Source organism: Durio zibethinus, chromosome 25 (genome assembly GCF_047325235.1).
Source record: "Durio zibethinus cultivar Kanyao isolate XHJ-2024 chromosome 25, ASM4732523v1, whole genome shotgun sequence".
NCBI lineage: Eukaryota > Viridiplantae > Streptophyta > Magnoliopsida > Malvales > Malvaceae > Durio > Durio zibethinus.
This window is the reverse complement of record NC_143186.1, coordinates 11199711-11271799: the sequence shown is the minus strand read 5'-3', so window position 1 is coordinate 11271799 and position 72089 is coordinate 11199711. Positions and strand designations below refer to the sequence as shown.

Below are 72089 nucleotides of genomic sequence, written 5' to 3'. Positions count from 1 at the left end.
GAACTAAACAAAGGTCAGTCGCATCTATGGAGCCATAAAAATTCATTCCCTCTATAGCCCTAAGCCTTTCTTCCAATAATTTCATCTTCTCCCGGGCATTGGTATCTTCTACTTTTTTAGGTGTTTGCATCCCTAGTTTTTCTCTTTCCTTAGGATCATCCAAATCAAAAACTAAGATTGGCTTAGGTGATTTTTTCATCATAACGGGATTAACAAAATTTTAAAATTATCTTGGAGCAAGTGTGGATGTCATTCCTGGATAAAGATTGGGATATCCACAAGGAGTAGGATTAGGTACTCTAGTTTTTTAAGGAGGTTGGATCGGTCGTGACTCAAACCCTGGAGGATAAACAGGATCTACCATATCTGGCGATTGCTCTTAAAAGCTAGGATTTTCTTCCACTATTTTTTCCTTATCAAGTTTTTTGAGCATATCCATTATTATACTGAGATCCCTTTTTAGTTCTTCTTGAACTTTTTTTATTCTCTCAAATCAACTGGCCTGTTCTTGCTCCATAATTCTTGTCTGAGTCTTAGTACTGGATGAATGACGAGTAGGTTAGGTCAAAATTTTTGATGGGTGAGCTATTCTTGAACCTTTATTACCACAAAGTTTTTATTTTGAAAAAGAAAAAATAAAGAAAAATTAGAATGCTATGTGTTGAAAATTTTATTTTTTACTTATTTTATGAAAAATGATATACATGATGCATGAATGCAAGTGAAAGATATTTGTTATTGGACGAATTTCAACATTAGAAATTTTTATTAATCTCATAAAACTTTTATAACACAGGATTTACCATCTTAGAGATATATCCATAGAAGTGTTTAACTTGCTCATAATCATCTTTTGCTTTATCTAGAAAGTTCACAGGCATTGTCCATATTATCTTATGGGATTGACTTTTAATGCTTTTACCTTTTCAACCATTTTTCATGCTTTCTTCACTACCTTGCAAACTTGATTAGTTAAGTGCTCTATGTACTGTTGCCTCTCTAAGCTTTCTGCCTTCTATCTCATGTAAGCATCCCTTTCTGAATCACATATGAAGATCCAATTTTTTTCCTTTCTATGCCACTCATCTATCATTGCTAAAATATGGCTTTTGTGGTCTTATAGTTGTATCTCTAACCCTTGGATCATCTGGTGAAGTGATTCTTTTTCATTCAGTACATCGAAGTGCTTTTTTCTCTCTTTTGACCTTTCCTCTTCGTTTTGGCATTCCACCAATCTTGCTGAGGTTGTAGAGTATAATTTCTTCCAATTCTGACATTCTTGAGAAATTCTGGTGGTCTCCTCTTGCTTTTATTGAACTTTGCCCTTCCATTGGTTCATCCCCTCTTAGAGCTCATCCATTTCACATTGTCGACTAAAGTAAGACTTGGTGACTTTTTTAGTTTTGAATTGAACTTGTAACCTCTTATTTTCCTAGTGTAGATCTTTCAAATCACTATTAGCCAGATGTCGTTCTTTTATAACTTTTCTAATCTATTCCCCTGTATCTCTGCTTCATATTTTAATTACCTTACTTTCTCGCGAAGTCTCAAATTTTCTCTTTTTATTTCTTCTTTTTCAACTTCTAATTCTTTCTTGACAAGCTTAACTTCTGATAATTGCACCTCTTTCGAAAGATTAACTAATTGATATGGGCTATCATCAGGAGAGAGTACTATGTCTCTAGGTCATCTTACTTTCCAAATCTGATAATCAGAAGTGACTTTGTCGATGAGAGGCCCTAACCTTATTCTTCATGTTCTCTTCCATGCTTGGATAACTGCTCTGAGGTTTTTGATGGATTCAGTTCCCCATAAATGAATTCTACTTGGACTAAGCCATGAGTAGCAGGAACAAACTACTTTGCACCAAATTGCCTAAGCACCATTAATGGAGCATAACTTATAACGCCCCGTAGCCCTAATAACGGTATCCATGGCTCATTTTTTCCATGATACAACAAAGGCACACGAGGCATCCAAAGCGCCATCCATTCAATTTCATTTCCAGTAAGGCTTCGTAAAAAAAGGATCCATTCTTCATTAGTCTTCAATGATGGCCATTGACTTTTGTAAAACTCTTCGATTGGTGCCTTATTTCGAAGATATGGTTTCAAAAATGCACTCTTCCCACACTTGAAATGACTTCTAACCCATAAGTATAATAGAGGTACACATCTTATGAATCATCCTTTTCCATTTTGTCTACAGAAATTCAATGACCTGATGGTTTCGGCTAGGACTGCTGGAGCAGGATTAATTGCTTGGATTTTACTTTGCTCAAAAAAGTCTACCACAGTTATCTCAATGTAACCCAAAGTCTTCGAAAAGATTACCATGCCATAAAATGCTAAAGCAAACACAGCCATACCTTGATCATCATTTAAATGCTCTTGAATGAAGTTTCAGAGAAAGTTCCAACGAATACCGATATGTTCATCTTTAGACTTCGTAAAGGAATCAATGGTTTCTACTTTAACCCCTATAAGCTTGGCTAACTTTTTGCGATAACCTGATTTTAACTTTCGAGTAAATACTTTATCTAGACATTATAGTTTTACCCCGAGTAAAATCGAATACTCGATAGTTGGCACTAAATCTTTCTGATTAAAAGTGAAACATCTATAGGATGGATCCCAAAACTGTATAGCTACTTTGACTAGTTGTTCATCGATCACTACTGAAATGAAAGATGCAATCTGCCTATACTTTTTGCAAAAAATTTCTTTTTTTCTTCACTTAACTGACCCCAGATAGCAACTAACTCTTTTAAATCATTCTGTGTGAGATCTAAATGCACTTTCTCAGGTAATTCAGACACATAACCGGTAGGCAAACAATTTGCATTCTTTTATTGAGTTTTTTTCGACCAAACATGTATTTCATTATACGACTCACATGGCACATTGATTGAGGATGAGCAAATTTGTAGTTCTATGGGATCTATGAAAACTTCTTGGGAGAAATATGTCCTAAAGCAAATATCTCAATGCAAAATTGTATGATATGATTAATGCAAAAAGAAAAAAAAAAAGAAACAAAATTGAGTTAGTGTGAGGATGTGGTTTAAGAAAAAATATTTTTTTATTTTTTTAGTGTTTTTTTTTGTGTTTTGAGATTTTTTGTTTGTTTTGTTTTGTTTTGTATTATACACAACTTTTATTCTTAGGTATTTCCTACAAAAAGATAGACAAGGCTCTACATAAGACTGATTTCCTAGGCTTATTATATGCTGGGTTTAGATTGACATTGTCTAAAGATTCCTAAATTGTTTCTCACTATCATCCATGTTGGACTAGTAAGGCACCCTGATCCTCACCCATTACAGGCTACGAACAGAAAGGGTTCAATTCGAGTGGAAGTATTTCACTTGTCATTGCGAAGGTTATCACCTCACGAAAGCATAGGTACTTTACTTTCTCCTATAAAGGACGGAGCCCGGGTATAGAGCTCATGCATGAGATGCATCGTGCCATTGTATGCAAATATATCCTAATTTATTGAGAGTAATATATAAAAAAAATAAAACATAAAAGGCATAGTAAAAGAAATGCGTGTGAATTTTTTTGCTTTTTTTTTTATTTGTTTTGTTTTATGTTTTTATTTTTACCTTTTTACCTTTTTTATTGAAAATAAAAAATAAAAATCCAAGAAATTGATTAAGACTGTCTAAATCAAAATTTGAAGATAACAAGTAGTTAATTTTGGCCTGACTCTCGAAAACAAAAAGCGTCCCCAGTGGAGTTGCCAGGATGTTGTAACAGTTTTGTATCCGTCTGACGAATTTGAAAACGAAATTAAAAAAAAAATAACAGAGCCACCACCATTCTTTTTTTGGCTAGGTGCAATTGGCCACCTACTAAAACATATCCTTTTAATAAAGTTTTAAAATTAATTAAAATTTATTAAAAAGATAATTTTACGGTTGCGAAACAGTCTGTGTTCGGGAGTCGGTTACGTGTGGGGAAGGATTAGCACCCCCACAGTGCCCATTAAAAATGGTACCAATTAACAACATGTTATCCTTTGATTTTGATAAAAATAGTCCAATTTTCGGTGTTCGAAAAATAATTTCTTTGATTTTTTATTTATTAGAAAAAAATTTATTCTCGAGAAAAATAAATTAAAACCTTTTTATTGAAATAATTCTTAAAATATTTCAGTGCGTTGGTAATATTAGAATAACTTTTTCTCACCTAGAGATTTCTTAGGCATCGCTTCTATCACTTCTCGGAACACCTTAGAATCTCATCCTTGGAGGTTCAAATTTACTTTTCGTAAAAAATGTCATGCATGCAATGCAAAATGTTACCATGTTAATGCACACATTTTATTTTCCTTTGTTAATTTTATTAATATTTTTATTTAGAATTTTGAAGAAAAATGAAATTTTTATTATATTGAAGATTTTCTATAAATATTCCAATACATTGGTAATATTTTATAAAAAATATTCTCACCTAGAGATTTCTTAAAGCATCTCTACTTGGAATACTTTTAGAATCCCATCATCGGATAAAATCTCTTTTCTTCTCATTTTTATTACTTATATTTTTAATTCATTAATCAATTTTTATTTATTACTTTAAAAAAAATTTTTTTATTGTATTAAAAATTTTTTATAAATACTCCAATACACTGGTAGTATTTAAAAAAAATCTTTTCACCTAGATATTTCGTAAGCATCACTAATCGGAATACCTTTGAATGTCATCGTCGAATAAAAATTTCCTTTTCCTATATTTTTTTATTACTTTAGTATTATTATTAAATTTATTTTTATATTATTTTGTTTTTTAAAGTTTATTTTAAAAATTAACAAAATTATAAAAAAAAATTTAACCACATATTTCATCATTTAATCTAACAAGTATAAATATTTTAATATGCATAAATATTAATAAAATAATATATAAAAAATAAAAAAATTCAAAAAAAAATTTTTTTTACCTGAACCGGATCGATCAACGGTCTGGTCAACGCACGGTTCGGTTTGATGGTTTAGTCCGATCTGAGCACAATCCGAGTGATTCAGCGGTTCGGTACCGATTCGATTTCGATTCAGTCAGACTGGTCAAAGGTTGATTAAGGATGCGGGTCGAGGGTTAGGTGCGCAGACCCCGGGTAGGTCACAGGTTGACACACGGATCCTGGGTGCTTAAAACGATGTCATTTTGGGCTTTATTGAAACGACGTCGTTTTGGTTTTCACCGTTTATATAAACGGTTCAAATTTTTTTTTTAGCCATTCTCCTTCCTTCTCTAAAAAAAAAAAAACCTTTCTTCTTTGTTTGTCTTCAGCCAAACGTAGGGTCGTTGCCGATCGTCGGCCACCGTCGTCGGTGACCAATAAAAAATTAAAATCACCTAAAATGTTCTACTCAACACCTTAAAAACAAATCCAACCATTTTTTTGTCAAAAAGAGTCCCAAATTTTGCAGATCCGAACTTGAAGTTTCGGTTAAACTATTTTTTTTGTATTCTGACTTTTTTTTTTGAAACTGACCATTTTTTTTCTTTGTGCAGAAAGCTCTAGGCGTTGGGTTCCTTCCTACGATAAGGACTGTGTATATATATATATTTATAGTGTTTTTTTTTCTTTCGTTTTTTGCAGTGTCTCTCCTCCTTTCTCTGTCTCCTTTTTTGGTTTGGCTAGAACCTCTATTTATAGAGCTCTGGCCGTGTGTGTGCTTGAGGGAAGGGCATGGGGCTCGGCATGGGGTGTAAGCACGAGCCCCATGCCTCTTTTATTTTTTTTGACAATATCTGGCAGTGGTAGGGTTAGGTGATCAGAGGGGTGGGGGGTAGGGCATGGTGAGGGATGGGTGTAGGGCAATGGTGGTAGTGGTGCCAGGGAAGGCACCACTGTCATCCTCGATTTTTTCTATTTTTTATTCTTTTTTTTGTATTTTTTTGTTTTATATTTTTTTTGTATTTTGAATTATTTTTGGTATTTTTTTTGTATTTCGTATATTCGTATTTTTTTGTATTTCATTTTTTTTGGACAAATTGATGTCCACATGACCCACGACCCGACCTAAGGTCCACATGTCCAACTCATGACTTGCACCCTTTTTGACTTTGACCGATCTTGAATATACTGAACCGTCTTACTAACTGTTCCAGACTAGGTCAAATTGCTCCAAATTGTAAAAAAATCATTTAAATCGCTCTTAAACAACTTGAACCAATCGAACCATGATGAACCATTGACCGACCATTTTTGAATAAGTTTTCTTCATTTTTTTAATTTTTTAAAATTAAATTAAATTTATTTATTTATATTGAATATATGCATGTTTAAAATTTAAATTTATTATTTAAAATTTAAATTTATTAGAGCATAAAAATTGTAAAAAAATTAAGAAAATTTAACTAAAATTTATTTACATAATTTTAGCTTAAAGTTTAACAAATTTTAAGAAAATTTTAAAAAATAATAAAACAAATAATAAAATAGACATAAATATTATTTTAAAAAATAATAAAATTTCAAACAGTTGCAAATGTACAATTGATAAAAGAAAACATTTATCAGAATGATGGAAAATTTAAAAGAAAATTTTAAAAGTGTTTATTTTGAAATAAAAAATAACACAAATAATAAAAGTTAAATAAAAAAGGATAAAACCAACAATAAAAATCTAGAAAATTACTATCAAGAAATTTTTTATAAGAGATTATTTTTAAATTCTATCATAATGATGAAAATTAAAAAAAAAAAAAAAGAATAAACAAAATAACAAAGGTCACAAAAAAATAAAAAAAAAAGTTTGGGAATAATGAAAACCGCCTAAATCATAAAATTACAAGAAATCACGAAATAGTGATTTTTGGTGTTCCTACATGTGAAAATTTATCCAAAATTTATTAGAATGTTAAAAAATTTGAAGAAAAATTTTTACACCGACGATTTACATTTGTTCCTAAGTAAAAATAGTAATAATAAATGTTATAAAATTTTAATAAATCAAAATAAATAAGAATGATAATTAATCGACAATAGGATTTTAAAGAAAATTACGAATGGGTAATTTTCTAAAAAAATTAATAATAATAAAATAAAAATATTTCTAAATTATTATAGAATGATGGATAATTTTATAATTTAAATCATTTTTAAAATAATAAAAATTCTTCATGAAATTCTAAAGACTACAAATGAGTGATCCTTAAAAGAAAATTTTGAGAACAAGATATTTCTAAATTTTGTCAAAACGATAGAAAATGTAGAATAAAAAATTTTAATAAAATTATAAAAAGTTTTTTTTAAAAAAATTATAAAATTGTTTAACCAATTCGACGACGAAATCTCTTCAAGGAAACGAATGAGTTTTTCGAATACTTTTGAGGTGGAAATCTTTTTTAAAAGATTTTACTAGAATGATGAAAAAATCTTACAAAAATTTTTTATATTTAAATAATTAAAAATTTAAAAAAATCATTTAATTAAGATTATTTTAGTGCAACACAAAGTTATTTGATACTGTCTTTGGACAAACGTTGTAAAAGTACTAATTTTTTCTCACACATAATCGTATTCTCCAACTTAGTTATGTAATGTATATAAAAAATTATTCTTTTTACGAAATCTTAACCAAACTTAAGATTTATTTAAAGGGGTAATTTTAATTTGGTGACCAATTGCATCTTAACAAAAAAATTGGTGGGAATTCTTAATACATTACGTCTAGTGATCGAATTTTCGAATCTATACATTATGACATATTTGTAGTTAGATTTCACCATAATGAGAATTTAATTGGTTGTCGAGCTCGTGACTGGGGATTGATACATGCACATTTATCTTTTATATTGACTATTAGAACTACAAAATATAAATTGTGCAAAAATTAAGTGAATGTATCGGTTTAATTACTTACTTTATTTAAGAAAAAAGAAATTTGCATTTCCTTTCTGGATGGGTGCACAGCTTGTATCGTGAGGTTTAATACACGTAAATGATATGAAAATGATAGGCATGACTTGATGAACATACTTACACATGAAATTTTGGGGCTCAATAGGGGATTGATGAGCTTCACTTCCTCTGTTAGTTTTGTAAATTAATGACTGGTAATTATGAGAATAATAGTTTTCTTTTCCTTTTAAATTTCTGCAGGGGGGAGCAAGAAGGAGGGGATTGGGTAGGACTTCATTGACAAAGTGTTTTGGATCTGGATTGGTTGAGGGATAAGCTTTTTTAGTTATCATTAGTGAGCAAGGTGTTGTTGATGGTGATCTCATTAACAAGAATGTTTAAAGCTACTTAAACTGAGTTCTGAAGGAGGATGTCTGATTTGCAAATATTCTTAAAATATAAGTGATGTTACCCTGGAACTGGAATTATGACTGACTAGAATTTATCAATATATATTTATGTTACAAACACCACCACAATGAGGAGGGGCATTTTGTATTGGTCTATGTGAATCTGCGTACCAATATTGTGTAAGACACAAACTATTACCGAAGTCTTTGTTCTGCTCTGAGAACTATGCCAGGAGTCTATTATTTTATTTGTTCATCTCATCTGGGAAACCATAGCAGGGAATTTACTGTAGCCTTTGTTTGCTAATTTTAATTCTCATTGATTGTCATGGTCAATTTTTTTGCTAAGTAGGTTTTAATAGTGGGGAAACTGCAAATTTTGGAACTCCTCGGTGGCTTCAAATAGCTAAAGAAGCTGCAGTTCGTAGAGCTGCTATGAACTATCTTCCAATGCTTTCTCATCAGCAGCTGCTGTACCTTTTGACCATGTCTTTTGTGTCAAGGTCAGATTGCATTTATTTAAGCAAACTACTGACTGAAGTTATGTTACACCTTCTGAAATCTGCACTATGAAGATTTATACTACCATTATTTTTAGGTCAACTGGTGTTGCCTGATTCAGATAGCATGTCAAGAATAGCAACAATGGGCCTTATAGGTGCTATTTCTGATTGGTGTGATTTTAAGTTCACAGTGGACTAGATTAAGAGTGAGCATGGTCTTGCTGATGGTGATCTCATTAACATATATGTTTAAAGCTATTAAAATGAGGGTCAGAACATTGCAGGGTGTTCTGTTCATCATTTGAGAAGCATAAAAGCTAATTATTTATACTTTTCTCAAAAATTGATGTTGAAATTTAGTTTTTAGCGCATAGTGCATCAATTTTTTTCATTTCCTTTTTTTAGATAAACAAATCATGACCTTTAATTGATTTCATTGCATTTTCATTAGGCACATTATTATTAAAAAATTTTCTATATTTTTCTCACGAGTGCTCAAGAGAATGCTTCTACAGTACTTTATACATGCCAATTAATTGTGGAGCACTCTCTTATGATATTTAGGAGCATTGATGGTGGACACTGGGATTCATTTCATGTGCAATAAATTACAATAATCGGTTGTTGATAGAGGAAGAGTTACATGAGGCTTATAAGAAATATCGATTAAGTTGCCTTCATTGATTGAATATTTTAGGTACTGCCTCTGTTGTAGCAATCACTTTGTTAAGGGAATGGGGTATGTTTATTATGTTGTTTGCGCACTTACATGCCTTTTCTATTTTGAAGTTATTAAAACAAATATGCAGAATCGTGCGTGCCTTCACATTAGTTTTATATATAATAGCAGATTTTTTTTTTTTACATATATAATAATAGATTTTTAAGTGTCAAACAATTAGTCCTATTATGAGACTTCAATTCTATTTTTTATAAAAAAATTTTTCATTTAAAAAATGTTATGAAAAATTACAATTTTTAATAAAAATATTTCTCAATAAATATTTTTATGAAAAAATAACAAAAAGTTGTAAAATATATTTAATCAATTAAATATATATATATACACATTTATTACTATATCCTATAATTAAAAATAGTCTCCTAATTTAATTAGCCGCCTGAGGAGACTACTATTTTATTTTTTATTAAATTTTTTACTAAAAAAGGAAAGATGTTATGAAAAAAAATACAAAAAAATCTAGCAAAAATATTTCTTGATAAACATTTTTATTAAAAAGTTACAAAAAATTATAAAAGATCATTGATCAATAATCAACTAAACATATATGTATACATACATATAAATACATACATTTATTACTATATATTATAATTAAAAGCAATCTTACTATAATTAAAAGTAATCTCTTAATTTTTACTATTTATTAGCTTTAATTGAGGGCCTCTTTGATTGACATCTGTCAAGCAATTTGGCCTTTACAAATTTTTTTTATTTATTAAGAAGCAAAACAATGTTTTGTATATATAAACATAGTCTTTCAAATATTGTTTTAGGTTAAATGAGGGTCCAATTGAATAAGGATCTAACTTGTTTAATTTCTTTTTAAAAAAGAAAAATACCAAGAACTAAAAAAAATAATAAAATCTCTAACAAAAAAGAAAGGAAATCTGATTTCTTTTAGAAAATCATTTAAAACATATCAATTTGCTTATTGTTTATTAAATTAAATTAAATAATAAAAGATATTTAATTTAAAAACTCTTAAAATGAAAATTTTAAAACTTTTGAAGCGGACAATTTTTTATATTTGTATACATAAATAAAGAAATAAGTATGTTTAAATTCAATAATTTATATTATTTTAAAATAAAAAAGTGAGCCCAAGTGTACTTGGGCAAATTTCCTAATGTTATTAAAAATAATAATATTTATTATTAAAATATTAAATATATTTATACCATTAAAATAGTTATATTTTATATTGAAAGTATCTACTTTCAAATCATAACAAAAATATTATTTATTTATATTTATTATTAAAATAGTAATATAGATACATTAATAAATAAAATATAAAAATAATATACTTTAAGTTGAAAATTATTAGGAAATTATTTAAAAATACTCATAATATGAAAATATAATATTATTGATTATTGATTATTGATTATTAAAGTAATAAAATATTATTTAATATATTATTATATACTATAAAAATAATATAATATTATTTATTGTTGAAATATTATAATATTTATGTTCAATAATACATAAAATTAAAATATTTAAAATTAAAATAGCAAAAGACGTTTGATGATAATATTTTAATATTTTATTTTTAATTAAATTAAATAAAAATATTTTTAATAATATAATAATATTTCAAGTAAGACCAAATTAAGTGCAAATTTAAAATATCATATTCAATATCTAACTTAAGTATAATTATAAAAATATTTAAAATTAAAATATTAAAAAAAATTTAATATTAATGTTTTAATTTTTAAATAAAATTAAATAAAAATATTTTTATTAATATAATAATATTTAAATTGGATCAAATTAAATTTAAATTTAAAAAAATCATATCCAAAATCCAATTTGAATAAAATTATGCCCACAAACTTTACAAGTAGCTTTATCCATAGATAATTTTTGAAGATCTTCTCATTTTCAAAAAAAAAATGATTTAAAAAATAAATTTATTTTATATTGATTAATAAATTATTTTTTATTGATCAATTAATTTTTTATTAAATAAGTATTAAAAATAAAAAAATTATTTTCAAAAATTATTTTTCGCGAAAAGAGCCGCAGCTTTATAATGACTTTCATTTTGAACATTTTCTCTCAATTGTCAATTGTGATGGCAGACGGGTCTTATCTAATTAAGTGCTTGACTGACTCGTAGCTAAAGTTTTACACGTAAGAGCAGCTTAATTGGTTATGTCAAAGTGTGACTTGCTTACGTCACTCTTTATTATTTATTAATTATTTTTATTAAAAAAATTTAAATTATCCCGACTCATCGAAAAAATCTAAATATTTATATTTTTACTTATATCAAAAAAAATTGAACTCTTTCAATTTTCTGTAAATATTTTTAAAAAATGTTCAAAATATCAATTATTATTATTATTTCATTTTTTATTTTTTATTTCATAAGATTTATTTTAAATAAAAAAATTATCACAAATTTTTACTATATATCTTATTATATTTTATTATTAATTATTAATATAAAACAACAAAATTTTATTTTGGTAAATTTAATCATTTTAACATGTATAAATATTAATAATAAAAATTAAAATAAAAAATAATATATAAAAAAATCTTTAAAAAAATTCAAAAAAATTTTTTTTTACCTGAACCGGACTTGTCAATGGTCCGATCAACACGTGGTTCGGTCCGACGGTTCGATCACGTTCAATGGTTCGGTTCAGCAGTTCGGTTTCGGTTCAACCGGATCGATTAAAAGCTGATGGAGAAGTGGATCGGGGGTTAGGTGCACGGACTGTGGGTCAGGTGCACAGACTGTGGGTTGAGTCAGGGGTTGACACACGGAGCCTTAGGGCTCAAAATAACGTCGTTTTGACCCTTTAATGAAACAACGTCGTTTTGGTTTTGGCACTTTTTATAAAAGTAAAAAAAAAATTTCTTTTCTCATTTCCTCCCCCTTTTGCTGAAAAAAAAATGTTCTTTTTTTTAGGCCGATATGGGGTCGGTGGCCGTCCGTCGTGACGACCGTCGTGGTTTTTGCTGACGACGAGCTCCAACCGCCTTACCGGTGTCGAAAAATTCTAAAATCTCCCAAAATGCTCCCTTCGATCACCTGAATGTAGATCTAACCTCTTTTCCACCGAAAAGAAGCCCAAGCAACCTAGATTTGTTTTTGAAGTTTCGGTTAGACTCTCTTTTTTTTACTTCCTTTTTTTAAAAAAATTAATTTTTTTTGTGCAGAGGCTCTTAACGCTGGGTTCCTCCCTATGGGTAGGACTGTATTTTTTTTGTGTTTATTTTTTTTTTGTAATGTTTTTTTTATGTTGTTTTTTGGTAATGTTTTTTTTATGTTTTTACAGCATCCCTCCCTCTCCCTTTCTATTAGGTTCGGCAGGGAAGCTCTATTTATAGAGCTCCGACCATACCCTGTGCCTAAGTAGGTGGCACAGGGCTCGGCATGGGGTGCGAACACGAGCTCCGCACCCTTTTAATTTCTTCTTGTTTTATTGGGTAATAGGGCACACTAATTAGGATAGCTAGGGTAAAATTTGTAGGGCATGGGAGAGGGATAGGGTATGGTGGGTAGGGCATGGTGGCAGGGGTGCCGGGGAAGGCACCACTACCATCTTTTTTATTTTTTTTGTTCTATTTTTTTTGTATTTTGGTATTTTGGTATTTTTGTTTAATTTAAAAAATAATAATAATAAAAGGCAGGTTGGGCTTTTAAACAAAATGGGCTTCAGGCCCAATCAAAATCAAATTTTGGGCCCAGTGGAATTGAAATTGGGCCTGAAGCCCAATTGAATTAATATTGGGTCTTAACTTGATAGCCTAAGAATTAAAATCCGGTAACCAAGACTTAATTAAAATCCGAAAAAATTTGATGTCTACAGCTGCCCCTTTTTGCGCATTGCTGAGAATCAGGAATATAGCAAAGACAAAGATAATAATTTTGTTCGAAATCCAAAAAGATATATTTTTTTATTTCCTTTTTTTTTAACATAAACTACTTAGAAAGTTTTTCTCATCAAATCGAGAATGCTCCTCTCACTTGAAGCTTGACAACTTTTGAAAATTTAAAATTTGAAAAAGGCTCTTCTCAGCAAAGGCTCAACAACTTTAAAGATCTATTTGAAAAAAAGTCCTCTCAGTAGAGGCTCGACAACTTTAAAAATCCATTTGGAAAAAGCGTATCTCAGCAGAGGCTCAACAACTTTAAATTCAAGAGCTCCTTTAATCAAAGGCAATAAACTTTAAATGCAAAAGCTCCTTTAACCAAAGGCAACAGCAGAGGCTCAACAACTTTAAATTCAAGAGCTCCTTTAACCAAAGGCAACAAACTTTAAATGCAAAAGCTCCTTTAACCAAAGGTAACAAACTTTAAATGTTGAAAAGCTCCTCTAACCAGAGGTAACAAACTTTAAATCCAAAAGCTCATTTTACCAAAGGTAACAAACTTTAAATTCAAAAGCTCCTTTAACCAAAAGCAACAAACTTTAAATGTAAAAAAATGAGAGGCAAAGGTATTTGAAAGATTTCTCTAAATAGAGGGTTCATATCTTTCCTGCTTTTGACTTTTTTTTTGTTAGTCTTAGATTGTCCTAGACCCATACATATGTCATATCACATGAATGCGTGAATGACATTTACATGTTTTTGTAATGCCATGCAAAAAATGATGATCATGATGCAAATGCACTTATTATGGAAATGAAAAGACCATCTTTTTTTTTTCATTGTCATTTTCTTTTAACCTTCAAAATTTCTCAAGGTTTGTTTTTTTTTTCTTCTCTTGAATCCCATGCATTCCCACAGCTGATTAAGTTCCGATGAAAAATATTTCTTTTCATATCCCATATTCCATGTCAACCACTTTATGACCTATAGGCCACTTTTCTCATTAACCTTTGTTCCTTACTATTTCTTTCATCATTTTAAATCTCCTTCAAAGTAATGTGTGTGTCTTTTATGGTCATTGTTATTCCTTCATCATCTTTTGAATTTCAAACAATTATAACACATTGCACATTTCTCTTTTTTCTTTTAATGAGAGGGACAAAAGGAAGGATAAACAAAATGGTATTTTATTTTAGTAAAAGGGAGAAGTGTTTCATGCATTATCAAAAAGATAGAACAAGGACAACAAGTAATCATATAACAAATATTTAGATCATCATAAACTAATTCATCATAGATTCTTTTTTGAAGATTATTGATTGGTGCCCTTGACTTTTTTGAAAATGCAATAAACCAAGCAAACCCAAAACCAATGAGATCTTTTGGCACATATTGAGAATTGAGCCACTCCATTCACTATCTTTTTTATTTTTATCTAAGCTGCCCTTTCAGGTTTTCAACTTAGATGTCTTTTCAATTCATTTTACTTTTTTTTATTTTTTTAAGCATAATACTTTTTTACTGCATCAGCATTGACTGGATTTGGCAAATCATCTCTATCCATTCTTGCCAAAATCAGTGCCCTACCAGAAAAGACTTTTTTCACAACATATGGTCCTTCTCAATTAGGAGTCCATTTTCCTCGAAGATTCTATTTGTTAGGAAGAATCTTCTTCAAAACTAATTCTCCATTTCGAAATTATCATGGGTGAACTTTCTTATCATGAGCTTGCATCATTCTTCTTTGATATAGTTGGCCATGGCAAAGTGCAACTAATCTCTTTTCCTCAATGAGATTCAATTGTTCATATCGAACGCGAACCCATTTAGCTTCTTCTAACTCAACTTTCATAAGAATGAGCAAGAAGGGAATTTCAACTTCAATGGGCAACACGACCTCCATTCCATATACCAATAAAAATGGTGTAGCTCCTGCAGATGTGCGAATCAAAGTTTGATAAGCATGTAATGCAAATGGTAGCTTTTCATGCCAATCTCTATACACATCTGTTATCTTTTCAATAATTTTTTTTATGTTTTTATTAGCTGCTTCAACTACCCCAGTCATCTTTGGACGATAAGGCACGGATTTATGGTGTTTGATTTTAAATTAAGCACAGACCTCAGTCATCATTTTATTATTCAAATTAAGAGCATTATCCGAAATGATCCTTTCTGAAAGGCCATATCGATATATTATCTCTTTCTTGATGAATTGGCAAACCACCATTCTTGTCACATTAACATACGAAGTTGCCTCTATCCATTTTGTGAAGTTATCAATCACCACTAAAATGAATCGATGTCCATTTGAAGCTTTTGGTGTAATCGGCCCTATCACATCCATTCCTTACATAGAGAAAGGCCAAGATGTTGACATAACATGCAAGGATGTTGGAAGAACTTGAATCTTGTCTGCATAAATTTGACATTTGTGGCATTTTCTAGCATAGTCAATGCAATCTTTTTTCATTGACAACCAATAGTATCCTGCTCTCATTATTTGTTTAGTCATCATGTGACCATTTGCATGAGTACCACAAACATCACCATGAATTTCTTCTACCAACTTTTTGGCTTCAACAGCATTTACACATCTCAATAGTGTTTGGTCTCAACTTCTCTTATATAAAATTTCTCTCTCTAGAAAGAAACCTATTGCCAATCTTATCAAAGTTCTCTTATCATTCTCTGATATATGCTTTGGGTACTGTTGATACTTAACATATTGTCATACCATGGTTTTCCATCAACTTCTTCTTCAACATTTGAGTAGTGAGCTGGTTTCTCTTGCAAGCTCAATTTGATGGGTTGCATTTCAGCATTTTCATTTAATTTGAACATTACTGCCAATGTGGCCAAAGCATCGGCCATCTAATTCTCTTCTCGGGGTAAATGATAAAACCAAATACTCTCAAATTCTTTGATCAATTTTGATATATACTTTTGGTATAAAATCAACTTTGAGTCTCTAATTTTCCATTCTCCTCGTAATTGTATTATGACCAAGGCGAAGTCTCCATAAACTTTCAATACATGGGCTTTCCTTTCAAAAGCCGTTTGGAGACCCAGAACACATGCTTTATAGTCTACCACATTATTAGTGCAATCAAATTTAGTTTTGCAGGAATTAGGTAGTAATCCCCTTCTAGAGATATCAAAACTACTCCTATATTGTGCTTCAAAGCATTTGATGCACCATCAAAATACATCTTCCATATGTCTTCATTATGCTCTTCTTTATCTATGTGCAGTATAGACATTAAGTCTTCATCTAAAAAATCAAATGTCATAGGCACATAATTTTCATGAGCATGTTCTGTAAGAAATTCAGCAATAGCACTTCTTTTGATTACTTTTTGGGACACATATACAATGTCATATTCAGAAAGTAACACTTGCCATCTTGCTATTCTTTTCGATAATGAAGGCTTTTCAAAGATGTACTTTATTGGATCTAATTTTGCAATGAGCCAAGTGGTATGATACAACATGTATTGTCTGAGCCGACAAGTCATCCAAGCTAATGCACAACATATCTTTTCCAACGATGAATACTTTGACTTGTAATCAATAAACTTTTTGCTCAAATAATAAATGGCCTATTTTTTCCTTTTTTTTTTTTTCATTATGTTGCCCTAAAACACATCCCATTGACTTTTCATGCACTATCAAATATAGGATAAGAGGTCTTCTAGGGACAGGGGCATTAATATTGTGGGTTTGATAAGTATTCTTTAACTTTTTCAAATGCCATTTGACAATCTTCATCCCATTTTTCTGACCCGTGTTTTTGAAGAATCTTAAATATGGGATCACATTTGACTATAAGTTGAGAAATGAAACGAGTAATATAATTCAATCTCTCTAAAAATCCCCTAACTTCCTTTTACGTGTGTGAAGGTGGTAGTTCTTGGATGGCATATATCTTATCTGGATCCATCTCTATTTTTTTCTTATTGACAATGAATCCCAATAATTTTTTTAAGGTTGCACCAAAAGTGCATTTAGCTGGATTGACCTTGAGCTGAAACTTTTTTAATCTCTCAAATAGCTTTCTGAGATTAGTCACATGATTTTCTTCTTCATGAGATTTGGCAATCATGTCATCCATATACACCTCTATTTTTTTTGTGCATAATATCATGGAATAAAGTTACCATGGCTCTTTGATAAGTTGCCTCAGCATTTTTCAAACCAAAAGGCATTACTTTGCAGCAAAATGTTTCCCATAATGTCACAAAAGTAGTATTTTCCATATCTTTTTGTGCCATTTTAATTTGATTGTAGCCTGAAAATCCATCCATGAATGAAAACAGAGAATGCTTAGAGGTATTATCCACTAGAGTGTCGATGTGAAGCAATGGAAAATTATCTTTTGGACTTGCTTTATTCAGATCCTAGTAATCAACACATATTCTCACTTTGCCATCTTTCTTGGGTACTGAGACTATATTTGCCACCCATTCAGGATATTTGGCCACTTCTAAGAATCCTGCATCAAATTGCTTTTTCACTTCTTTTATTTTCAACAACATTTCAAGTTTCATCCTTCTCAACTTATGTTTAATTGGTTTGCACTCAGGCTTCAGTGGTAGCTTATGCACTACAATTTTAGTATCCAGCCCTGGCATATCTTGATATGACCAAGCAAATATATCTATATATTCATGTAGTGACTTTATCAACTTCTGCTTTATTGGTGATGACATCGAAGTACCAATCTTAACTTCTTTTTTAGTTTCTTCATCCCCTAAATTAACAATTTCAATGGCTTCTTGATAAGGCATGATTTGCTTCTCTTCTTGTTCCACTAATCTCAATAATTCTAAAGATATGGCATGGTTCTCTACATTCTCTTCATCATCGAGTTCACCAATATAAATAGAATTTTCAAAATCAAATCCTGAAATATTGTCATGATGATCTTTATATTTATTATTCATATACCTAAAAATAGATGCAATGGACGAAATGTATAAGGATGTATAGTAATGCAAGGAATTGAAATGAAAAAGGCAAAAGAAATGGACAAATGTGCTACACTTGTCATTTATTCAATTGAAAATAAAGAAACAAACACACATGAGACATTTAATGCTCTTAACAAAAACATTTAGATTAAGTTCAACATATTACTTTGGAGAAAATTTAAAAACAATAGGTAGCTCTTCAACAAGCCAATTTTTCAATTCTGCACCAAGATGAGTGAGATAAACCCATAGATAGCCTGGATCTTCATTTTTCTTTTCTTCACCCACCATTTGTATCAAAAATTCAGTGAAGATATCTTCCAACGATGGTGTAAACTCTTTTCTTACATTGCCTGCTATATCTGGATGATATAACTGGCTAAAATAAAAGTCTCATAAAGGAGAGAAAAAGATAGGCTTTTAGTTTCTACTTCTTATCCCAAAAAATGAGTTAACCTTTTTTCTCTTTCTATGAACTTCATTCTTTTTTTTTGAGTTGGCTTGTACCCTAACCCAAACCTATCATTTTTCTTAAGCATCATCTATAGTCGTTGTATCCTTTGTAAGTCAGCCCACACTTGATATCCTTTCCCTACCACTTCTTTAAGTGCCATCTTAAAAGCTTTAGATAGACATGGAATAGGCACTTTTGATCTTTCACTCACATAGATTGCATTAACGAATTCAAAGGATTTGAAAGAACATTCAAGAGCTTCATCAACTGCTTCAACATATAATGCGATAGAGGGTTTAGTCACTAACAGATCTTCTTCACCAGCAATAATGACCATTTTTTCATCAATTATGAATTTCACTTTTTGATGCAGAGTGGAAGGAACAGCTCTTGCCATGTGAATCCATGGTCATTTTAAAAGATAGCTATAGGATGAAGCAATATCCATGACTTGAAAGACTATATCAAAAGTACATGGTCCAATTTGGATTGGTAGCTCGATATCGCCAATCACTTCACGACGAGTCCCATCAAAAGCTGTCACTATCATATGACTCGTCTTCTTGTAAGACATGTCAACTAGCAATCTAGATAGTGTAGTCATAGGCATGACATTCAAAGAAGATCCATTATCAATGAGCACATTTGCCAGTGTATGATCCTTGTATCTTGTAGAGATATGTAAGGCTTTAGCATCACTTCTACCACCAGGTGAAATTTTATCATCACTAAATGATATATAATTTCCTGCTATGATATTTCTCACTATGCGATCAAGTTTCTCCACAGATATATTGTGGGTTACATAAGCCTCATTGAGTACTTTGAGCAAAGCATTTCTATGAGGCTCAGAATTTAACAACAATGAGAGTATAAAAATTTGAGCTGGTAAGTGATTTAATTACTCTACCATACTATATTCATTGTACTTAATAAGCTTCAAAAACTCACAAGCCTCTTTTTTTGTAATCAAATTTTTACATTCTCAATCTAAGATTAGGGCTGGGTGAGTCTCTTGATCATTGGGTAATTTATCTTCTTTTTTTAAGCTCATTTCCTTTTTTTTTGCTTTTTCTTTTCATGCTTTCTCAAGTGCTTCAAGAGTATAGCATTACCCACTTCAAGTTATGCTTGCTACGCCAGTTATGTTTACTGTGCTTACATCACATGAGCCATATTGAAGAGATCCATTATCCAAACCTTGTGATATGATATTACAATCATATTTCCAAGGGACTGCCTTATTCAATTTCTACGGGAATGGGCTAAGGACTTTAATTGTTACCTTTAGCATAGTTGTACAAACTGGTTCACCAATTTATGCACTCAATTTTTCATCATAAAAGATCGTGACAGGCTCAAAATTCATATGAACTGGCTTATTAACTTAACGCTTGGTTTGTCTTTATAGAAGATGGTAATAGGCTCAAAATTCATTTGGTAAGGCCTACTTTTGGACGAGTCTCCCATCACAACATTCACTAAACTTTCTTCACATTTTTCATAAAATTCAACTAAGAAAGAATCCATCATTCTTTGTAACTCCTGTTAAAATGCTTTGCAGTCTTAAAGTGAATCACTAACCATCCCCATATGGAATTCACAAGTGTGATATGAATTATATGTGAAATTTTCATTATTTGAATTTTTTAGGTATTGGATGAATCATATTTGTTTTCACAAGGGCAGTAAATATTTCATTCATAGGGGTTCTGATTTCACTTTCTTCTCTTTTAATATTCTGAGTTGTCTTATTATTGAAAGCATTTATTAATCCTCCACCATGATTAGGTAACGAATTGGCCTCCACACTTGGTCTGGCCTTGGTTATGAAATTTAAAATTTTGTTATCAATCAGGCTTTAGACCTTACGTTTGAAAGCTGTACAAATTTCTAGAGAATGGCCTTAAATTCCATAATAATAATCACAAAAAGCTTCATGATCATACCACTTTGGATATAGAGGTTTCAAAGGCTCTATGGGTTGTCGAGCCACCAAGTGTTTTTAGAATAACTGAGGGAACAATTCCATGTACGTCATAGGAATTGGATCAAATCATTATTGCTCTCGATTATTTTGAGATTTCTTTCAATTAAAGTCTGTGATATTTGACTGAGGGAAAAGTCATGGTGAAGGTGTTCGAGGACGAACATTGGTTTGAAAAGCAGGTGTCTGGGTTTGCACTGGTGGGTAATGGTATAGTTTTTAAGAAAGGTTAGAAATAGTTGGATAAGAAGGTTGGTATACAGGATATGAGTGGTATGGGATAAAAGGTCTCAGTTTTGGTTTTTTAGTTGTGACAGCTTGCACTTCTTCTTCTTTCTTCTTCGATGGTCTTCTTTTTTTTTTATCCAGAAACATCACCTTAATCAATCTTTCCATTTTTAATGGCATTTTCTATTATCTCTCCTGTAATCACCATATTGATAAAATTTTTCATGGCATGACCAATGAGCCTGTCATAGTACGGTACTCGAAGGTTATTGATGAATAAAATGGTTGTTTCTTTCTCAGTAAGAGGAGGTTAAACCTGAACGACAACATCCCACCATCTCTGGGCATATTCTTTAAATTTTTCATTAGCTTTCTTTTTCATGTTTTGCAAAGACATTCTATCTGAAGCCATGTTTGTGACATGCTTATATTAAGTAATAAATTCTTTGGCTAGATCTATCCATGACTGAATACGACTCTTGTCTAATTGAATATACCATATGACAGCTGATCCAGTAAGACTATCTTGAAAACAATGGATAAGTAACCTATTATTGTTTGTATGCTCAGTCATTTTTCGACAAAACATAATGATATGTGCCTGAGGGCATTTGGTTCTATCATATTTTTCAAATTTTGGTACTTTAAACTTTGGTGAGATTACCAAATCTGGAACTAGACTGAGTTCACTAGCATCAATTATGCCAAAAATATTTACACCTTCAACAGCTCGCAGCTTTTTTTCAAAAAGATCTAACTTTTTCTGTGCCTTTGTATTCTCATATTGCTCTGACGAGCCTTTCTTTAGGTTTTCTTGCTCTTTTGGGTCATCTAAATTTGGGATCATAATGGTCTCAACATAATTTGCCCCAATATTTAAACCAACATGTCCTTGACTACGTGGTTGAATCGTGCAAGGAGGTAAGTTAAACTGAGCATGTGGCTGCCTTTCAGGTTGTGTCATTTGTAGATGTATTTGAGGAGAGGTTAGAGCATAAGGTGGAGTAAATCCTGGTGGATACAATGGATCTTCCCTATCATTGGTATTTCCTTAGGCTTAAGGCTCTTTCTCAATAGTTACTTCTTCAGCAACCTTTTTTTTTTGGTCATTTTCCTCATCGTGTCCATTATTGTAGCCATTTCTTTTCGAGTTCTAGTCATTTGTTCTATCAACTCTTGTTGAAACCTAATAATTTGCTCCTGTATATCAAATTAAGCTTTTTCTATCCTTTTTATTCTGGATGCTTGCTCGCCTTCTATGATTCTTACTGTGAGCGAGTATTGTAATGATGACAAGTGGTCTGATCTATGTTTTCTTGATGGCCTAACTATCTTTGCACCTGATTGAGTTAAAGGAAACTCTTGAGATTTATTATTTCAAGATCTCTTTCTTTTAGTTATGATGTATTTTTTAAAATGAAACACACATATGATGCATGAATGCATAAATGCAAAAGATGTGCTTATTATATATCCAATATTTGCAAAAGATTTTAAGTCTAAACTTGAACCACCATATCATAACTTCACTAAATACTTCTTTCATTACAATATTAAAATTTTCAAAAGAAACGCCCTACATGTTTATACTGCTCATAAGCATTTTCTAGAAAATTGGTCAAGCGTTGGCTATGTTGTCCTAGGTAAACCTTTTCTTTCACTTGTTTAGCTTCTTGGGCCATGTCTCTTACTTTGAAGCTAACTTCTCTTATCTGTTCTTCTAGGTGAATGGCTTGAAATTCTTTTAACTGATATTCTTCCTTCCAATACTGTGCTTTATGTTCAAATTGATCTCGTTCCTCTCTCAAAATTTGAATGGCTTCACGTCGATAATGCATTTGCTGTTTCAAGTCATCTACGAGACCTTATAGTACTTTTTTTTCTTCCACAGATTGACTAAGCTTTTTTTCCTTAGATAATAAATTGGACTGAAGCTGTTCTGCATTTGTTCTAGATTTTTCAAGCTCTGTAGTCATTGTGGCGATGGACTTATGCCAGCTTTCAGAGATATTTTCTTGTTCTCTTTCAAACCTTTGAGATTTTGCTTCACTTTTATCATTCTTGTCTTTTCATTCATTAATCTCATGCTGAAGCCTCTTTTTTTCAAGCTCCTATATTTCTTTTTCTTCTTCAAATTTACACTTCATAATCTTCATATCCTCAGGAATCTTTTCACAATGGGTGTCTTTTTGGTGGCATGGTTTGTTTTCTTTAGGACCAACTTTGCTTGTGACCTGTTGACTTCTCCATATCAGATATTTAGGTATGGCTTTGTTTGTATATCCCTTAAGATCTACTCTCTTAGCCTATTTCCAATCTTTGATAATCTCTTTTATCTTTCCAAAAAATCTTGATTCCTCAAAAGAGAATTCCAATTCTTGAAGCTCATGAGTCATTGGGACAAATTTCTCTGACCCTAATTGTCGATGAACCAATGCTGGAGCATAGCTTATACCTCCCTACAATCCTAAGAGTGGAACCCATGGCTTGTCACCACACCTGTATAACATGGTTTCTCGTGGCATCCATAGAGCTCTCCATATAACTTGAGCACTAGTGAGATTTTGCAAAGTTAATACCCACTCTTCCTTAGTCTTTGATTTTGACCATTCAACATTGTAACATTATTCAATCGGCATACTTTTATTACTATAAGTAAGATGAAATTTACCCACAGGATGTTGAAAATGACTTTTTGCCCAAATGTAGAGTAACTGTACACACCTTATAAAGCATCCTCATCTTCTTCGACAGTGATTCAATAATCTAAAGGTCTTTGTCAGTATAAAAGGAACATGATTGATTTTATTATCTACCTGCTCGAGAAAGTCAATCATTGATACCTCAATGTGCCCTAAAACCTTCGAAAAAATGATCAAGCCATAAATTGCCAGAGCTTTCATTCTCATGCCTCATTCATCCTCTAAGTATTTGATGATGTAATCACGAATGATTTCCCACGGGATGCAATCACTCTTGCCTTTTGTTTGGATATATGAGTTTACATTCTGAGTGGGGACCTCCATCATACAAGCAAGTTTCTTTGGGATCCAAGTTTTTGACCACGCCAATAGATTTTATCTGGATTGGGGAGATGCAACCATAACAATGTAGTATACTCTTTGATTGTCGGGGTCATATCTATTTCGTTGAATATAAAACATCTGTATATAGGATCCCAAAACTGAATTAAAGCTCTTATCAATTGATTTTCTATGGACACCTCAAGCAGTGAAGCAATATGACCATATTTTTCCTCAAAAGCCATCTTTCTAGAAATTGTTACATAGTGCCAAATCTCGACCAACTCAGAGATGTCATTTTGTTTTGACTTCTTTGGGCAAAATTTCTTGTTCCGATTCTTTCAAACAATCTCCCATTCTACTTTGAGCTTCTAATGATAAAGTTATCACCATATTGGTCTTTTCACACATGGTGAACTTTAAAGCTGAGAACATCCTGATGGTATTTTCGAAGCAAGACTAAAAATCTTCTTACTGATATTGGCATATTGATAAGCACATCTCATATGAAGTGTTTATAATGATGCATGATCATGAAACAAAAGAAAAACAAAACAGAATAGGGTTAGTGATCATATTAAAATAAATATTCTCTCATGTGTCCTAATTCAGGGTATAATCTATAAAAATGGATTGGCCTAATCTAAAGTTGGTTTCCTAAGTTACACTATATGCATGGTTTGGTAGTTAACATAGGCTAAAAGGTTCCCAAATTGATCCTCACTGTCATCTACTTTGGACTAGTAAGGCTCTCGATCCTCGCCCATAAACGGTTGCCAACAGAAAGGGTTCAACTTGAGTGAAAGTATTTTGCTAGCCCAAGCGGAGGCATTATAACCTCACGAAAGCGTAGGTACTCTACTCCCTCCTAAAAAGGAATATTTTTGGGAGCCTGAGTATAGAGCTTGTGCATGAATGCAAATGTGTACATGTGTGAGGGAATGTAATCAATTATTAATGAAATTAACAATATAATTAGCAATAATATAAAATAATAACATATAAAAAATGAAAAGAAAAAATAATATCCTAAGATGAGATAAGAAATTAAAATTAAAAATAAAAAAGACCATAAAATTAAAATTCAGATGACACATGTTTAAATTTTTTTAGTTTGACTCTCAAGTGTTCCCCAGTGGAGTTGCCAATCTGTCATAATAATCTTTTTTGTCCTGGGGGAGACTCGATCGTTGGACTTGGCGAAAATTTTCGGAGTCGCCACCAATCTTTTTTTATAGGGTGTGATTGGCCACCCAAAATATCATATTTTAGTAAAAATCTTAAAATTAATTAAGAATTACTAAAACAAAAAAGTTTAGGTCTGCGAAATCAGAATTAGATCCAGGAGTACGGTTACGAGTAAAGAAGGTATTAGCACCCTCACGTCGCTCGTTCGAAAAACGGTACCAATTAAACATGTGTAATCCTTTAATTTTGATAATATGATCTTTTTTATTTAAATTTAATTTCCTAAAATTTATTTAACAATTTTTTTTTTTTGAAAAATTAGTATTATTATTATTTTTATATATATTCTATAAATTCTCCAATGCTATGGTGGAATTTATAGAGGAAATGTTTGAAAAATATTTCGAGAAAATTGACCATTCACAAAATTCTTGAAATCTCGTCCTAAGATATTTTATTTATTTGTTTTTTTAAAATTAAGAACATCTCAACTCTTTGGTGAATTCCCAAAATTTATTAAACAAATTTTACGATTATCTCGACTCTTCAGTGAAATCCTAAAAAATTTTGAGCAAGTTTTAGAATCATTTCAACTTTTTGATCAGATCCTAAATAAAATCATTTTTTAATTAAAGGAATTTATTTTTTTATTATGATTATTTACAAAAAAACTCTTTATTATTTATTAATTATTTTTATTAAAAAAAATTTTAGATTATCCCGACTCACCGGAGAAATCTAAATATTTATATTTTTACTTATGTTAAAGAAAATTGAACTCTTTCAATTTTTTGTATATATTTTTTAAAAATGTTCAAAATATCAATTATTATTATTATTATTATTATTTATTTTATAAGATTTATTTTAAATAAAAAAATTATCACAAATTTTTACTATGTATTTTATTAGATATTTTTTTATTAATTATTAATATAAAACAACAAAAATTTATTATGGTAAATTTAATCATTTTAACATGTCTAAATATTAAGAATAATAATTAAAATAAAAAATAATATATAAAAAATCTATATAAAAATTCAAAAAAATTTTTTTTTTTACTTGAACCGAATTGGTCAACACGCAGTTCGGTCCGGTAGTTCGATTGCATTCAAAAGTTCAGTTCCGGTTCAGTTGGACCGATCAAAGGTTGATGGAAAAGTGGGTCGTGAGTTGATGCGCGGATCCTCAGGGCTCAAAACGACGTCGTTTTGACCCTTTAATGAAACAGTGTCGTTTTGGTTTTGGCACTTTCTATAAAAGTGAAAAAAAAAATTTTCTCATTTATTTCCCCTTCTGTCGAAAAAAAAATCCCTATCTTTTTTTTATTTTAGGCCAATATAGGGCCTGTGGCAGTCCGTTGTGACGGTCGCCGTGGTCCTTGCCGGCGACAAGCTCCGACCGCTATCGTCGGTGTTGAAAAATTCTAAAACCTCCCAAAATGCTCCCCTTAATCCCCTTAATGCAGATCTAACCTCTTTTCCACAAAAAAAAAAGCCCAAGCAACCTAGATCTGCTTTTGAAGTTTTGGTTAAACTCTCTTTTTTTTTACTTCTTCTTTTTTTTAAAAAAACTGACTTTTTTTTGTGTGCAGAGGCTCTCGGCGCTAGGATCCTCCCCATAAGAAGGACTGTGTTTTTTTGTGTTTATTTTTTTTGGGAGTATTTTTTTTTTTTGTTTTTGCAACGTTCTTCCCTCCTTTTTCTGTTAGGTTCGACCATGAGCTATATTTATAAAGCTCCGACCGTACCCTATGCCTGAGTAGGTGGCACAGGGCTCGGCATGGGGTGCGAGCACGAGCTCCGCACCCCTTTAATTTCTTCTTGTCTTATTGGGTAGTAGGGCACACTGATTAGGATAGCTAGGGTAAAATTTGCAGGGTATGAGAGAGATAAGGTATGGTGGGTAGGGCATGGTGGCAGTGGTGCCTTCCCCAGCACCACTGCCATCCCCCCTTTTTTTTTGTTCTTTTTTTTGTATTTTATATTTTTTTGGTATTTTGTATTTTGGTATTTTTGTTTAATTTAAAAAAATAATAATAAAAGGCAGGTTAGGCTTTTAAACAAAATGGGCTTCAGGCCCAATCAAAATCAGATTTGAGGCTCAGTTGAATTTAAATCGGGTCTGAAGCCCAATTGAATTAAAATCGAGCCTGAAGCCTAATTGAATTAATATCGGGTCTTGATCCGATAGCCCGAAAATTAAAATCCGGTAACCAAGACTTAATTAAAATCCGGAAAAATTTGATGTCTACAATAACTATTAAAATATTAAAAATTATTTATAATTAAAATATATTGAAATAATTTATTATTAAAATTATTAATATTAAAAAGTAATTATATTTTAATAATAATATTTAATACTTAAATATTATATTAATATAAACAAAGACTTCAAATAAAACTATTTATTATTTATATTGATATTTTAAAATATTAAAATTATTTATAATAATATTTGTAGTTATATTAAATTAAACTTAAACTTAAAAAAATTTTATCCAAGGCCCATCATGAGTAGTATAGTGCTCATAAATTTGACAAGTTATCTTACCTATAAATAATTTTTTTTTAAAAAAAGTATCTTTCTCTTTAGAGAAAAACAATTTTAAAAAATAGTTTTATTTTAAATTAATTAATAAATTATTTTTTATTAATCAACTAATTTTTTATCAAATATATATATAATTTATAAAAATTATTTTTCAAAAATTAATTTCGTAAAAAACAAAGTTTTGCAATGACTTTGATTTTGAACATACAATTGTTCTCTAATTGTCAATTGAAATGGCAAAGAAGTCTTATCGAAGAAGGTGCTTGACTGACTCGTAGCTAAAGTGTTCCACTTAAGAGCAAATTAATTGGTATGACTTGCTTTCATTTACTGCCACCAATAATAGATCAGTCGAAGAAATGAAATCCGATCATAATTAAATATGACATAAAAATAATATGCAAATATATAATTTAAAATTTAAATAAAAATAAAAAAATATTTATTTTAACAAAAAATTTAATAAAAATAAAAAAATATCTTTATGTTCAATATACCAATATAAATTTGATATAATAATTTTTTATTTTCCACATATTTAACAGAATATAAACTCAATAAAACCAATTAATAGATCTACCCACAAGTGTACTTTTATCACTGGACTACTACCCAATACTTTTTATGTTCAACAAAACAAAGACTATGGCTCTTCTCTATCTGGAAATGTCAACATTAGTTTCCCTTCTCAATCAGCAACCCAACCTTCAGAGTGTGGTTACCCGGGGCTTCAACTGGATTGTGAGGAAGATAACCGCACGACGTTGACCATAGACCATCAGAAATAACAAAAAGGTCTTATACGCGTACGCTGGCCGGGGGTTGTCGATGCGGTCTTCGACGGGGTCTTAACGACTTCCTAATTATTCATCTTCGCAAAATAAAATAAAAAAGAGAAAGAGATATGAAAATCTTATCAGAGATATGAAAATCTTATCCAAGACCTTGACTAATTGCTTAAATTGTTCTCCACAATTGACATTGATTTCTCGAAGTACGACGTGCTTTTAGTTACACCACACAAAATGTTTCTGTGCTTAATTTCCTTGTCTTTTCCAACTTGATTCCTTACTAGCATCTTCCAATATTCATTATACTTCTTAAATTCTTACGCCCCCTTCTACAAATTTTTACATTATTATATCTTTTTCTAAGATTTCTATACTATGCATTATCGGATAGTATATAAATCTATTATATTAATGCATGATATAGGATCATTTCATTGATTTAAAATTTTAAAAAATAAAAAATTTTTAAAGATAAATATTAAAATTATTTAATTAAAAAAGAATTATTTTTATTTTTTTGAAAGAAAGAGAAGATTTCATTAACTTGAAGAGCAACTATCCTGTATTAAAGTATCATAGATTTCAGCTGAAAAATCATCCAACTCGATTATATTTTTTTATAGTAATTACTGAATATTTTCATTTTTAATTTTCTAAATTTATAAATTAATTAGGTGACAATATATAATACAATAATAGAATATAAAATTTATATAATAATAATATATCAAATATAAAATTGTTTTTCCGTGCATATTGTTGATTTTAATTGAATAATAATTAAAATGGTTTAAAGCACTTGACGGGTGAGTCAACTTGGATATGCATTTACCTTTCTTTAATTCGTATTGCCAAAGTCGTTGAAGTCTTCCCTCACTTTAACCAAAGTGATTTTAAAAACATGAGTTTCTTCCCGGTATGGAAAAATACGGTTTCTATGCTTATATATTTCCTTGGACTTAAATCTGGTTCTTCATCACCAAAACTTTAGGATGGTAAAAGCACAACTTTCGTTGTTTTGGCTCATGGCCCTTTCTTTTTTCCTATCATTCCCTGATTCTTGCATCGCTAAACTTCCAATTCCTAAAGATTGTGGCTCTTCTTACTGTGGAAACGTTACCGTCAATTTCCCTTTCCGATTAAAAAGCCAGCTTCCCGAGTGTGGTTACCATAACCTGGAACTGGAATGCGACAACAACAATCGCACCACTTTTGTGTTTGTTGGGGAGAAATTGTACGTCCAAAAGATCTCTTATGAAAACCAAACAATACGAGCTATGGATATGATGGTTCATGAGAGACTGAGCACAGACAATTGCTCCCTTCCTCGTGATATTACTAGATATGTATCTTATTATTGGAGTTTAAATTCAACAGCCGAACTATATGTTGGTTTAAATTATCCTTCTAGTGTTATGTATCTAGTAAATTGCACAACCGCAATGAAATCTTCTCTATACGTCAATGCCTCTCGTTGCTCCAATAGCTATTCCCATCCGCCTTCCTACTTTTATTTTTTAGATGAAAACACCCGGCCGTCCGATTTCAATCCATCTTGCTTAGTCATAGCCGACGTTCCAATCATGCTTGGGAATATTACAGGTCGGTCTACTTCGGATATTTATGAACAGCTATTACAGGGCTATGAACTGGAATGGGAATTCCACAACTTCTACACATGTTGCGAAGATTCATTAATCCGACAGATGTAAGTTTTTTTGTGCATTTGAGATCTATTTTAGAAAAGATTGATAACTGTTCTTGATAGGAATTTAGACTAATAATTAAATTAAAAAATTACAGTTAGATGTATTAGACGATTGCAATATAATAAATGATTAGTGTTTTCTTTTTAAAATAATATTATATGACGTAATGAATGTAATTCATATATTTCGAGTGTAATGAGGTATTTTATTGACAAGATAAAATTGAACTTTTCTTTTCTTCTCTCTTCCAACTTTCTTCCTCGTCGATCAACGGCCAACTGGTACGGACAAGGAAGGATTTGGAAAAGAAAAAATGAATAAAAGGGAAAAGTATAAAAAAAAAATTAAGGGTAATTTTGATACTCCGTTGGTTTTTTTTTTATTACAGTAGTTGATAGTGATTAACATTTTTATGATTACATTGAAAAAATCATTTCATCAAACATTACTTATTTTTCAATAAACTACACAGCCCATTAATTTATTTCTATTTCAATACCTAAGTGCAATTTTCTCTAATAAAAAGTAGTGCCTTGGTTCTGCTAACATTATTTGAAACTCGTGATTCGAAAAACTAAAATAAAAATCAAATTGTTGTTTAAATCGAAAATTTTGAATTTGTTTCAATACCATATTCTAGTAGTCAACTATACAATGACAAATTCATCTTTAATAACTTTCACTACAGGTAAGAATAATATTTTTTTGTGCATTTTAGTTCCGTTTTAGAAAAAATTGATAACTGTTCTTGATAGGAATTTAGATTAATAATTAAATTAAAAAAATTAAAGTTAGGGGTATTTGAATATTCCAACATAATAAATTATCACTGATTTTTTAAAATAAATATTATTTGATGCAATGAATATGCAATTTTTATATTTTAAATGTAATGAGGCATTCTGCTGTCAAGATCACAATGTCTTTTTCTTTTCTTTTTCTTCTCTTTCCACCCTCCTGCTCATCGGTCAAGGGCCAACTGGCACCAGCAAGGGCGGGTTTAAAAAAAAAAAAAAGATAAAAAGGAGAGAAAATATAAACAAAAATTAAGGGTATTTTTGGTATTGGGTGGGTTCTTTTTGTACAGTTGGTAGTAATTAACATTTTCACGATTACATTAAGAAAAAACCATTACATCAAACATTAATTATTTTTCAAAAAACCATACTGACCATTAATTTATTTCTATTTCATTACATAAGTGCAATTTTCTCTAATAAAAATTAGCTCCTTGGTTATGCTAGCGTTATTTGAAAATTGTGATTTGGAAATATAAAATTAAAATCAAATTGATGTTTAAATAGAGAAGTTCGAATTCATTTCCATACTGTATTCTAATAGTCAACTATACAATGACAAATTCATCTTTAGTATCTTTCACTACACGTAAGAATAAGATACTACAAAATATAATGTTTTATCTGTTGATTTTTTTGTTTTTTACATTTCTTTATCCTCTTTAAATTGTCAGTTTTCTTTTATATCACTATTATTAATTTTAATTTGATGTGTTAAAAATTCAGATTGTCAGATTTGAGATATGCATTGAGAAATTATGTGGACAGCTTTGTATATTTCCTTTTTAAGGGTCATCATGTATCCTACAATTCTTATGATCCTCCTAGACGTATGCTCCCTGGAATTCATTAGTAATCTCTTCTTGGATTTGCTATAAATTTTTGTTCCTTTATTGAAATAATTACATTTTATTTTTGTATTGGTATTTTGTTGCAGGTACATATATTTTGTGTCTTGCAATAACAGGTATATTTAAGTTTTAGCTTTATATTTGCATTTGCATATATAAATCAAAGTCCTCAAATTTAACAAAAAAGAACTAAACAAACCTTTTAGATCGTACAAGTTTACATTTAATTTCAATGCTTTTTCCAATTCTCTTAAGATCATTCTTACAATGAGTCTCACTTTTTAAAAATTTTGATAGTATCCAAAATGTATGTTGATACTCATTGGTCTAATTACCACATTTAATGTGGTTGAAAGTGCAAGGGAAGAAAAAAATTAACAATCTTTTTTTCAAAAAATTTACAGAACATAGCACAACTATGAATTTAGTAAATATTGTCAATAGTTCAAAGGATGAGAGTTTGTTAAAAGACAGTGTTAAGGAACAGTTTAACTCAAATCCTGAGTGTTACAGTGTTGACAACATTTCAAAGCAAAATTTTGAAGAACCTGCCTTAACTTCTAATTCTTTTTTCTATAATGTCTACCAATCAAAACTTGGACCATTAGAAGATGGTTACCTAGTTTTTTTTTGTCTAAATAAGTTATAGTTTGATACCAGTCCTGTTAGAGATTTGGTGATATTAGAGAGTGGAATAGACATCCTCCAAAATTGTTGAGTCGACCATAAGTGATGACCATAAATCCTGTTATGGTGAATTAGTGGATTTCAGCACTTGACTTTATCAATTCTTTTTTGGGTTCATTTGCATCTTTTGGTGTTTCTTTTATCGTAATTTAGTTTCAATTGTGTAGTTTGAAGGTTATGTTTTGGATGCTCATTTCAATATTTTCTGATTTGTTCATTTTCCCTCCATGTTAAAGTTTATTCAATATGTCTACAATTTTGTGTTTGTGCTTCAAGATTACTGTTAAAATTAAGGTTCCCATGCTTTTATTTTCTTGGACACTAATGCCTTTCATTGAAAAATACTAATATGTTTACATTTTTTTCTTGAAAAGGAGGAATTGCCTTACCAAGAATGTTGCTTGGGATATCTATCTTGATTGCGGTTGTTACATACAAATTACGAAGAAGACACTTATCCGCAGATGATACAATTGAAGAGTTCCTTCAAAGTCAAAATAACTTTATACCTATTAGGTATTCTTACTATGAAATAAAAAGAATAACAAGTGGTTTCAAAGATAAATTAGGAGAAGGGGGTTATGGTTCAGTGTTTAAAGGAAAACTTCGTAGCAACCATCTTGTGGCAGTAAAGATGTTGGGCAAATCAAAAGCTAATGGGCAAGATTTCATTAATGAAGTTGCAACAATTGGGAGGATTCACCATGTCAACATTGCCAAACTTATTGGGTTTTGTGTTGAGGGGTCAAAGCAAGCTCTTGTATATGATTTCATGCCAAATGGTTCCTTAGATAAAATCATATTTACCGGAGAAAATAAGATCAGTTTAAGCTGGCAGAAAATGCTTGATATTGTGCTTGGAGTTGCTCGAGGAATTGACTATTTACATCGAGGATGTGACATGCAAATTTTACATTTTGATATCAAGCCTCATAATATTCTTCTAGATGAGAATTTCAACCCAAAAGTTTCAGATTTTGGTCTGGCAAAATTGTATTCAGTAGATGATAGTATTGTTTCTCTTACTGCAGCACGAGGTACACTGGGATATATTGCTCCCGAATTGGTCTACAAAAACATTGGAGGCATCTCATATAAGGCTGATGTTTATAGTTTCGGGATGCTATTAATGGAAATTGTGGGAAGAAGGAAAAATTTGAATGCATTTGCTGAACAATCAAGTCAGATATACTTCCCATCATGGATATATGATCGATTTGAGCAAGGAGAGGAAATAGAATTGGGAGATGTTACGGATAATGAGAAGACAATTTTGAGGAAGATGTTAGTAGTAGCTTTTTGGTGTATACAAATGAAGCCTCCTAATCGTCCTTCAATGTCAAAAGTATTGGAGATGCTCGGAACTGATACTGAATTGCTTGAAATGCCTCCAAGACCTTTTCAGTTTCCTTTTGATGCATCAACTAAGGATCATGGTGGCGATAATCCAATTGATGAGCCAACTACATCACTTGATGCTACGAATGAAATTAGCTTAAATATAGAGTAAACTAGTGATCATGCATTTCATTTTGTCCTCTATAAAGTTTTATAATTTTATGCCTAGCTTGCTACTGAAGCCACTTATGTAGCTAGTTACAGTATAATTTCTTTTGTAATATATTTGTGGGAAACAATATATGGTTGGGAATATACCCAAGTGAGGGTACTTTTCATGGTGGTCTGAACACCAGAATTTGCTATAACATGATATGAGCGTTCTGTTGCACTGTTTGCAGAAGTTATAGAACCAACCATTCAAAACATCTATATCGAGAATCCTAGCTTCACATGTGCATCTTGTAGTGTCTGTATTAGAGAGTGATATGAAATTTGTAAGAATCATGTGTTTTTAATAATCAAGATGCATGATGAAATAAAATTTGGTAAGTTAGAACATACCAGAGCTACCGCTGGATCGAGCTCTAGAAGTTGTTCAGTTGTCATTCATTCATTTTTTTTTTCTCTTTTCCTTTTTTGCGGGAAGTCGATCATCAGTCTTCATCTCTAGTAAATTGTTTCAGCTTCAAATCTGGAGAAAGGGAATGATTAGTGTTTTTTATTAGAGAAAGGGAGAACAGATCAGGATTGGACGCCCGCAAATTGTATTAGCAATGATAATTAATGCAATTTATGGTTAAATTCAATATTTAAAAAAGGTTGGAGTACTTTTTAATTCAAAAACAAATTTAAAAAACTTGGATAAGATTTTTAAATGAAGTAGGTGATGGGTGAAAAAATCGTATATGAATACGATATTGAGTCGCGTCTAGCGCAACATGTACACTGGGAGGATTGTGCCTTGCTTGACGGGGTACAACGTCTCCTAATTATTATTTATATAAAAAGAAAAAAAAAATAGTTGTGAAAATCTTAGCCAAGAGCTTGAAATGGCAAATTGACGAGTCAATTGTTTTTTGGTCCACTAAGCTTGAAATGAACTCTGTCCAATTTTTTACTGTCCTCTAGTGAGTTTATGAAAAATTAAAAAATGAAGGTTTCTTTATTCCTTGTTCTTTAAGTTCAATTTTTCTTAAATTCATTACATTTTTAATTTTATATTTAAGATTATTAAATCATTCTGTTTTCAGTTTCAAAAGGACCCATCAATTCAATTATTATTTTTGACTGAAATGATCGAATTGATTATCCTTTACTCTAATTTAAATGGATTTACTCATTTCAAAGGGTGAAAATTACAAAAATTAAAAATTATATTAATTAATTCATAATTAAAAATTAATTGGCTTTAAGATCTTATGTAGTTGAAGATATCTTCAATAATTACTGTTGTAACATGCACGTCTAAATAGTCAACTGTTATATATAAAAGAATATAATCGTTATTAATTTTTTTTGTTAAATACGATTGACCTACTAACAAAAATTGTGTTAGTGATGATTATTAATGCAATTTGAGGTTAAAATTAAAATTTCAAAGCTCTTTTGGAGTACTTTTTAATTCAAAAACAACTTTAAAAAACTTGGTTAAAATTTTCAATAAGAATGTGACCGATCAAAAAGTGTTCTAGCTTGATGTATGCATTGGGTTGGAATGTGCCATACTTGGCGGGGCTTTTACTCCTAAATATTCTTCATAAAACAAGAAAAAAATAGTTGTGGAAATTTTAGCCAAGAGCTTGACTAATCAGTTATTAAATTGTTCCCAAATAATTGACTTCAATTGATCTTGCTTTCATTTACCATCCCAAAATGTTTCAGTGGTGTTATTTTATATTGGTTGAATTTTATTTTATTTTTTTGTAATTTTATATTTAAATCAATCTCTTAATATAACATTAATTGATTTTAAATTAAATACTTAATATAATTTAAAATTTGAATTTGTTATGTTCTTCTTGCTTGTTACATGTTATAAATTATTTACGTGATAAATTACTTTGTTTCAATTGTTAGTACAGGATCTGCACTCGGGAAAGGTATCTGTTCTAGATATAGCAACCCATATACAAGTGGATATCTCCCCATCATATAGTTGTTTACTAGGAAGGCCATGGATCCACAAGGTGGGTGTCGTCTCTTCCTCACTATATCAAAAGATCAAATTCAATGTGGAAGGATAATTGGTGATTGTAGCCGAGAAGGAAGACTTATTGGTGACCCAACCTATAAATGCCCCATATGTGGAAGCAACAAAGAAATCATTAGAATGTTCTTACCTATCTTTTGAACCTGTTAATGCAATAGATGAAGGACTCAAGTTCAGTCGGATTGTAATCAATCAGATGATTAACAAGGGTTGGAGTATTGGGTTCGGCTTGGGCAGAAACCTTCAAAGGATAAGAGACTTTCCTAAGATTGAGGATTATAGTTGTAGATCGGGATTAAGTTATGGGACAGAGAAAATGCAAAACAAGAGTAAAAGGGCAAAGAACAAACCAATGATCTTTCCCTATTTAAATGAAACTTTCATTCTCAGAGGATACATACACCCGGGAGCTGAAGAAGACACAAAAAAAGAACCAAAATGGGAGGAAAATTTTGCCAAGCTGTCCATTGATATGGTGGATGATTGAAGTCAAAATGAGGAAGCTTTGGTTTATCCCTACCCACCTAGATATGAATTGAAGAATTAGAGGGTCATCTAGATACATATTATTTTTTATTTTTCTTCAATGTAATCATATCTCCTAATCGCTTATGCCCAAAAGCATTAGGATGAACTTTTATGTTTGGGCCTTTTATTTTTCATTATTTTAATAAAAGTAGGAGTATGCATTTTGTTCATTTCTTCCATTTCATTCATTATCCCATCAAAGTTTTCTTGCCAATATTTCTTATTCCATTAACTTTTAGGTTCCCAAATGAATGCGAAGGTAATCATGACAATGATCCGAGGTTTAATTTTAAAATTTTAATTAATACTGATGAATTTGATACTAAAAAAAACTCTAAAGAATACACTTTGTCTCCAGATTTAATGAGGCTAATTAAGCAGAAAGATAAATCCATTAAGCTTCATCAAAAAGTTATTGAATTGATCAAATTGGGTAATGTTGAAAACAAAAAAGAAGTCAAGATTGGTACTTCACTCTCAGTAGTTGACCGACAGTGTTTAGAGGATTTGCTTCAAGAGTTTGTAGATATGTTTGCTTGGTCCTACCAAGATATGCCTGGGCTCAGCACTGAAATAGTAGAGCATAGGTTGCCTTTAAAGTCAGAATGCAAGCCGATGCAACAAAAGTTGGAAAGAATGAAGCAAAGATGTTGTTGAAAATCAAAGAGGAAGTAAAAAAACAATTTGATACAGGCTTTCTGCAAGTGACCAAATATCTTGAATGGGTAGCTAATATAGTACCTATCCCTAAGAAGAATGAAAAAGTATGAAAGTGTGCAGATTATCGAGATCTAAATAAAGCTAGTCCAAAGGATAATTTTCCTTTGCCTCATATAGATAGACTAGTAGACAATATGGCCCAACATACAGTGTTCTCTTTTATAGATGGATTCTTTGGTTATAATCAAATAAAGATAGCTCAAGATGATATAGAAAAGACCACATTTATCACTATGTAAGAAACTTTATGCTATAAGGTCATGCCTTTTAGTTTGAAGAATGCTGGGGTAAACTATCAAAAGGCTATGGTAACACTCTTCTATGATATAATGCATAAAGAGATTAAAGTATACGTGGATGATACGATTACCAAATCCTGAAAAGGAGATCATGTAGTCAATCTCAAAAAATTATTTGTGAGGTTGAGAAAGTTTCAGCTCAAATTAAATCCAGTCAAATGTACATTCGGAGCCAGGTCAGGAAAATTTTTAAGATTTATAGTAAGTGAAAGAGGAATAAAAGTTGACCCGGACAAAATTTGGGCCATTCAAAATTTATCCCCTCTAAGTACACAAAAAGAAGTTTGAGGTTTTTTAGGCCAATTGAACTATATTTCTCGGTTCATTTCTCAACTCACTTTTAAATGTGACCCCATTTTCAAACTCCTTTGAAAGAATAATCTTGGCAAGTGAAATGAAGAATGTTAAAAAGCTTTTGATAAGGTTAAACAATACTTATCAAATCCTCTAATATTAGCACTACCTATTCCAGAAAAACCACTGATTCTATACATAGTGGTAAATAAGAAATCAATGGGATGTGTGCTGGGTCAACAAGATGAATCCGGTAAGAAAAAGAGAGCTATTTATTACCTGAGCAAAAAATTCATAGAGTATGAGTCCAAGTATTCTTTACTGAAGAAAATGTGTTGTGCTTTGGCTTGGATAACTAAAAGACTCAAGTAATATATGCTTTACCATACAATTTGGCTCATAGCTAAACTAGATCCCATTAAATACATCTTCAAGAAACCATCACTATTAGAAAGAATCGCAAGATGGCAAGTGATGCTCTCGAAATATGACATAGTGTATGTGAGCTAAAAAGCAATAAAAAGAAACATAATTGCTGAATTTTTGACAGATAGAGCTACTGATGATTATGAACCTATAAAGCTAAATTTTTTAGATGAAAAATTAATGACCATCTCAGGGTTAGAAGAAGATAATGACAAGGAAGAGGTATGGAGAATATATTTCGATGGGGTCGCCAATGCCATGGGGCATGGGATTGGATTAGTTTTAATATTTCTAATGAAACTCTATTATCCTGTTACAGCAAGATTAAACTTCAACTGCACTAATAATATAGTTGAATATGAGACTTGTGTTATGGGACTACTGCTACTTTGGACAGAAAAATTGAAGTGTTAAAGGTGTTTGGGGATTCAGCTCTAGTCATTTGTCAACTAAAAGGTGAATGGGAAACAAGGGATTCAAAACTCATCTCTTATCACAAATACATTTTAGAGCTATGCAAACAATTCAAGGCAATTTAGTTTGAACACTTACCTCATAAAGAAAATCAAATTGCAGATGCCTTGGCTATCTCGACTGCAATGGTGCAGATCGATGATATTGTCAAAATTCAGCTTATCAAACTAGACATCAAGGACGTGACAGTGCATTATGCCAACTTGGAAGAGAAAGAGGATGGTCACCCATGGTATCATGATATTATGCGATATCTAAAAAATCAATAGTACCCAAATCAAGCAACAGAAAAAGTGATAAGAGAGTCTTAAGAAGGTTGGCTATGAGATTCTTTTTAGATGGAGAAATTTTGCACAAAAGAGGCAAAGACTAAGTGTTATTATGTTGCATAAGTGCCTTTGAGGCCAAAAAGATTATTGAAAAAGTTCATAATGACATGTGGAGTACATGTAAATGGGTATATGATGGCAAGACAGGTTATGTGAGCTGGATATTACTGGTTGACAATGAAAAATGATTGCATTGATTATGCTCGAAAATATCACAAATGCTAGATTTATGCTAATAAAATTCATGCTCCATCTAGCATTTTACATGTTATAGCACCATCTTGGCCATTTTTTATGTGGAGAATGGATGTCATTGGTCTCATTACCCTAAAAGCCTTAAATGAAAATAGATTCATTTTTGTGATGATTGATTATTTCACTAAATAGGTCGAAGCCACCTCTTTCACAACTGTGACTAGATCATTGGTATGCAAATTCATCAAAAGAGAAATAATCTACAGATATAGGCTCCTAAAAAGAATTATTTCAAACAATATAAAAATTTGAATAGTAAGATGATACAAGAAGTATATGTTCAGTTCAAGATCAAACACAACAGTTCAGCTCTATATCGTCCAAAAATGAATGGGGCGGTGGAAGCTGTAAATAAGAACATCACAAAGATTTTAAAGAAGATGACTGAAACATATAAAGACTGACATTGGAAATTACCTTTTGCCCTACATGCATATCGAACCTTCGTGCGCACTTCTACTAGGGGAACTCTTTTTTTCTTGGTTTAAGGGATAGAAGCTGTATTGCCAATAGAAATAGAGATCCCATCCCTAAGAGTCTTAAAGGAAATAGGATTAGAAGAAGCTGATGGGTCCAAGAACGCTATAAACAATTAAACTTCATTGAAAAAAAAAGATTAGCGGCACTCTGTCACGATCAATTATACCAAAAGAGAATGATGAGAACTCATAGCAAAAAAGTTAGACCTTATCAATTCCAAGAAAGAGAGTTGGTATTAAAAATATTCTTTCAAGTCAACATAATGATAGAAAAAAATGGACTTCAAATTGGAAAAAATCATATGTGGTAAAAAGAGTTTTTTCAGGATAAGCCTTAATCTTGTCAGAAATGGATAGAGATGAACTTCTTAATCTTATTAATTTGGATGCCATGAAGAAGTACTTTGCTTGATCCAAAAAAAAAGTTCAAGTTGAAAACCCGAAAAGACAGCTTAAGCCCCAAAGAAAAAGTTCATGTTTAGAAGGGCGGTTTGAATTGAACGAAGGTAAATTTGGATGAATAAAACATGGCATCACTTCAAAGGCATACCAAAGATAGTGAATTTTAAAGAGCTCTGAGGTGTCAATGCATCATATTTTAGTTGAGTTTTTGAATAAACTCAAGATTTGTTGTCATGATTATCTGATCATTTATCTTGGGACATTGCTACCCTAAATAGCCGTCCCTATACACTCTCTTTTTGTTTTCATACCATCATTTGTAATTTATTGCTTATCTGAATAAATGAAAGCTGTCTTATTGTTCTCTCTTAGTTCTATGCATTGCCATTATATTTGTCTCTTCTCTTTATACTTTGCTATGAATAGAATAAGTGAATAACTTGCATCTCGCACTTTAAAATTAGGATAATGATTAATAATTGAATAAAGTCATAAGAAGTTGTGTGTTACTTTGAAGGATTAAAAGAGACAATGACCAAAGATGAATTCTTCCAAGTAAGAGAAAAGTGGCTTCTATAGTTTTCCTTGGGATAAAAATAAATGTTCAAGCTAATAAAGGATAGTTTCTTTGCCAAACATGCATAAAAATGAGAGTGCAGAAGCCTTAGTACCACAATTAATATTTCATTTACATCTTAGATAGGGCATGCACTTACATTATTCACTTACATGATCTTAGCTCAGTTTAGATCATTTCTTATGACTCGTAGTTTTATCTCGATCATTTATTTTTGACCTTGACTTGATCCTAATCACTTCATTTTTGACACGTGGTTTCATCCCAATCACTTGATTATGGCTTAGTCTAGATTATTTTTTATGACTTGTGGTTTCTTCTCAAACATTTTTTACCTCGATTCGATCTTGGTCACTTCATTTTTGACACGTGATTTTGTTTTTGTCACCTTATCTTGGCTCAATCCATATCATTTCTTATGACTCGTGGTTTCATTCTGGTCATTTAGTTTCGACCTCGACTTTGTTCTGGTCATTTCATTTTTGACATGTGGTTTCGTCCTAATTACCTAATCTTGGCTCAGTCCAGATCATTTTTTATGACTCGTGATTTTATCTCAGTCATTATTTTTAACCTTGAATCGATCCTGGTCACTTAATTTTTGACATGTGGTTTTATCCCGATCACCTGATCTTGGTTTAGTCTAGATCATTTTTTTTAACTCGTGATTTTATCTCAATCATTATTTTTTATCTCAACTTGGTCTTGGTCACTTCATTTTTGACATATGGTTTCATCCTGGTCACTGATCTTGTCTCAATCTAGATCATTTCTTATGACTTGTGGTTTTATCTTGGTCATTTATTTTTGACTTTGACTAGGTCTTGGTCGCTTTATTTTTGACAAGTGGTTTCATCCTGGTCACTTGATCTTGGCTTAGTCTAGATCATTTCTTATAACTCATGATTTCATCCCTGTTATTTATTTTTTACCTCAACTCAATCCTGGTTGCTTCATTTTTAACTCGTGATTTCATCTCGGTCACTTGATCTTGGCTCAGTCTAGATCATTTCTTATGACTTGTGGTTTCGTCCCAGTTATTTATTCTCAACGTCAACTTAGTCTTGGTCGCTTCATCTTCAGACTCGTGGTTCGATCCCGATCAATTTTACTAAATGATTTGACTCTTGGTTTGAAACAAAGTGGGTGTCTAGGTCTTTACATAATCTCTATTTAACAATAATGTGCAAAAATGGCAACTGTAGACACCCATTTGTGTCCAGGGTCAATCGAGGTTGATTTTTTTTATCTTTATCATTTTTATTACTATAGTGTAGTATGTTGTTATAATGTATATGATGGTAGTATAATATAATACATAGTACATTATATTATTATTATTATTTATTCTGTTTTTCTTTCTTGTTCAATCTGTGAGGATGAATTTTGGAAACTTAAATCGAATCAGTTGATTATGGTAAAAAAAGGTTTATGATACAAATTACAAAGCCTTTAATTCAGGTTCTGGATGTTAACAAGAATTCAACCTTAAAATCATGTTAGACAGAACTTAATCCCAGGATTCAAGCCTAGGATTGATTCTATCCGTTTCTAAAAATTGGATTTTAGGCTACCTATAATTCGAGCAAGCTCTACAGAGGACAAACACACAGAAAAATTATTAGAGAGAAAGGTTTGAAAAATTTTGGGCAGTGGGATTATTCTAGAAGTTTGGTCTCGAGATTTTGGGTTCAATCTAAAGTTTTTAGGTTTGATTTTAGGTTTCTGGGGTTAGACTTAGGATTCTGGATAATTCTGGGAGCAATCAAGGCAATTTTGGGAGAAATTTGGAAAATTTTGAAGAATTTTGATTTTTTCTAGAAAATTTTGGATTTTTCTAGGTTGGAATGAATTTTTCGATGAAGGTTTGAATTTTCTAGTGATTTTTCTAGAAAGGATTTGAAGTTTCCGATGAGATTTTGACGAGATTCCCAGAATCTGACAAAAATTTTCAGATTCTGATAAAATTTTCAAAATCCGACAAAGTTTTCAGATTTCGTTTGAATTTTCAAACAGGTTTTTTAAATAGAGAGGAAAAGATCCTAAAGCTAGGAGAGAGTGGCTCGGGTGATTATGAGGAAAACGCTGAAGCTTTAGCTTTTATACTGCTACTGAATGACAATGTTTTGCAAAGCCTTGACCCGTGAGTGACTCAACGACGATTCGTGCATTGATCTTGGTACCGACCCGACCTGATCACAAGTTTTTTTTTTCTATTTTATTTTTATTTTTTAATTTTATTTTATTTTTAACTCATTTTTTAATTTTTTTCTAGTTTTATTTTTAAGAAATTATATTTCTGCCATTTTATTTCTGAAAGTAAATGAATTTTTTTTTAAAAAAAAAGAAAAATGATTATATATATATAAATCTTTTCAAATAAAAATCTTTTTTCAAATAAAGTTTTCAAAAAATATTTATATAAAAAAATCCTTTCAATAATCTTTTTCAAATAAAAATCCTTACAAAATAAATTTATGAATTCCACCAAACTATTGGAGAATTTTCATGGGTTAAATCTTTAAAGTGGAATCCACCAAACTATTAAAAAATTTCATAAATCGTTTTTTTCAAAAAAATAAAAAAATAAAAAAAAAAATTTTTTATCCTCTAAACTATTGGAGGATTATTTTTAGGTCTTATCAAACTATTAAAAGATTTTTATTAATTTTTTTGAATAAAAATATATTAATAAATCCGACGACGGAGCCTCTTTAGAATGGAACGCTAGTTTTTTTGAATACTCATGATGCGAGAAAATTATCTTAAATTGCTACCAAACTATTGAGACAATTTTAAGATACATTTTCAATATTAAATTATTTGATAAATCATAAAATGATTAAGGCTTGGATAATTCAAAATCTAATTGGTATCATCCTTTAGATGGGCGTTGTGGGAGTGCTATGATCTTCTTCATGGGTAACCGACTCTCGAACTTAACATCTGATTTCGTGGATCAGAATATGTATCAGGTGACCAATCACACATAGACAAAAAAAATCGGTGGTGACTCCTTCTAATTCATATTTACTAATAGATCCATGGATTTATACGTTATAATAGGTCTTAACCACTTCCTAATTATTCATCTGTACTTTCAGCTTTTATTTACTCAACACATTTAAAAAAATGACCAACAATATATCATCTAAATTTATTTTTAAATCTTATATAAAAAATTAAAAATTAATGTAAATGATCTATTATTTTAATATGTTTACAAACTTATTATCATCGTGGTGTGTCTTGGAATAGTTTAACTCAATAAATAATTGAAACAAATTATTTATTTATAAGTAATAATTATTTTTTAATTCTTAATCTATATGTAATCTTTAACTTTTATGTACTTAATTCACTTAAACAAAAAAAATATTATACACTTAAATCTTTTCGAATCTATAAATTTTAAAAATTTGATCAACACTCGTACTCAGATCGATTACAGTACAACACTTATTACAATTTTTATTACTAGATGCATAAAAATTACAGTTTCTTATATTAAGCAATACAACGCATATTAATTAAAGACATTTAAATTGAAAGTTAAAATTTCACTTTTTTATAAAATTCATAATTTTAATTTTTAAAATTTAAATAAATATCTGTATTGTAAATAAATAATATAAATAATTATCATTTGTGCATCTCATGAGTTAAAGCTAATATTAAGTAGTCCCTTCATCTCAAATTGTTTACGTGTTATTGATTTCTACAAAATTAAAAAAAAAAAACTTTGATTTTAATGAATTTTAGTATTAATTTTTAAACTTTTTAATGTCCAAAAAATAAAAAATCATAACAAAAAATTTTTAAATATAAAAGATTAAAAATTTTAGATGTAAAAAAAAAAAAAAACAATGTTTTGAATTTTAAAAAAATGTAAAAAAATGAGATAAAAAATTTAAAAATTAAAACGAGCTATGCATAAGAACCAAAAGGGTAATAAATGACGTATTGAAAATTGGAAATGTTTGGCTTGTTTGAATAATTTTTTACTTACTAAAAATGTTAATTAACAGGGTTATTATTAAATTAAGTATTGTTGGGGCAGTTTTATTTAAAAAAAAAAAATAGAGCTGGTATTAAAAATTGGATTTGAAATTTTTAGGTTCAAATTTTATCATAAAAAAAATGAAAGGTTTATGAAATAAAAGAGATTACGTGTAAAAAATTATATATTGGGCAATCCACGTCAAAAATGTATTTGATGGCTATTGAGCTTAAATTAGGTGAGTATGGTAATGCGTAATGTATTTTCAGTCTAGCTTGGGTCGCAATAAATTTGATAATTTAAAATAAAATAAGATTATATAATAAAAAATTGTTTTAAAAAATATGATATGATATGATTTAAAATTTTAATTAAAATTATATAAATTTAATAAAAATAAAAAATATATTATATTTTACATGTTAATATAATTATTATATGTAATTTTTATATAAATCATGATATAAATTTATAAGACAAAAATACTTTCGTCTAAATCACAGTCATAGCTGGCTCCACCGTGTTAGATGATGTGCATGGTAGTTTCACCCTTTTCAAAAAGCTGCGGTTTTCCATAAAAAAAAACTACAAAGTTTAAGATGATTTGCTTTGGTAACAACATTAGATACTTAAAAGGGAATTGAAAGGAGAGCCTGGAGATTAGATTCCTTTTATTTCATGAAAATTAATTTTTAAAAATATTTATATTTTAGTTTTTTCTTTTTTTGTTATTTGGATGTATTAATAAAAATATTTTTTTGGTGTTTACCTATTTTTTGAAATTTTTATTTTTTAAAAATAATATTAATTTAACTATTAAAATATTAAAAATTATTTATTATTAAAATATATTGAAATAATTGATTATTAAAATTATTAATATTAAAAAATAATTATATTTTAATAATATTTAATACTTAAATATTATATTAATATAAACAAACACTTAAAATAAAATTATTTATTATTTATATTAATATTTTAAAATATTAAAATTATTTATAATAATATTTGTAGTTGTATTAAATTAAATTTAAACTTAAAAAAAATTTATCCAAGGCCCAACATGAGTAGTACAGTGCTCATAAATTTGACGAGTAATCTTACCTATAAATATTTTTTTTTAAAAAAAATTATCTTTCTCTTTAGAGGAAAACAATATAAAAAATAGTTTTATTTTAAATTAATTAATAAATTATTTTTTGTTAACCGATTAATTTTCTAACAAATAAATATAAAAATACAAAAATTATTTTTCAAAAATTATTTTCGTAAAAAAACAAAGTTTTGCAACGACTTTGATTTTGAACATACAATTGTTCTCTGATTTGTCAATTGAAATGGCAAAGAGGTCTTATCGAATAAGGTGCTTGACTGACTCGTAGCTAAAGTGTTCCACTTAAGAGCAACTTAATTGGTTGTATCAATGTATGACTTGCTTTCATTCACTGCCACCAATAATACATCAGTCGAAGAAACGAAATCCGATCATAATTAAATATGACATAAAACTAATATAAAAATATATAATTTAAAATTTTAATAAAAATAAAAAATATTTATTTTAACAAAAAATTTAATGAAAATAAAAAAAATATTTTTATGTTCAATATATCAGTATAAATTTTAAATAATAATTTTTTATTTTCCACATATTTAACAGAATATAAACTCAATAAAACCAATTAATAGATCTACCCACAAGTGTACGTTTATCACTGGACTACTACCCAATACTTTGTATGTTCAACAAAACAAAGACTGTGGCTCTTCTCTATCTGGAAATCTCAACATTAGTTTCCCTTTTCAATCAGCAACCCAACCTTCAGAGTGTGGTTACCCGGGGCTTCAACTGGATTGCGAAGAAGATAACCGCACGACTTTGACCGTAGACCATGTGATATAACAAAAAAGTCTTATACGCGTACGCTGGCCTGGTGATGTGGATGCCGTCTTCGACGGGGCCTTAACAACTTCTTAATTATCCATCTTCGCAAAATAAAATAAAGAGAAATAGATAAGAAAATCTTATCCAAGACCTTGACTAATTTTTTAAATTGTTCTCCACAATTGAATTTGATTTCTCGAAGTATGACGTGCTTTCAGTTACACCACACAAACTGTTTCAGTGCTTAATTTCCTTGTCTTTTACAACTTGATTCCTTACTTGCATCTTCCAATATTCATTATACTTCTTAAATTCTTACCCCCCCTTCTACAAATTTTTATATTATTATATCTTTTTTTAAGATTTCTATACTATGCATTATCGGATAGTATATAAATCTATTATATTAATGCATTACATAGGATCATTTCATTGATTCACAAATTTAAAAAATTTAAAATCTTTAAAGATAAATATTAAAATTATTTAATTAAAATTTTTTTATTTTTTATTTTTTTTTGAAAGAAAGAGAAGATTTCATTAACTTGAAGAGCAACTATCCTCTATTAAAGTATCATAGATTTCAACTGAACAACAACATTGAAATCTTCTCTGTACGTCAATGCCTCTCGTTGCCCCAATAATAGCTCTTCCCATCCACCTTCCTACTTTTATTTTTTAGATGGAAACACCCGGCCGTCCGATTTCAATCAATCTTGCATGGTCATAGCCCAGGTTCCAACCATGCTTGAGAATATTACAGGTCTGTCTACTTCGGATATTTACCAACAGCTATTACTGGGCCATCAACTGACATGGGATTACTACAACTGCACATGGTGCGACAACAGTGCTTTATTCCGAGAAATGTAAGATTTTTTTGTGCATTTTAGTTCTATTTTAGAAAAGATTGATAACTGTTCTTGATAGGAATTAAGCTTAATAATTAAATTAAGAAAATTACAGTTAGGTTTATTAGGATATTCCAACATAACAAATTATCACTGATTTTCTAAAATAAATATTATTTGATGCAATGAATATGCAGTTTATATATTTTAAATGTAATGAGGTATTTTACTGACAAGATAAAAAAGTCTTTTTCTTCTCTTTCCACCCTCTTGCTCATCGGTCAAGGGCCAACTGGCACCAACAAAGTGGGGTTTGAAAAAAAAAAAAAGATAAAAGGAAGAGAAAAAATAAACAAAAACTAAGGGTATTTTTGGTACTCGATGGGTTCTTTTTGTTACAAATGGTCGTAATTAACATTTTTATGATGACATTAAAAAAATCATTAAATCAAACATTAATTAATTTTCAAAAAATCATACTGACCATTAATTTATTTCTATTTCATTACGTAAGTGCAATTTTCTCTAATAAAAATTAGCTCCTTGGTTATGCTAGCGTTTTTTGAAAATTGTGATTTGGAAATCTAAAATTAAAATCAAATTGATGTTTAAATAGAGAAGTTTGAATTCATTTCCATACTGTATTCTAATAGTCAACTATACAATGACAAATTCATCTTTAGTATCTTTCACTACAGGTAAGAATAAGATACTACAAAATATAATGTTTTATCTGTTTATTTTTTTGTTTTTTACATTTCTTTATCTGCTTCAAATTATCAATATTTTTTTATATCATCATTATTAATTTTAATTTGATGTACTGAATAATTCAAATTGTCAGATTTAGGATATGCCTTGAAAACCTATGTGGACAGCTCTGTGCCTTTCCTTTTTAAGGGTCCCCATGTATTCTACAATGATGGTGATCGACCAAATCGTATGCTTCCCTAAGAATTCATTATTAATGTTGTTCTTGGATTTGCTATATATTTTAGTTTTTTTGTTGAAATAATTATTTTTTTTTTGTCTTGGTATTTTGTTGCAGGTACATATATTTTGTGTCTTGAAATAACAGGTATATTTAAGTTTTAGCTTTATATTTGCATTTATAAATCAAAGTCCTCAAGTTTAACAAAAAAGAATTAAACAAGCTTTTTAGATCGTACAAGTTTAGATTTAATTTTAATGCTTTTTCCAATTCTCTTAAGATCATTCTCACAATGAGTCTCACTTTTTTAAAATTCTCATAGTACCCAAAATATATGTTGATGCTCATTGGTTTAATTATCACATTTAATGTGGTTGAAACTGTATGGGAAGAAAAAAAATATTAACAATCTTTTTTAAAAAACTTCTACAAAATATAGTACAACTATGAATTTAGTTGTCAATAGTTCAATGGGTGAGAGTTTGTTAAAAGACAGTGTTAAGGAACAGTTTAACTCAAATCCTGGGTGTTACAGTGTTGACAACATTTCAAAGAAAAAGTTTGAAGAACCTGCCTCAACTTCTAATATTGTTTTCTCTGATGTCTACCCATCAAAACTTGGACCCCTAGAAGATGATTACCTAGTTTTTTTTGTCTAAATAAGTTATAGTTTGAAGAATGTTAGCAGTCCTGTTAGAGATTTGGTGACATTAGAGAACGGAATAGATATATAGCATCTTCCAGAATTGTTGAGTCGACTGCAAGTGATGATCATAAATCCTATTATGGTTAAATAGTGGATGTCAACACTAGACTTTATCAATTCCTTTTGGGTTTGTTTGCATCTTTTGGTGTTTCTTTTATGGTAAATTAGTCTCAATTGTGTAGTTTGAAGGTTATGTTTTGGATGCTCATTTCAATATTTTCTGATTTGTTCATTTTCCCTCCATGTTTAAGTTTATTCAGTATGACTACAATTTTGTGTTTGTGCTTCAAGATTACTGTTAAAATTAAGGTTCCTATGTTTTTATTTGCTTGGACACTAATGCCTTTCATTGAAAAGTACTAATTTGTTTACATTTTTTTCTTGAAAAGGAGGAATTGCCTTACCAAGAATGTTGCTGGGGATATCTATCTTGATTGCTGTTGTTACATACAAATTATGAAGAAGACACTTATCCGCAGATGATACAATTGAAGAGTTCCTTCAAAGTCAAAATAACTTTATACCTATTAGGTATTCTTACTATGAAATAAAAAGACTAACTTGTGGTTTCAAAGATAAATTAGGAGAAGGGGGTTATGGTTCAGTGTTTAAAGGAAAACTTCGTAGCAACCATCTTGTGGCAGTAAAGTTGTTGGGCAAATCAAAAGCTAATGGGCAAGATTTCATTAATGAAGTTCCAACAATTGGGAGGATTCATCATGTCAACATTGTGAAACTTATTGGGTTTTGTGTTGAGGGGTCAAAGCAAGCTCTTGTATATGATTTCATGCCAAATGGTTCCTTAGATAAAATCATATTTTCCGGAGAAAATAAGATCAGTTTAAGCTGGCAGAAAATGCTTGATATTGTGCTTGGAGTTGCTCGAGGAATTGACTATTTACATCGAGGGTGTGACATGCAAATTTTACATTTTGATATCAAGCCTCATAATATTCTTCTAGATGAGAATTTCAACCCAAAAGTTTCAGATTTTGGTCTGGCAAAATTGTATTCAGTAGATGATAGTATTGTTTCTCTTACTGCAGCACGAGGTACACTGGGATATATTGCTCCTAAATTGGTCTACAAAAACATTGGAGGCATCTCATATAAGGCTGATGTTTATAGTTTCGGGATGCTATTAATGGAAATTGTGGGAAGAAGGAAAAATTTGAATGCATTTGCTGAACAATCAAGTCAGATTTACTTCCCATCATGGATATATGATCGATTTGAGCAAGGAAAGGAAATAGAATTGGGAGATGTTACGGATAGTGAGAAGACAATTTTGAGGAAGATGTTAATAGTAGCTTTTTGGTGTATACAAATGAATTCTCCTAATCTTCCTTCAATGTCAAAAGTATTGGAGATGCTTGAAACTGATACTGAATTGCTTGAAATGCCTCCAAGACCTTTTGAGTTTCCTTTTGATGCATCAACTAAGGATCATGGTGGCGACAATCCAATTGATGAGCCAAATACATCACTTGATGCTACGAATGAAATTAGCTTAAATATAGTGTAAACTAGCGATGGTGCATTTCATTTTGTCCTCTATAAAGTTTTATAATTTTATGCCTAGCTTGCTACTGAAGCCATTTATATAGCAATTTACAGTATAATTTTTTATGTAATATACTTGTGAGAAACAATATATGGTGAGGGATATACCTAAGTGAGGGTACTTTTTCATGGTGGTCTGAACACCAGAATTTGCTATAACATGATATGAGCGTTCTGTTGCACTGTTTGCAGAAGTTATAGAACCAACCATTCAAAACATCTATATCGAGAATCCTAGCTTCACATGTGCATCTTGTAGTGTCTGTATTAGAGAGTGATATGAAATTTCTAAGAATCATGTGTTTTTAGTAATCAAGATGCATGATGAAATAAAATTTGGTAAGTTAGAACATACCACCCCTGGATCGAGCGCTAGAAGTTGTTCAATTGTCATTCTTTCTCTTTTTTTTTTTTCTTTTCCTTTTTTACGGGAAGTCAATCATCAATCTTCATCTCTAGTAAAATGACCATTGAATTTTCAGCTTCAAATCTGGAGAGAGGGAATGATTAGTGTTTTTTAATGGGAGAAAGGGAGAACAGACCAGGATTGCACGCCCGCAAATTGTATTAGCAATGATAATTAATGCAATTTATGGTTAAATTCAATATTTAAAAAAGTTTGAGTACTTTTTAATTCAAAAACAAATTTAAAAAACTTGGTTACGATTTTTAAATCAAGTACGTGATGGGTGAAAAAATCGTATACGAATACGACCTTGAGTCGCGTCTAGCGCAACGTGTACACTGGGAGGATTGTGCCTTGCTTGACGGGGTCCTGTCTCCTAATTATTATTCATATAAAAAGAAAAAAAAATAGCTGTGAAAATCTTAGCCAAGAGCTTGAAATGGCAAATTGACAAGTCAATAGTTTTTTGGTCCACTAAGCTTGAAATGAACTCTGTCCAATTTTTTACTGTCCTCTAGTGAGTTTATGAAATTAAAAAAATGAAGGTTTCTTTATTCCTTGTTCTTTAAGTTCAATTTTTCTTAAATTCATTACATTTTTAATTTTATATTTAAGATTATTAAATCATTCTGTTTCAGTTTCAAAAGGACCCATCAATTCAATTATTCTTTTTGACTGAAATGATCGAATTGATTATCCTTTACTCTAATTTAAATGGATTAACTCATTTCAAAGGATGAAAATTACAAAAATTAAAAATTATGTTAATTAATTCATAATTCATAATTCAAAATCAATTGGCTCTCAGATCTTATGTAGTTGAAGATATCTTCAATAATTACTGTTGTGACATGCAATTCTAAATACTCAACTGTTATATAAAATAAAATAAAATCGTTATTAATTTTTTTATTAAATACAATTGACCTACTAACGAAAATTGTGTTAGTGATGATTATTAATGCAATTTGTGGTTAAAATTAATATTCAAAGCTCTTTCGGAGTACTTTTTAATTCAAAAACAATTATAAAAAACTTGGTTAAAATTTTCGATAAGTACGCTGACCGATCAAAAAGTGTTCTAGGTTGATGTATAAACTAGGTTGGAATGTGCCATACTTGGCGGGGCTTTTAGTCCTAAATATTCTTCATAAAACAAGAAAAAAATATAGTTGTGGAAATCTTAGCCAAGAGCTTGACTAATCAGTTATTAAATTATTCCCAAATAATTGACTTCAATTGATCTTGCTTTCATTTACCATCACAAAATGTTTCAGTGGTGTTATTTTATATTGGTTGAATTTTATTTTATTTTTTTGTAATTTTATATTTAAATCAATCTCTTAATGTAATATTAATTGATTTTAAATTGAATATTTAATATAATTTAAAATTTGAAATTGTTAGGTTCTTCTTGCTTGTTACCTGTTATGAATTTATTTACGTGATAAATTACTTTGTTTCGGTTGTTAGTACAGGATCTGCACTCGCGAAAGGTGTCTGTTCTAGAAATTGCAACCTAGATGCATGTGGATAAAATCTATGCTTGTAAATCTAGTTATCATCTTTTTGACATACTTTGTTCTTTCTCGTGAGAGATTTTGTCCATTTAAGTGGTAGCGAATTAAATATAGGGTGATTCCTTTTTGAAAAAAAGAATATATATGTTTTAGAAGACATTCTTTTACATTAATGTAAATCTTACACTTTTTTGGATCTTTAGATCAAAATAGTTAAAATTATTATTTTTATTAAAATTAATTATGAATTTAATTTTGATTTAAAAATTTTAAAAAATATAAGACTTATGCTAATATAAGTGGATCGTTACTCTTTTTTTTTTAAATTGACAAAAGAGTCAAAAAGAATAACTTAAACAAAAATTTAATAATCATTCAAATCTTTATTATTTTATTGTGATCAGTTAAATCCTTAAATATTTACTTTTATCAATTGAATCCTTATTAAATAAAAATTAGTTAGTCTCAACACTCATTTTCGATCAATTAAGGGTTTAATTTGAGTGAAAATAAATGTTTAAGAATTTAAGTAGGAAAAAATAAATATTTAAATGTTCAATTGATCAAAAATAAAAAATTTAAGATTTGATTGATTATAATAAAATATCAAAAACTTAAATAATTATTAAATTTTTGTTCAAATGCTTTTTTAATCATTTCTCCTTTAAAATTTATTTTATATTATTGTGCTCTTGTGTTTAATTTTGTTTTAATAATATGAAAATAAAAGAAATAATAATGTAAGAAAATCATCGTATTTCTTCATTCAAAAGTTGTAAGTAATAAGAAAATATCTTTAAAATACATAGAAAGTAGTCTCCATCAATTTAATTTAGTGTTGACTCTTGCTGGGCTCTAATTGAATGACATTTCTCACTTAATAAGGTCACAATATTTTTATTTTAATATTAATTAATAACGGATGAAATCACCTTTTAAACCTTAAAGTTATATCCTATAAAAACGATGATTAGTTTTATAAATGTCACTTAAATAAAAAAGAAAAGACAACAATTAGATAATAACAATTATCATCTATATTTGAAGAAAATCAAAGAAAATATCGGATCAAAACCAAATGAACGTTATTTATAAATGTCACATATTATTTATATATGCTACATAGACCATAGCTATTTCTATAAACTTCGTCTATATAAAAATAGACGACAGTTTGACTGTAACAATTGTCGTCTATATTCAAGAAGTTGTCTCTAGCATTTGTCACTTAATTAGGCTACAACAACTTTTTATTTTAATATTAATAAAAGACAAAATTATCTTTTAAACCTTATAAATATTTTATCAAAAAATCGTTTAAGGTTAAAAAACCTAAAATAGAATGTTCTAAAAGTCTCTACAAAGCTTTAGCTCCACAGACTTCACAATTTATAAAAAAATCAAAAGAGTTGAGAAAGGAAAGGGGAATTATGTTAATGAAGAGAAGTGGCTCTACAAAGCCTACTAATGGCTTTCTTCGTTTTCTTTCTCTTTTATGAAGTTTCTGAAGCCTAAAGCTTTGCTGGCTCTTTTTTGTTGATTGACTACTCCGACGGTGAGTCAGTAAGACAATGGCTAGAAATGAGACAGAAAGAATGGAGAAGAGATTAACGAGGAAGATGAAACGAAAAAAGGAAAATAGAAAAGGAGCCAAAAAAATAGAGAGGAAAAAGAATAGTAGCAGCATCCTAAAGTAACCTCACATGAAGGGATGATTTAAAGAGATTTGGCTTGAGGGCATAGGGTGGTTCTACTGAGGGACTAATCCATTAACCTTTTCAGTCAAGCTCAAATACACAAACCTTTATCCTTGGCACGATGTTGTTGCTCCAAGTTCACAAATTTCTCTTGTTGGTTAGTTGCATTGACATTTCACCTTCTTATTGGAGGATGCCACCTTCAATGACACTATAATACCTCATCCTTTTCTCCAGTCAGGCGGTTCTAGGATTAATTCAGTCAGTTACATTGTCCACTCCTCTCTTGCTTCTCTACAAGGTAGTAATCAGAGACCAACCAAGGAGCAAGCACAGCATGCACATATAACTAAAACAAGCTTAAATGGTGGGAAATTCTAGAAATAACAAGATAGATTAACATAAATTGTGTAAACATACCTAAGAAAGCTAAATACTAGAATTAAATATCAAAATGGATTAGATAGATTGTTATGTCTGTGCTATTCTAATGGGAGTATGAAGATGAGGCGAGAAACATAAGATTTTAATTAAAGGTGAGGCTGGAATAAAAAACAAGGACAAGAAAGTAAAACGATAATTAAAAAAGTATAAGAATGCAATGAGTACATGTGGCATGTGGAAGAGCAGTAATTATAGGGAAAATAGGGACTAAATTAGTTGACATATATACATGCACACGCATACACCCCATTCAGTTTTGCATTTGTCTCACAAATGGGGAATACATTAGTTGACAAATATACATACACACACACATATACACTCCATTCAATATTACATTTGTCTCACAAATGAAACAATAGAAAATAAAAAATAAGATAGTATGAAAAATCAGATCTAATAACAGGAAAATTTACCACATTGAGCAGGATAAAGACCTAAATAGCATCATCCTGAAAAGAATTCTGGGGAAAAAACAGGAATTCAGGGATGATTGTGCAGAGAATGGCATGGTGAAGTTGAAAGGCTGTATGTACAGAAGGTCATAGGAAGTGAGGAAGAGTGATGCACATGAGAACCAAGACATCTGATAGTATACTGACTGAACATACTAACAATAGCTTCAGCTCATGTGCTCTAAATGAATGTGAAAAAACCAAAAAACGAAAATTTTAAATTTATATTTGGATGATAAGCTTCAATGTTATTTCTTACACGTTCAAGCCGCTCTAGGAGCAAAGTTTTAAGCTGTCGAATACCCCTTCCTGTTGAATTACGGTCCATGTTATGCGCTATTTCAAAAGCATGAAAGCGACCTGCCCCAGAAAGCCACATAATTAGTGTTGTATGCGTTGTGTATATTTTCAATCCAAACTTGAATTTCGCTGAATCCCAGCAGCATTGTAATTAGCCAAAAAAAAAATTGCTCTAATTGATTTATACAGTTGTTTTTAAAAGAGTAAATTAAAAAAAATCAGCATTTACAGCCTAACATGAATGTATGACAAACCGTACAAGAACTCCAAGACTAGAATATGAATTTTTCAATATCACAACTTCAAATTAGTCTCCTTTATTAGGTAAAAGTGCAAAAGGTAGTATAATGAGGGAAAAGAAGAAATAAAGTTAAATTTTTAAAACATCAAATTTAACATGCCAGCAACAGGAAAAACAACAACCTCCATTACAGAGCTCAATCAATAGCCCTTTGTTTGTTTTCATTCCCCAAAAATTTTCCTTTTAAACTCCATTTTATTGAAAGGATAAAACTTTTGACAATTCATACTCAAATTGGAGAATAGAAATCCAACCAAAAAGGATCAGGAACTCAGTGTTTATTTAACTTTCTTGAAACAGTTAATGATAAAAGATTTGGAATTGCTCAACACTTTTCAAGCCAAAATAATCAAAACCATAACCCCATATATCACTGGAATTTCCAATCCTCAAACCGCAAACTTTTCATCAGGCAAACTATAGCATGAATTTTTTTTTGAAACCCAATTCATCAAAAAGCAGGAAAAACACAAAAACAATAAAAGAAAGAAAGACAAAGACTTACTATGATAAGCAACACGAGTAGCTTTCCATCTCAACATGTTATCAACTCTAAGAAACCTTTGAATTTTCGAAGCCAAAGTCGGAGGCAATCTTTCACTGTTAAACACTCTTCAGAAACATCGCCACCACTTCCACTACTACTACTTTCACCATAAGTGACCTTGAAACTCCCTTACTTTCTTCTTCTTCTTCATTGGTAATGATTGATTTTTTGTTGGGTTTGGGTTCTTCTTCAAAGATGGGATCGACAAGAACAATCTCATTTGACATGATTGGTGTAGCAGTGTAAAAGAAAGGAGGAATGGGAGTGAAGGGTGTATAACAAGTGGGATTCTGATGTGTTGGGAATAATGACTCAAATCCCATAAGAGATTTGTTTGGGATTTGTTTGAGATTTGTCAGATATTGCTTGATGGACAAGAAGACTTGCAAAAAAAGAATTCTAAGAGAAAGAGGATTCTTAATAGGTAAGTTTGACTTGCAAGAAAAGAATTCTAAAAGGAAAGAGATTCTTAATAGGCAAGTTTGACTTACAAGAGAAGAATTCTAAGAGGAAATGGATTCTTAATGGGCAAGTTTGTATGGTTATAAATAGATGAAGTCTCTACAGGATTAGATATGAGAAAAAATGTAAGAGAGTTGTAGGATTTTGTGGGATAAACACCTCATAGGAGTATTGAGGCTCTACATCTTATGGGTGTGTATGTTTGTTTGTGAATGGACTAGAAGAGACTGAGATGGTCCACATAGGTATGATGTATGAGAGCATATGGGTATGTGTTTGGTTATGTTGAAAGAGTGTATAAGGGTTTGGGTTTGTGTTTGTTTGGGTTGAGAATACTCCATAGGACTAGAGGAGATTGAGAGTGTCTTATGAGTATTGATTGTTGAGTGAGGTTGATAATTTGATACATGTTTGTAATTCTCTACAATTAGTGGATCTTATTTCTCATTCATGGATGTAGGTCAGTTGAATCAAACCAAGTTAAATTATTGTCTCTTGTGTGTTTGATTTATTATTTGATTTTGCTTCCACTGGTGTGATTGGATTGGAGGCTTTTAACCCAATAAGTGATATCAGAGCTGTGGTGTTCCGCAACAAGTGGCATCAAAGCTGAAGGTTTGAAATGTGAGAAGAGTTGAAGATTCAAGATGTGGTATCAGAACCGAAGGTTCGAGATGTGGAAGAGCTGAAAGTTCGAGATGTGGGAAGAGCTAAAAGTTTAAGATGTGGGAAGTGCATGGTTTGAGACATGGGAAGAAGTAAGTCTAGAAGAGCTCGATTCAAGAGAAGAGTTCGAGTTTAAGTTTTGAAGATTGAGGATTGGTTTGTATGAAGCGTGAAGACACAAGAGAAGAGAAGATGATTGTGAGACTTTCATTGCAGGTGAAGCCAAGCATGTCTAGCATAAAGACAGATGATTGATGAAATTTAAGTCAAGGTGAAGATTGTTAGGAATAATGACTCAAATCTCATAAGAGATTTGTTTGAGATTTGTCAGATATTAGTTGATGGACAAAAAGACTTGCAAAAAAAGAATTCTAAGAGAAAAAGGATTCTTAATAGGTAAGTTTGACTTGTAAGAGAAGAATTTTAAAAGGAAAAAGATTCTTAATAGGCAAGTTTGACTTACAGGAGAAGAATTCTAAGAAGAAATGGATTCGTAATGGGCAAGTTTGTATGGTTATAAATAGGTGAAGTCTCTACAAGGTTAGGCATGAGAAAAAGATGTAAGAGAGTTATAGGCTTTATGGGATAGACACCCCATAGGAGTATTAGAGCTCTACGTTTTATGGGTGTGTATGTTTATTTGTGAGTGGACTAGAAGAAACTGAGATGGTCCACATAGGTATGATGTATGGGAGCATATGGGTATGTGTTTAGTTATATTGAAAGGGTGCACAAAGGTTTGGGTTTGTGTTTGTTTGGGTTGAGAATACTTCATAAGACTAGAGGAGATCGAGAGTGTCTTATAAGTATTGATTGTTGAGTGAGGTTAATGATTTGATGTATGTTTGTAATTCTCTACAACTAGTGGATCTTGATTCTTATCCGTAGATGTAAGTCAGTTGAACCGAACTACGTTAAATTATTGTCTCTTGTGTGTTTGATTTATTGTTTGATTTCGCTTCCGTTGGTGTGATTGGATTAGAGGCTTTCAACCCAACATGATGGCCTTGCTTTGCTTAGTGATTGCTTTTAGAGTTTGCTTAGCCATTGAGAAAACTAGAAGATACATATTTGTGTTATTTTTTCATGTTTTCTTTCTTAATTGCATTTTTCCTTTAAAGAACAATTGCATATATAAAGTTTAGATTTAAAATTTGATACATATGTTTTTTTAAAAATAATTACATGAATGATTTGTATTAAATTTTTAACTCCGAAATAATCTTTTACTTTTTTGGTGATCATTCTTTGGATTTGCAAAAATATTTTGGGCACCGGACCAATGTTAGTTGTCCTCCAACAAGTTAAGATATATAAATTGATAATAAAAAAAGAATGAATTAAAAATAAAAAAGCTGTAGGGCTAAGGAATATGCAGAATAAGAAATTAATATAAGTAGTCGATACTGAAGGTCAAACAACTTTAGGATGGAAAAGCTTTTGATTGCTTTTCCATGCAAATTAAGAATGTGAAAAAAAACACAAATTGGACACGTTCTTGGCTTATGGTTGTCTGATTATTTGCAATATTTGTCAGAAACTGCCAACTCATTACACAAATAAATAATTAAGACAAATTATTTATTTTATAAGCAATAACTATTTTTTTTAAAATTTTTAATCTTCTCTGAACTCTCAACTTTTATTTACTCAATACATTTAAAAATTTGATGATCATGTATGTCATCTGAATTTATTATTAAATTTTTATAAATATATAAAAATTAAAATCTTTAATAAAAGAAATTCAATGTAAATAATTTATTTTTTTGTGCGTAATCTTATATGATAGTCATATGTCTTGTAATTTATCTTAATATATAATTGAGACAAATTATTTATTTAAAGCAATAACTATTATTTTTTAATTCTTAATTTATCTTTAATCTCTAATTTTTATGTGCTTAACTCACTTAAAAAAATATTACACATTTAAAATCTTCTCAAATTTGTAAATTTTAAAAATTTAATCAGCATTATTAATACCACTACAAGAAAATAATGTATTAACGACAGTTTTATAGTGGCCTTTCAGTTACAAATGCAGCTAGCTTCTATGTTTTTATAAAACTTAAGATATTTATTATCAAAACGTCACTAAATTTTCAAATAGCGACGTTATTACTTATAAATACTACCCAAGACTTGATATCGACGGCGTTTCTCAACTAAAATGCCTTAAATAATCCTGCCTTAAAAATTTCAGTGAATACTAAAGATGTTTTTGGTAGAAAATGCCCTGAATAATTCAGTTAAAAAAATTGATAGGAAATTACTGAAAGCATATTTTTGGCAGACACTGCCTTCAATAATCACCTCATAAAAAATTGTATGAGATTATTGAAAGCATTTTCTACAAGAAATGCCTTTAATAATTGGACCAAAAAAATCTACAGGCTTATTAAAGCCGTTTTTATTCAAAAATGCCTTCAATAAATATCATATCAAAATTTTTGGATCATACGGATGTTAATCATAAGGTGGTAGGTTCGATCCCTCTCTTTAGCCTTTTTTAGGTTTTTGCATAGATTATTTGTAATTGATTATTCTAGGCATTTTCTTAGCAAAAATGCCTTCACCAATTGCTTTAAAAAATTTTACAAAGAATATTGAAGGCATTTTTCTTAGAGAAATGCCCTTAATAATCGATAGAAAAAATATGAAGCTGATTCTTAAAGGCATTTTTGGCCGAACTCGCCTTCTATAATCCAATCAATAAATTTTTGTTGTGATTATTAAAGGTGACTTTTGTCGAAAATGCCTTCAATAATCCATAGACAAAAGTTGAAACAGATGCTTGAAGGTATTTTTGGCTCAAAACACCTTTAATATTCCAAACGATAAATTTGAATGGTCAGATTATAAAAGGCAATTATTTTCAAAAACACCTTCAATAACTTTTTGTTAGAGATTATTCAATGCTTTCCATTCGATTAATTTTTAGTTGGTATTATTTAAGGTATTTTTTTAAAATGCCTTCAATAATCCATATAAAAAAGTTAAAACGGATTCTTGATGGTATTTTTTACCTAAAATGCCTATAATATTCCACACAATAAATTTTTAGGGAGATTATTGAAGGCGGTTTTGGTAAAAAATACCTTCAAATTTTTTTTTAGGGATGATTTAAGGCATTTTCTTGCTAAAAACACCTTTATTAATCCCATCAAAAAAACATATTTGATATATATATGTCAAGTCAGTTGTAGGTTTATGCCCAGAAAATGTTTGCTGTCAATTGTATATTTATGCCTAGAAAACATTTGGTTTATATATGTGATACTACAAATTATATTTTAGAATTTAAATAATGAACATTGTTGTATTTCAATAAATTGACCACACACCCGAAATTAAAATTGATAACGTTGTATATTAATATACTTTTCTGAAATAATCGTACTCAATAATTTATTAAGTACACATAGTGTATTCATATTTAGTATAATAATAATATTAAACTAATACCCCAATGTACAAACTTAAAGTTTCCATTCAACATGGCATGTTAAAAACATTATGACAATTTGTTCCTTATATATTACATTCAACCAACAATGTCTAACTTGAAGGTTTATCAACATCGATACATGATAATAAATAATCACACCATTCTTTATGGACTTCATCTAGTTCCTCTTCCGTAAAGCTTTTTTTACTCTCTCACAAAAAAAAATATTAGAAGCAAATGTTAAGAAATGAGAACATAACGTACCTTTTTATTTTTTTGAAGATATAATGAGTTTATGAAACTTATACTAATCTTGAATGGTGTGGTCATAAAATCATCTAACACTATCTCCCGCATAAAATGAAGGATATAGTAACCACATTAAGTATTACCTGATTGACGAAGTACTTGAAAATTAAATTGAGTGGGTTTAGGAAATATTTATCTACACAAACTCAGCATAAAAGAATATATTTCACATTTACCAATAATGAAACTCATTTCAGTTTTTTTATCTTCTTATTGAATGCAGATATTACCCTAAATTGAAAAGGAAAAAATTACTTAATACATAAATTAAATTACTTATGAAGAAACAGAAGATATATAATATAATAAACTGTAATACCTCTTTATAAAAGTTTGAATATCTGGGTTAGGCATCGCCATTGGATTAACTAAATTAAGTAAGTATGGCGTTAAGGATTTGGTGTCAACATAATAAACACCCAATGCCGACTGCAAAATAATAACAATAATATGCTCAGATTACACATCAAATCAGATTTGGGTAAGGTTGGAATATAACTTATTGCACATTATATGGGAGCAAATAATAATCAGCCAGTGTTTTCATGCATTGGATCACATGATTAGCATGATAAACCACTATGTCACTCTGCTCACTAATGAAGTTGGGTCAATGAATATAAATCTATTGGTCAACTGGCTCCCCTTGAGCTCTCTATATAGGAAGCTACATAATAACAATCAACATTACTAGTTAGTATTACACCCTCATATAGATTACTGCATATTGAATATGCATATTTGTATTTATAACCTAACTTCATAAAAGCAATAATATCAACAGCTGATAATTTATCCAGTTCATAAAATTCTTTAACCTCCTCTACACCAATGAAAGAAAATGATGGTTTATCAAATATCAGACTCAATAGTTATGAAGTTTCCTCTGGATAAATGCTTCAATAAATATTTGGATAACTCATCCATGGAAGCCTAAGTAAGGGTCATGTTGTGAGTCCGAACATCCTGCTACAATATTTAATGAAATATAAGTATTAAAAGCAAATCAATCAATATAATAAACAAATTAATATTAAAATTATAAATAATATCATACTTCTTAGGTGGTAGCGAAAGATGGGTTCACTTTTTTACTTGCAATGGAAGCTTCTCCTATAGGGACGATGCTATCAGACCATCCTATTAGCATGTTATGCTACATTACTGCCAACATGGACTCCAAAGTAGTGATTCTTTGTTATTGCTCATTGAGGTGTTGCTCCTGGTCATCAATTCATTGCTATTGTTGCTCAATGAGTGCTTCATATTATGCATTTCTCATTTGCAAGGTTTTTTGTTTATTACCAAAAAACTTTAATGGTAAGACAAATTTACTAACCCCACAAACCTAATCGAATCTTTTTTTAATGCCTAATGCTAAAGACAAAGTATCTTCACCATACTAGATTACCAGTTCACCAGACTTGACTTTGGTAACATAATCATCCTGAAAGATAATAATAAGATGAGCTGTAACAACAAATCTATACAAGTTAGTATACACTCATGCATACAATCACAATGCTAATCATACATTATATTAAAAAAGTAGTTATACATACCATCTTTTTTGCCATTTCTTCGATTGTTTCATCTATAAAAGATCTATCCTTCTGTAGATGTCCTTGTTTTTAGACATCCTATATGGAAACTTCTGTGCCAGAGTTCACTGATTCCTATTAAATTTTTGCAATAAAAGAATCAAAATGTATGAAATGAATGTTCATAAATATTCATTAATGAGTATAAAATAAGTGTGCGAATACATACAAGCTCATATTTCACATTTATATATCCCTTTCTTGCTGTCCGATGGTGATATTGTTGTTTGGCCCAAATGTCCAATTGGAGTTCTTTGATTTTCTACCAAAAAAAAAATTACATTAATCACATATGAAGATCAAAGGCTATATTGCATAAAGACTTATAAATAATTTTTTTGGTAATGGGTTTGAGTACTGAAAAATCTTCCAAAAGTCAATATTGAATAAAATTTGTCCAATCTTCAACACTTATCACATCTACATATGCCGCAATTGGAATATCCAATACATCACCTTCACCAACCAACGATAAAATATATTAGATTGTTAATTTGCTTTAAAGTCTCTGAATGTTTTTTCAACAGATTGCAACACAATCTTTTTACAGTCAATTGGGACATCAAACCTTTCTTAAATAAGTTAATACAATTAGAATGAACACATTGAATTTCAATTAAATGATCATTTAAGAAATTTTATGAAATAGTTGAATAAACATACTATAACTAACTACCATATATCATCATTTAGATTATTAGGAACTCGTTGCCAATCAGTGTATGTAATTAAAATCCTATGATGGACGATGACTCCAATATGAGTAGCCATCTTGGTAGCTCTTTCGACACAGGTTGGCCACTTTGATTGAAGTTAACATGAATTTTTGTGTCACTCACTTTAATTTATTTATTTGGGCCCTTTCCCTTTCTTTTTTAGCCTATAAGTGTGTCTTGTGCATGTTCATTAGAAAGAGAATGATGTTGTTCAGAGTCCATAACATCTGCAATCTTGATCATAATTATACGAATTACACAATATGACCGTCTAAATTTAACATTATACGTAATTCAATAGAACCAATAGCATACTACGTATAGAAACACTATTAAGCACACCAATTAGCAATGTGCTTAGACACACCCTTCATCAAACCACTCAAAAACACCATTCAGCAAACCATTTAGCATATGATTCAGTCCCTCAATATCATACAAAACTATTCAGTAAAATAATATCAGACAATAAGGTTCAGCAAACCATTCAGCATATGATTTAGCTCTCTAATATCATACAATACCATTTGGCAAAACAATAACAGACAACAAGGTTCAGCAAACCATTCAGCATATGATTTAGCCCCTAATATCATACAATACCATTCAACAAAATAATATCAGACAAAAAGGTTCAGCAAACCACAATATTTAAAGTGTACTACATAGAAACAACATACATGCAATGAAAGGTGCTTGGACGACTATGCTTATGATGAAGTTAAAGAAAATATATAAATACATATGTAAATATTAAGAAACCAAAAAAAAATTTCTATTGAATATTATAAATAATACGGTAAACTAAAAAAAAAGACTTACCAGTAAAAAGAGAGGTGCGCATCGTTGATTTGTTTAAGGTCAGTGATGATGATAGGGATAAAGAAACTAATGGTATGATAGAAATATGTTTAAAGGTTTGGTTTGGTTGAATAATGCATCTTTTAATCATTTTGTGTACTAGTAGTTTGTTATTCTGATGTTCAAGGTAGGGAAACGAATATAAAAATTATTATTAAAGGCATTTTTCTGGAAACAACGCCTTCAACAATCCTTTTAAAATTTTATCGGAGATTATTGAAGGCATTTTTTATAAAAGATGCCTTTAGTAATCCAAAAACATTTTCCAAAGAAATTATTAAAGGCGTTTATCCTTAAAAAACGCCTTTGATAATTTTTAAAAATTATTGAATGTGCTTTGACTAGAAAACTGCCTTCACTAATATCCCCGTTATAAGGATTCAACCCCATTATTGATGGCATATTATGTAAAAAATGCCTTCAATAATTATGGACTTCAAAAGTTTATAACAAATTATTGAAGGTGTTTTATAATAAAAGACACCTGTAATAATCCTAAAAATTTTTTAAAGAAAATTATTCAAGGTGATTGTTATCTGCAAATGCCTTCGCTAATTATCTACAAAATTTAAGAGGAATTATTAAAGGCATTTTTCTTGAGTATATGCCTTCAATAACCATGTTAACATTTGGGTAGCTGTATATTGAAGGTATGTTACAATAGAAGATGCCTTTAATAATCTCAAAAAATTTTGAAGGAAATTATTGAAGGCATTTATTATCAATAAACACCTTCAATATTTATGTAGAAAATTTAAGAGGAATTATTAAAGGCGTTTGTCAATAGAAGATGCCTTTAATAATTCTAAATTTTTTTAAAGGAAAATTACTAAAGGCATTTGTTGAAATTATTGAAGGCATTTATGATCAATAAATGCGTTTAATATTTATGTAAAAAATTTAAAAGAAATTATTGAAGGCGTTTGTCAGTAGAAAATGCCTTTAATAATCTCAAAATTTTTTAGAGAGAAATTATTGAAGGCATTTATTATTAACAAATGCTTTCAATAATTATGTAGTAGACTTAAAAGGAATTATTAAAGGCATTTTCCTAGAATAAATACCTTCCATAACCGTAGTGGTATATTGAAGGTATTTTCTAGTAGAAGACACTTTTAATAATCCCAAAATTTTAAAAAAGAAATTATTGAAGGCGGTTGTTAGAAAAAACGCCTTTAATAATTATGTACATTATGAATTGTACTTAGTGAAGGTGTTTTTCTAGAATAAATGACTTCACCAATCGTAAAAAATTTTAAGTTCTCGATGATTAAAGGCATTTTTTGCTGGAAGACACCATTAATAATACCAATAATTTTAATTGAAAATTATTCAATACATTGTACATAAAATAAAATAAAAGCATTTAGTAAAGGCATTTTTTTTTTTACAATAAATGCCTTCACTATCCGTCTTAAAATTTGAGCAGTGAAATATTGAAGGCATTTTGCATTAGAAGACACCTTCAATAAATTACTTCAAAAAATAAAATGAATTAGTCAAGGCATTTTTCTGGAATAAAAGCCTTCAATAACCCCTTAAAATTTAAGTTAAGTAATATTAAAGGCATTTTAACAGAAAACGCCTTTAATAATCCCAAATAATTTTTTTTAAAAAATTATTGAAGGCATTTTTTGTAGAAAACCATCTTCATTGATATTGTAAGATAAAAATAATGGAGTTATTGAAGGTGTATTATGTAAAAAATACCTTCAATAAATACACAAAAAATTTTGATGAAATTAGTGAAGGCGTTTTATGGCGTAAACGCCTTTAATAATCTCAAACAATTTTACTATGACTCTTTTGAAGGCGCCTATAATATATTCAAAAAATATTTATGAGGGAATTATTGTAGGCATTTTTCTTAGTAAATGCCTTCCATAATTCAATCCAATAAAAATCTTCCCAAAATTAACGCATCCAATCACCAACTTCAAGCTTCATCTTCATTATTATACTATTTTTTTCATACTAAGTATAATTTACTTTTTCTTTCCTTCAGCTTTTAGTATTCGAGTATTATCTTTTAGAACCCTATTTTGACTATTCATTACTTATTTACTTTAGCTTTTACTTCAATCAACTATTCCTTTAGCTTTTGCAATTCACGATTTTTTTTTTTGTATAACAATTTTCTCCAAAACCCACCTTATTTCACCTTATTTCAACCCCAACTACAAATACTCTTGGGTACTGTCTACGTTAGCAGCAGAGTTTTAACATTCATAATATCTGGTAGCTGATAAATTACTTCACAACAAAGAGTTCTCATTTTATGTAAGTACTGATCTTGTTATTATCTTTTGTTTAAAACATAGTAAACTTAAGTATTGTACATGTTCATTTTCATATAAATTATTTATATACATTTGGTATGATAATGTAGTAAGTACTAAATGGATAAGAGTTGGATGCAAAAGTCAAGACTAAGTCAAGAGTACAAAGAATGGAGTGAAAAAATTTTTTAATTTTGCATTTGAGAATACAAGAGAAGATAATATGATATTATGCCCATGTGTGAGGCTATCGAGTAGCAAATGCATCAAGTTATTTTTGAACATTTAATTTGTATTAGATTTCTTTCGAGATATGTTAATTGGTATTTTCATGGAGAGGCTATACCATCAAGGTCTTTCACTAGAGTTTCTTCAACTTCAAGGGCTTCTCAACACTAACATGATCCTTTTATAATAGATGACATTGAAAGCATGTTACGAGATGCTTTTAACATTCATAACTAACATTTTCGTAATCTTCTCTCTAAAATGAAAGATTTAATCAGTTCATGAATTGTGAACCTAGGATAGGTGTATATGACCAACAACCTAGAGGAGAAGCATCAAAGTTTGATAGGTTACTTGAGGATATAAATGAAGAATTTTTTGAGGGATCGAAGCATTCAAGGTTATCTTTTTATGTTCATCTTTTTCACTTGAAATGCTTATGTGGATGGACAGGAAACTGTCTGACTTTATTATTAGAGTTTATGAAAAAAATATTTTCTTTTGCAAAAATCCTTAAATCTTGTAAGAAATCAAAGAAGATGATCAAGGATTTAGGTCTCAGATATGAGAAAATTCATAGTTGTCCTAATGATTGCATGTTGTATTGTAAGGATAAAAAAAATCAAAAATCTTATCATTTGTATGGTATTTCTCACTGGATGAATAAAAACCCCGATGAAAGGTTGAATGAGGATGATGATGAGGTGTATGTCAGAAAGAAGTCTATTAAAGTTTTACACTATTTTTCATTAATACCAAGACTTCAATGACTTTTCATGTCTTCTAAAATTACAGATTCAATGAGGTGGCATCATAAGAAGCGAACGGATAATGAATCATTGAGGCATCCTGCAAATTCTTTGGCATGGAAATCATTTCATTTTAGGTTTCCAGACTTTGCATCTAATCCTTGAAATGTTATGCTTAGACTAGCATCCGATGGATTTAACCTGTTCAAAATGATTAGAACTTTTTATAGTACTTGGCCAGTTGTATTGATTCCTTACAATTTACCACCATGGATTGCTATGAAGCAACAATCATTTATATTGTCTATGATAATTCTTAAGAAAAAAGATTTAGGTAATGATATAGACATCTGCTTACAACCTCTTATTAAAGAATTAAAGTAATTATAGAAAGTAATTGAGACCTATGATATATCAAAAGAAGAGAACTTTAATATGTGTGCTGCTTTATTATGAACTATTAACAATTTTTTTGCTTATGCAAATTTATTTGGTTGGAGTACAAAAAGTTGTTATACTTGTCCATGTTGTGCTACACAGACATGTTCGATATGATTACCTAATGGTAAGAAACTATGTTATATAGGACATCGTCGATGGTTAGATGATAATCATCAATTTAGATTTCAAAAACATCTCTCTGATGGAATTGAAGAGTTAAAAAGATCACTTTTACCCATTAGAGGGTCTAATATCTTGTCAAAGTTAAAAGATATTAATTTCACTTAGGAAAAAATGACTCCATCAAAGAAAAGAGTGAGAGACATCTTTGAAGGTGTCTAGCCTCTTATTACGTAAGTTGGTGATACTCATACTAAAGTGGGTGATCTTGATGTTTAAAGTGATGAAGAGGATGATGAAGCAGATGCCCCAATGAGTCTAAATTATGAAAAAAAAAGTATCTTTTTTTAGTTATCTTATTGGGAATATAATTTATTATGCCATAACCTTGATTTGATGCACATAGAGAAAAATGTTTGCTAAAATTTTATTGATTTAATTCTCAATGTGAATAAAAGATTCAAGGATGACTCAAGGAGTCAGCTTGACCTAGTTGATATAAGGATTCACCTTAACCTTCATCTGAAGTTACTTATTAATGGCAAATATCGATTGCCTGTTGCTTGTTTTGAGATTTTTAAAGCTAAAAAAGATGTGTTTTGTAAGGTTTTGAAAAATGTCAAAGTTTAGATGGCTATGCATCAAATATATATCGAGATGTATGAATCTGAAGGAGCAAAAACTTTTTTCATTGAAGTCACATGATTATCATATTTTGATGCAAGACTTACTTTCAGTTGCTTTACGTTCATCAATGTCAAAGCAAATCACTTCTGTGGCAATTGAATTGAGTAATATATTTAAATCTCTATGTCAGAAATGAATGAATGTGGAAGAGCTTGACAAATTTCAAGATCTAGTCGCAATTACTTTGTGCTATTTAGAGAAAAGTTTTCCTCCAAATTTCTTCACTATTATGATGCATTTGGTTATCCACCTTCCATATGAAACAAAAGTCAGTGGGTCGATTTATTATCAATGGATGTATTCTATTGAAAAGTATTATTTGTTAATAGATTGATTACATTTTTATTGATGATCAAGCCACTCTACTTAAAATAACATATGACTAATGTTTTATACTATAGGTTTTTGGGGAGGTTAAAGTCTTATTATCGTAACAAAAGTTATTCGGAAGGTTCTATTGCTTAAGGATATTTAGCAAAATAGTGTATGATATTTTGTTCTCGTTATTTGGAGATGTTGAAATGAGATTTAATAGACCATCGTGAAATATTGGTATGTAGCATACAGATTCTACCTATAATTATCTCTTTCAAAGTTTTGGACAACCAATAGGCAAAGCTAAATTGGTGGAGTTAGATGATAAATCTTGGGCACAAGCACATCAATATGTTTTTTTTCATGACTCAACTGAATCGTTTCGTACGTAAGTTTTTTAGCGAGAAAATTATTCATTACATTAAGCATAATTTATTGTCTTTTTTTTATTGTTAATACTTTATCGTAATGCTTTATAGTGAGTATAGAAATAATTTGAGAGATTCTACACATTATTGACAATTAAACCCTCGAAAGCTTTATAAGTTATTCGCTAAAAACTTTAATGAATGGTTAGAAGCAATTGTAAGTAAGTCATACTTCCCATTATGAGAAATCTACATGGAATGCTTATGGCATAACTAACATTAATAAGATATATATATTTATTCCACTTTTATAAGTTTGGAGTGGAAGGCTCGTTAGTGAAGAGGTGAAGTGTCTTTTACACGATCTGAAAATCGGATTGTGAAATGATATGAAGGTTTCATCATCAATGAATTTAGATTTCACATTAAATCCCGTGAGAGATTTAGAAGTACATAAAATTTAGGAGTTGTCGTGACTTTATCAACTACTAGCTATGCTAGTGCTAGGGACACAAATCCTTTAGAAGAAAATGTTGACTATTATGGCATGATTAATGACATCAATGAGTTGGATTATTATGGCAAGTGAAAAGTTGTCTTATTTCGGTGTGATGGGACTAATGTGAATAGGGCGAGGGGTACTAAAAAAGATCAATATGGATTTACACTTGTGAATTTTTCTCGATTAATTCACACTGGACAATAACTCATCGATGAACCTTATATTTTTTCATCTCAAGTCAAACAAATATTTTACTCTAAAGATCTCAAAGAATTGGGTTGGTTTGTTGTTTTTGAAACACATCTAGAGACTTATTTGATATGGGGTTAAATACCATAGATGATGTTGAACATAGAACTGAATGTTATCCTTTTGTTGAACAAAATTTGGATGAAAATATCTCCAGTACCTACGCTTAGTGGGTCCACAAAGATGTTACTGAAGACATTTATGAACCATGAAATGGTGCATCTATAATTTGTAATTTGAATATTTAAGACATAATGTAGTAAATGATTGTATGTAATTAATGTCACATTCACTATTATATAATTATTATGTTCTAAATCATACATTATCTTTTGATTTAATTAAATTGATATTTTCTTTATATGTCATAGGTTTTGATTTCTTAACTTCTCAATGTCTTTATATATGTTCTAAACTAATATCTTTTCTATATTCGCTTTTATGATGTGGGTAAGCTACATGCAGAGGAGTAGGTTGAATGAAAAACATATCAGAGATATTAGTTCAGAATCATCTGCGACACTTGTAGATATTGGCTATGGACTAAATCCTTTGAAGGGAAATGAATGTACTGTCTGATCTAACTCTGTCACTTCTAACCCTTCAACTGATATTGGATTTGGCAATACGAAAGGTCCAGGTTTAGATAGTACCCCATCAATTGATTATACTTTAAATTTGAATGCAGGTATGATATACCCTAATTTTAAAATGCGAGTATAATGATAAAAGTATTATGATTTTACAAATTTATTATTTATTTGTTGCAATTGATAACAATGGTCAACGGAGGACCAGAGGCCAGATAACTTTGAAGAATTGTTTGCATTACCTCCTAACGAGTGTATTGTAGCGTCTGCAAACTCTGATAGGCAACCAATTAGTGAAAAGGGTCAACTATTGGCTGAATTTCTAGGCATGCTAGCCCGTAATGGAATGAAATTGCCTATTCATTATGAAACATGGCATAAAGTTCCAAAAGAAGTTAAGGTCGATACTTTAAACTTTATTGAGGTATTAGTATAATTAATTAGATATAATAAATTTTTTATGTTACATTTTGTTTACTTGTTCAAACTTTTCTTATTGTATTATTACAGTTAATATTTGTACTTAAAATACCAACTTCATTTGTGCTTAAGTCATTGGGAAAGAAATGGAAAGATTATAAACATAGTTTGAAGAATAAGTATTTCGATCAAAATGCTACTGTAGAGGCGATAATGGAAAATCTATCATGTAATGTGATTAAGTGGCAATATGAACAATTAGTTAGATTTTGGTTCTCAAGAAAAAGAGAGGTACTAGTTTATAACTTTGTATAGTAGAATGAAATGATGAAAGTGTTTTATGATTTAAGTTGGTAATATTTGTATTTCTATTATATATGCAATTATTTTTTATGACAAGAAATTATCATTTTATGCATCCCACGAAATTAAAGCTAATGTTAAATATAACAATTCAAAAAGTTAATAAATAACGTCCTGAAAATTGGAAACATTTGGCTTGTTTGAATAATTTTTTTTACTTACTAAGAA

The 72089-nt window shown here is 30.2% G+C and overlaps 1 protein-coding gene and 1 pseudogene across 2 annotated transcripts; both read left to right on the top strand.

The window, feature by feature from the left end:
* Positions 1-29503: 29503 nt before the first annotated feature.
* Positions 29504-34209, top strand: LOC149511629 (rust resistance kinase Lr10-like). The gene is made up of 4 exons (XM_089754724.1): positions 29504-30266; positions 31791-31894; positions 32002-32031; positions 32977-34209. The coding sequence occupies exons 1-4, from the start codon at positions 29551-29553 to the stop codon at positions 34110-34112; spliced, it is 1986 nt and encodes a 661-aa protein (XP_089610850.1). The 5' UTR covers positions 29504-29550; the 3' UTR covers positions 34113-34209.
* Positions 34210-47342: 13133 nt separating this feature from the next.
* Positions 47343-51104, top strand: LOC111276331 (rust resistance kinase Lr10 pseudogene; annotated as a pseudogene). The gene is made up of 4 exons (XR_016333815.1): positions 47343-47692; positions 48519-48614; positions 48723-48752; positions 49701-51104. The product of XR_016333815.1 is annotated as a rust resistance kinase Lr10 pseudogene (transcript).
* Positions 51105-72089: the final 20985 nt, after the last annotated feature.

Coding starts and splice junctions, on each gene's coding strand:
- LOC149511629 (XM_089754724.1), top strand. CDS start 29,551: ATGGTAAAAGCACAACTTTCGTTGTTTTGGCTCATGGCCCTTTCTTTT. Junction 30,267..31,790: donor GATTCATTAATCCGACAGAT/GTAAGTTTTTTT, acceptor TTAAAAATTCAG/ATTGTCAGATTTGAGATATG. Junction 32,032..32,976: donor TTTGTGTCTTGCAATAACAG/GTATATTTAAGT, acceptor TTTCTTGAAAAG/GAGGAATTGCCTTACCAAGA.